This window comes from Pleurodeles waltl, chromosome 5 (genome assembly GCF_031143425.1).
Source record: "Pleurodeles waltl isolate 20211129_DDA chromosome 5, aPleWal1.hap1.20221129, whole genome shotgun sequence".
In the NCBI taxonomy this organism is placed as follows: Eukaryota; Metazoa; Chordata; class Amphibia; order Caudata; family Salamandridae; genus Pleurodeles; species Pleurodeles waltl.
The window spans coordinates 433,542,583-433,614,671 of NC_090444.1; positions in this window are offsets into that span (position 1 = coordinate 433,542,583).

A 72,089-nucleotide genomic window follows, 5' to 3' on the forward strand; every position below is an offset into this window, starting at 1 on the left:
CAGGCAGCATCGTCATCTTTGCGGAAACGCTGTTGTCAGTAGACCCAAGCCAGCGGTGCAGGACGAGACAGTGCTTCGTGCTCCTCATGAGCAGTGTCCACAGGACACGGTGCAGGCAGCGGCACCGGTATCAGCAGTAGCGTTGTCGTTTGGTATGCCCAGGCTACGATGTGAGCAGGCGATGCTGGAGTGCAGGGCCCACAGGTTGTGGTTCGAGCAGCAGCTGGGTGAAGTCGTCCAATGACGCGTCGGTGAGACCAGGGTCGTGGTGTGAAGCGGGGCAGTGCAGCTCCATGCGGCATCGGCAGGCCACAGTGCAGGCCAGCAGCGTAGTTGGCGGTGTTGCAGTGGTTTCTCCCCTTGAACAGCACAAACACACAGTTCCCAGTGCTGCAGGTCGAGGAAACTGAAGTCTTTGGTGTCCCTGAGACTTCCAACAGGAGGCAAGCTCTACTCAAACCCCTTGGAGAATGTTCTCAAGCAGGACACACAGCAAAGTTCACCCTTTGCACTCTTTTCAGGCATAAGCTGCAATTGCAGGCCAGTCCAACAGAGCAATCCAGCAAAGGGACAGTACTCCTCCTCCAGCTCTTCAGCTCTTCTCCTGGGCAGAGGTTCCTTTTGATTCCAGAAAGTTTCTAAAAGTGTGGGGTTTTGGGTCTTCCTCTTTTACCCCTTTCTATCATTGAAGTTAACAAACTTCAAAGCAAAGTCTCAAGTGTTTGCAAGATCCTTCCTTGTCCAGGCCAGGCCCCAGACACACACCAGAGGGTAAGAGACCGAATTGTGTGAGGGCAGGCACAGTCCTTTCAGGTGTGAGTGACCACTCCTCCCCCCCTTCCAGCACAGATGGCTCATCAGGATATGGAGGTGACACCTCAGACCCCTTTGTGTAACTGTCTAGAGGAGAGGTGTGAACAGCCCAACTGTCAAACTTGCCCATACAGACAATCCACAAACAGGCAGAGTCACAGAATGGTTTAAGCAAGAAAATGCCTACATTCTAAAAGTGGCATTTTCAAACTAACAATCTAATAACCAACTTTACTAAAAGATGTATTTTTAAATTGTGAGTTCAGAGACCCTAAACTCCATTATTCTATCTGCTCCCAAATGAAATCTGCACTTTAATAATAATTAAAGGCAGCCCCCATGTTAACCTATGAGAGAGATAGTCCTTGCACAGTGAAAACCAAATTTGGCAGTATTTCACTGTTATGACATATCAAACACATTAGTATATGTCTTTCATTAAACATACACTGCACCCTGCCCCTGGGGCTACCTACCTTAGGGGTGCCTTACATGAAGTAAAAGGGAAGGTTTAGGCCTGGCAAGTGGGTACACTAGCCAAGTTGGATTGGCAGTTTAAAACTTCCCACACAGACACTGCAGGGGCAGGTCTGAGCCAAGGTTACAGGGCTACTAATGTGGGTGGCACAAACAGTGCTGCAGGCCCACTAGTAGCATTTGATTTGCAGGCCCTGGCACCTCTAGTGCACTTTACTAGGGACTTACTAGTAAATCAAATATGCCAATCAGGAATAAACCAATCAACAATACCATTTTACCCAGAAAGCATACGCACTTTAGCACTGGTTAGCAGTGGTAAAGTGCCCAGAGTCCTAAAGCCAACAAAAACAGGTCAGAAAAAAATAGGAGGAAGGAGGCAAAAAGTTTAGGGAAGACCCTGCAAAAAGGGCCATTTCCAACAACCTGCAACTCCTCATCAGTGAAACGGTGGTGCCTTTGTAGGGACATGGGTGTTGTGTGGTATGTGTTGTGCAGTGAGTGTTGAATGATGTGATGAGGTGTGGGGTGTGTGATGGACAGCTGGGTGTTAGTGGTGTGTGTAGTTGTGTCTGATTAGCGTGTCTGTCTCTTGGCTATTTTCGGTTCGTAAAGGGTTGTGGGTTATATGGGTGTATGTTTTATCGTGCTGAGGGTGTGGTGTGTGTATTAGTGTCAGGTGTGTATTTTTGGTATTGGCCAATGTTGTGTTGTATTGTTTTTGGGTGGCCATTCTGACCACTCCGGTGTGTACCGCCAATTGTTTACTGCCTTTGAATGTCCCCCGTAGTGATTTGTGGGTCATATTGTGGAGGGCATTGTTTTGTTGGCATGACAGTGTGGGTGTTTGTACCAACACTTTACCACTTACCCTTGATCAGGCAGATTTGTGTTTGTGATAGTATTCTGTCGGTTTAGCGTGTATGTGTGTCATAATATGGCGAACAGATGTTCGCCTCCGCAACGGTATGTTGGCGGCCGTCACCGCAGCACTAAGCAGGCTTTACCGCCAATGTCATAATGAGGGCCCATATTTTGTTTATTCTTTAATTCTGTATGCCACAGGATCAGATAGGTTTCCTTAAACTAAGGGAGTACCCCTATGTCTTTTACATCTCTATTTGTTTTGCATTAAGGCCCAAAGACAGCCAACACTTCAGAGTAATAAAGTTTCTGGTTAATGCCACAAAATTAGACTCTTCAGGAGAAGTTTTATACATCCTTACAGATAGACCGGACATCAAGGATGAAAGAGCATGAATAAAGAAAACAGGCTGTCCTCAATCTGGAGAATGGATACAAATGGTCTTATTTTTAGAGTTTTTAGGAGTGCCACGCCCATTCACTGAGTGTAGTAGATATTTAGTAAATCCTTTACCTCCAGATCGTGTACGTAGGCCAGGAGTTGGAATTACTGGATCAGTTTATGCCCATGTTTAATGGCATCCTGATATTGAATTTTCCTGCAGGGTTGTATCATTATGGAACAGAACTGATATTAGTCAGAATGCAGTAAACAGTAACAATATTTGGGATCACAATGTTGTATCTTATACTCGGATAGTCAATAACTCCTCAGGCAGTCATGAAATTAGCATCTGTTTCTTTAAGTTTCAGAGGAAATGGCACCGCTAATGTAGGCAGAAATATCAACTACAGTGCCACAACCGATAACAATGACATGCAGGGGGGGGCACATCCAGCCTCATAGACTATTATTGGCAGTGTGAAGAACTACTGCACCCTCAGTTACCACTGAACTGGAATGGCCTATGTACCATGGTCACCGTGCATGCCTCTGTTTTGGTAATACCCGGAGTCAATTTATTTACGCCTCATGAACACCCCATGAGCTGTCCAATGACTGTTACATCATCATTGAAGGAGAAGAACTGCAGAATATTAAAGCACAACCACTTGGAAAGATGTTCCCCAAGAGTACCAGTTGTTTAATGATGCACAGTTGTTCTTTGGAAGTATTCCGCCATTTGTTAGGGCAAAAGCAACTGCTCAATGGCTAGCGATAACTCAATGGGAACTTATGAAGTCTATAAACACTACAAAAGAAGGGTTGAATGCCATAAAAGAAGAGTTGCACTACGAGATTAATCACAATGCAGCACCGCTCTGTGCTTGATCTTATGATGGCAATGGAAGGAGGGGTATGTGAAAAAATTGGGGCTACTTGTTGTACTTATGTCCCAGCAAATGATGGAGACAATGGAACTTTGTCAGAGGCCATACAAACTTTTCATAATCTACAGAAGAAAACGGTTGATGAAGGAGGTGACCCAGACAATTGGCTTAGCTGAGAGTTTTCTTTACTACCATCCTGGATGTTGGAATTGCTGGGAGCCGTGTTGCCAGCTCCTTTGGCTCTGTTGTTGATATGCTTTGGTATTCAATTTGCTTTAGCATGTTGTAGAAGGATTAGTACAAAGGTGGAAGGGATGTTTCCAGTTAAGAAACCAACACAAGTGGTAGACACCCACAGCAATATATATCACCTAGTGCCAAGTGCAGAACAAAGTTTAGATTCAGTAGTTGAAATATCAACTAGAGGGGGGAATGTTGGAGAGGAAATGAAATATGAAGAAATTACACTACATTAGACATTGGTAGAAAACAATATAAAATCATATGTAGTGAAACAGCAGTGTAGGCCCAAGCTTTGCATTGATGCCAGCCAGAGAGGTGAAGAATTTACTTGAAAATAGAATGCATGACCATCAAGGTCATAGTTAAAGGAAAACCCATGTTTGTAAGCTTACAGGAATTTATAGTTTTCAGCACACAGGCACATATTATGTTGTCACAGTAAATTAAATGTGTGATTGAAGAATAGGAGCAAGAGATTGAATTAGCCTAGAGTATGCACAAACTGATACGAGATCCTGGGAGCAGAGTGATAATGCCCATACACACAAATACACATGCATTTAAGAGTAGTGAATGGTTAGTTTCTTAAGTATTCTTAGAACTGTAATAAAGAATGTTTAAGAAATAGGGTAAGGTTAAGGGACACCAATAAAGTGATTTTGCAAGAAGTATGTAAATGTTAAATTTACTTATTAACCTTTTTGTATTGATTGTACTTGCTATATAAGTGGCTGCCTATGAAGCAGCAAAATTAGACCAGCTGTTTACCTGTACGGAGATAGCTACTCTCCTTGGCGTGACAGTAAAAAGCTGTGGTTTACCTTGCCCAGAGGAGTCTTGTATTTTTTATCTTAAGTTTCCCTGCAACACTGTGGGTGCCATCTGCTTGCTTTCAGTCCTCTTGATCATATTCTCTAGGAGCATCATGGCATCTCTCACTATGTTTCTAAAATCACCCTATATTTTTGCCTGAATTTCTAGGTGTTGCAACTTGTTGTCCTCTATTTTCACAACTCTTTCCAATACAGCCACCTGGGCTCCATTTGTGTAAGCTATATTTCCATTGTTGATTCTTTTTTCATTTTATTTAGTTTTTTTGGTAATGGTGTAGGGCACCCAACATCTCCCTCTGACTCCTAACCAGGTCAGTAGTAGAGGTGACTTCCACAATCCTTTTGTCAGCCACCTCCTTCTTTAGTAAACAAATTGATGTTTTTCCTTTTTTGGGCTTGACTAGCCATTTCCAGGAACAGTGTGTCTCACTTTCATCCAGTGGTGTGAGCCTTTCTCTCAGCCTTACGCACACCCCGCAATCCTTCCTGTCTCTTCCTCGTTGTGCTACCTCATTCAACATCACCCACCACAGGTCACCACACACATCAATTCTGGTTCAACAGACTAGATAAAATGGCCTAGAGAGTACTGCATCAATCCTCAGCTGTTATACAAGGCCCGTATACTGGGTGACACAATGCTTCCATCTCACCATTAGCGCTAATCTAGAACTGATCCAGAACTCATGTGTTCCACCCATCATCTTGCTTAAATCATGAGCAGAAAGGGTTATTTGCCCATCACAATTAAGTATCGGGTAACCTGCGTTGGTCTCATGTGAATACACTTCCAGGCCGCTGTCACTGCGCTGCAGTAAATGGCACACATACACACAGTTGACTGGTATCACAGGTGTGGTCCCGAGCGACCCCCTCCCTGTTATTTATACTTGAAGGCCATGCTCAGCCCTCAGGGTGATTGACGATACATTGTACGGTAGAGGCTGGATAGCATTCTACATCCCTTCCATCTTTTATTTACCTAAACTCAACTTTATACATCTTGAACTGTGCATACAGAATCCTGCAATCTCTGGTTTGATACAGGATTGGGGAGAAGTCCATACCTCTGGCTGCGGACCCCTCCTTCACTCTTGCCAGCCAGGTTGTTGGTCGTAGTGGCTGACCTGGTGGACATGCCCAGACATGGAGGGGCTATTGCAGACATGGGTCCTCTGTCCACAGCTGTTACCCCGGAATCACCAGGGCTACCTTCGGCACTTCGCTCAGGGGGCTTGCTGCTGCCGTTTCTTGGCCACAGTGTCTTGGCCCCATTGGACAGTGACCTTAGTCCCTTGAATGTTCATGACCTGCCAGAGCTCTTTGTCAAATGGAGAGCATAACTTCCAACCGGTCTTGTATGATCACATGATCACCAACCAACAAGTCTGATGTCACCACTCACCTGACCTGGCTCGCATGATTTTTGGTGGCCATTCTCTTTTCTTGTGATTTCTGGGCATCTAGGGTAGCTGGTTTCTAGTTGGGACCTGTGGGGATACTGTCTCTCGTGGGCCTTCGAAACAGTAGGTACATCAGAGCTCAGTTTGTTGTGCTGTGTGGGGTCTGTCAGCAGGCTCTCAGGAACCTATGGATGCAGCACTCGGCATCCTCACCCTGTTTCACCCCTATCCAGAGGACTTGGTTCAGGGTGCAGATAAAACGCTGTGCCTCACCGTTGTCTTGAGCCCACTGTGGAGTCACTTTTTGGTGTTTGATGTTAAGGATTGTGAGGCACTCTTGAAACTCTTGCCCTGAAACAGCGACCCATTGTCCGTATTCACTTTTTCCGGGAGGCCTGTCAGAACGAATATCTTCCCCAGAACCAACTTTACTTTTGAGAATGCAGTCAACTGTACCAGCTCGACTACTGGCTGTTGACCATCACTGAGGTAAGACGGCTGTCTGGAAAACCTCTGAAGTCCATGCTGATGTTGGACCAGGGCTTGAAGCATGATTCATCCGTGATCACTTGTGCTGGCGCTGGTTCCTTACTGGAGATTGTGCAGGAATAACAGCCTTGCACTTTCTTTTTCACCCATATGTCCATCCAGGCGAGCCAACCTTCGTCCCGCAGTCTTGCCTTGGTTTTCACCACCCCTTGGTGGCCTTTATAAGCCAGATCTACAAGCCTAGCCCAAAGACACGAAGGCATTACAATGTGTTGCCTCCCTGAGCAACAGGCCTTCTTTGCTCACAATCAACCTGTATCTGACTCTGCAGAGCTGGCCCATTGTTGTTTGCTCTCACAACATCAATGATCTTGTCCGTCGAGGAATATGAATCACTGTTTTCTGAGAAAGGCCTCTTTAGCCTTGGACAGGCTTGCATCAGCTAAAGGCACCTCTTTGATTTCCTCGATCAATAGTGGCTTGAGGCTTGCTTCATGCTGGACCATCCTAACAAATTCTTTGGTCCCTTCATCTTCTTAAGCCTGTCCCAGGCCTGCCAGTGGTTTAGGGTGTAGGGACAGCAAGTAGGCCGGGTTGTTCATTCCTGGGCAATGCAGCACGTTGAAGGAATACGTCTGCAGCTGTGCTGCCCACTGCTCAATTCAGGGAGGTGTATGTCAAGAAATGTCCAAAAACAGCGGGGCGAATGGCTTGTGGTCCATGATGACTCTAAACTGTTGTCCACTCTAGTACAAATGAAAATGGTGTCAAGCTCACCAGATGGCCAGTGCCTCACTTTCAATTTGGGCACTTTGAGTTTCAGTGTCTGAAAGTGCTCCTGCTACCATACGCAATGGGTGCCCATGACCCTTCAGTTTCCTTTTTCAGGAGAACCGCCCCTAGCCCTGCAGGGCGTGCATCGAACACCAGGTCTGTCCAACGTAGAGGGTTGAAGTATGCCATGGTAGTGTCTGCCAGAAGCTTTTCCTTTACTTGGCGAAACGCCATGTCTGCACATGTGTCCAACTGCCAGGGGATGTCAGTCCTCATTAGGACCCTCAGTGGTTGGGGCAGGGTTACCAGGTTCGGGATGAATCTGCGCAGTATGTCTCCATGCTGAAGAAGCTTCTCATCTCTGTGGCTTATGGAGGGATCAACACATTTCAAATTGCCGACATTGAATCCACCTTTGTTTCGTCTCTTGAGAACACGTACCCAAGGAATTCTATTGAGTTCTCGTGCAGAATCAACCCACAGTCTACCAATCACTTTGAGATGACTCTGAGTCTCACATGGTGTTCTTCTAGCATATCGGGGAAGATCAGAGTACCGTCAGTGATGTTTAATGCCTCCACCAGGCCAGAGAAGGTCTCACAGATGGTGTTTTGAAAAACCTCTGCTGCTGATTTAATGCCGAAGTTGAATCTCCAGTACCTGTGGAGGGCTATGTGGGTTGAGAATGTGGTGAGATAATGGCTGACCAGCTCTAGCTGGTGGTAGCCGGCATTATGGTGGAACTTGGAGAACAGTTGGGCGCCATCCAGGTCTGCCATAATGCCATCCATTATCAGGGTAATATGTCACTCGTCGAATAGGGAGCCACATGTGTAAACAAAGTCAAATGGTTCCTGGTTGTTTTGGCTTTGGTGCAATTACTAGAGGGTGTGGGGGTGTTGAAATGTTTGATGACCACATGCTGTTTCAAGCCCTACAGATTTATTTTCCACCTGCAGCCGCTGGTGGAAGGAGACCCTTCTATGATGAAGCACCATACCTTACAGCACAATCGATGTGTAACCGAACCTGCGTGCCCTTCCGCCGCCCCAGGCCTTTGAACAGCTGGTTAAACTCCTACATGATGGTGGTGGAATGCGACTCGTGGATCTGCCTCAGAAAGAAGATGAGCTTCAGGTCTTCTGCTGTGTGGCAACCTAGGAGGTAGCAGTATCTCCCTCGGTGATGTGAAATCGGGCTTGCGTCGATCTTCCTCTACTCACTACCACAACCTCCACCATTCCTTTCAAGGGCGGAGGTTCCGTACTGCTGTACATGTGGATTCTCGCTTTGGTGGGGGCCAGATGAGAAGTGGTATGATTCTGTCAAATTGCGAGGAGTCCATGACGGTGACAGATACACCATTGTTTAACAAGGCCTCCACAAAAGTGCCTCTGATCTCCAGAGTGCGTCTGGGTGGTGGCCTTTTCAGTTGCCCTCTTTGCCTGTGAACGAGATCATGAACCCTTCATTGTCATTGTCATCATCCTTGAGGTATGCATTCTGCGTGCTGCCCACCGAGGGGCCCATGTCTCCCTATCATCGATCCACAGCTGTAACAGAGCAGCCGTTATTCTATTCTGTTAGCCCGTTCGTGGCCCATGTCTTTAATTCTGGCACACCTTAGTGAAGTAATTAATTTGCCTGCATCTGCAACATGGATGTCCTGGTGTAGGGCAGATCTTTGGCATCTGGTTCTTAAGGCCACAATTTCCACAGCAGTCGTCCAGCAATCTTGGTGCACTGGGAGCATAGGGATAAGCTAGTGTCCCCTAAATGGCGCTGACTTGTTCCTCCTTCACCTTCAATACACGGGATGACCCAGTCGGGATCACACCTCTCACCAGGGCCACCTCAATGTCATCGGCCTGACTGTTCACCAGCTCGCATGAACGTGCCAGAACTATGATGTCATCCAGGAATATCTCTGCTTGGCATAGGATGAGACACCTCAGTACTGCCGACCTGCAGCCTTGTAACAGCCTGGCTTGTATTTCTTCAGGCTGGTTGATATTGACACATGTGCTCGTCAGTTTCCTGAGACATGCGTAGAACATATCCACCGACCCATCCTCCATTTGTCAAGCCTGCCACTGTTTGAATCTCTCATAGTCTGGGTTGAACTGTGGGTCAAAATGGCAGTTCAGTGCTGGTACTGCGGCATCATCGTCAGTGTCTCCACCTGTGTGGGACAGATTCTGACATAATCAGAAGTAATGCTGCAACTGTCCAACCCAGGAGTGCATTCTCAGTGCCACCGTGGCTGGGTCCATCAGCTCACTAAAGGGTGACAATGGTGTGACTGACTAATGGAAGTAGTGAGCATGTGGCAGTGGAGCCTGGTTCTGTTGTCTGTCTGTGATCATGATAGCTGTCTTTTAACTGCAGGTAAGCACTTTTTCTGTCTGGCTACAGGATGGGGTGAGCACCGTTCACACCTCTGCACACCCCGTTCCCAGAATGGACATGTCCAGCCTCACTAGGGCCTGTGAGGCAGCCCTGCCTTTCACCTCCTTCACATCACATGCTGGCCTGGATGACAAAGGGTGCAGTGACCCTACCAGCCAATAGGTGGCGCTATCATGTACTTTCCCCTTTTGGTTGTTTTCTTTTTCTCTCTCCCTCTTCACCCTTCGACTGGCCTGGCCACCTGGCGCCGACCACTGTGGCCACAGGAGAGGAGCTGTACAAATCTGTGCCTCCCCTGGCACTCTTTGGTTGTGGGCAAATGCATGGGGGGCACTATCCTCCTTATTTCTCAAGAGGCCATGCCCCTTTTCATTGATGTCTTGGTTTGTTCCTGTTTCTCATGCCTGATTCCTACCTCCAAATGTGAGCAAGGAGGAGTGGAGGAGTGCAGGCACCACAAAGAGGGGTGTCTGCATCCCTGCGTGCATTGCACACAGCCGACTAAATCGATGCAGAGGCCTGATTCGGGCCCACTACATGCCCATTGCGCTGTCCAGCGGCAATCGCAGTCCTTCCCCCTTCCAGGAAGGACAGCAATGGCAGCATGCCTGCACTGTGACCATCATCTTGCCAGTGTTATGTTCACCTCCGCATGAACAGGCTGCTAGGCCAGCCACTGCGCTCCCGTAAATGGTATGTACATACACAGTTCACTTGAACCACGGGTATGGTCCTGAGGGACCACACCGCCCTTTATTTATACCTTCCTGCTGTGCTCCGCTCCCAGGTTGAATGAAGATACATTGTAATGTAGAGGCCCGGTGGCACTCTACACTGTGAGCGAGAGAAGCCTCTCCTACTCTAGAAACATGCACTGATATATACACACATTATCACAAATGGTAACAAGTATTGCAATCTCCGTTCACAACCTCCAATAAGATTTCAGTGAACCTTTGGAAGTAGGCAAACTCCCCAGTTTCTCACACCTTTACAATGGCCACAGATACAAGTGCTTGAAAGGATACTTTGTGTGCATTTTGCTGTTCAAACAGTTCTTCCCTTGTATCATCCTTCCTGTTGTCTCCACTTCTCCCAATTAAAACTTCACTATCAGTTGTCTAGTACATAACAAATTACTATTACTAAACATCTTCTGCAAAACAACAGCTCAATGTGGAAAACATGCCTTTCAATGCTAGTGTATTATTTGCGATTATGGCATTGGCAGTTAAGCAAACTTAAATCAGCACATTATTAATTTTTATGCATGGTTATATTGTCTAAGTATGATTACCTACTACAAATTGTGTTCAACTAGACCAGTTATTTTAGAGACTTTTGCACTTCAGCCAGGAGGAATACCAGCCTGCTTGTTGCACCCGGCCAAGTAGGCTGTGGTGGGAGTTCAGCAACTGGGGCAAGGAAGAGAAACATAGAAACTTAGGAGCAATGCCTAAGCCCTTTATAGTTTTGGGACTTGTCACCAGCCTAATATGTTTACATAAAGCATCATTCAACGCTGTATTTTCTTCAGCCTAATTTGTTACAAGTCCCAGCCCCTCCCCACACAGAAGAGCATCAGGATATTTTAAATACTCTGTCCTACTCAACATGGTTGTTGATTCATCAAAATGCCAGGCGTGGCAGAAATGACATCACATACCCCTTACTTTTAATGGCATCACAGGAAGTAATGGCATGTGACCCTTGACCCTGATTTTCTCCTGGAAGTCATGTAACATGACCTTAACTCTGATGACATCGCAACAATGGGCATTGCTGACGCGCTATAATAACTACATGATTAATATACCAATACACACAGTCAAAGGTCTATTTAAATACTGTCTGTATTATTCTACTTTCTTGATCTTTGAAAGTTCTGGTACTTAACACTTACACTGAATTATATTGAACAAGTGAACTGAGAATGGCAGGCTACTGCTAGAGGTGTTTTTCTCCTTGAAAAAGGATGTTGTCAAATAGTAAATTTTGCAAAGAATAACCTCATATGCCATTACCTGTATTTTACCATGGGAATCCATTATGTTAATAACTACATACAGTGGTTCAGTGTTTTGTAACAGGTGTCTGTCATGCTAAGAAATGCTGCAAGAATGCCAACACTCCTATTTTACAATGGGTGCCTTTATAAGACAAGTTATCTTCAGTAGGCCATGGCCAACAACAGGCTAGCCAGAATAGTACCACATTGTTACTCATGCTCACTTACATTCACTTATTCATACTCACTCATTCATTCATTCTCATTCACACTCTCCAACACTCCCTTACACTGATTCTTATTTGTACTCACTCACTTGTAGTGACTCATTTAGCTCATTATGAATCACTCATAGTTACTGACACAGTCTCACACATTCTCACTAACGATCTGTCAGGGAATCCCAACCAGACACACACAATGCCTGCACATACATTCATACTTGATCACACATACACACACCTTCTCACATAAACACACTGTCACCCACAAACATGTTCACAACATACATTTAAAACCATTTTTACATTACCTGCCACCAAAGGTCCCATTCCATTGAGATCCATTTTTACTATACCAATAATGAATAATGTAATATTAGTATAAAAAAAAATGGAAAGAAAATAGAGTTCAGGATCATCTCTGTATTTGCATATGGCTGGGTCCAAACTGGAATGGCATGGGCAGCAAACAAACAATGGATTTAGGCCCAGATCTCTGTACTGGGGGTGAATGTTTGACATTGTTCAGCATTCCGTCCATCACTTGTTCTTTTTGCATTTGTCGCCCTAACTGGGAAGGGTATGCCCAGACGTGGGTCCTGTGCTTCCCATGCCACTGGATTCAAGCTAGCCTGGCTGATGAGGGGTGAAGTCCCGAAACCGGTCCCAGGATTCAAGCTAGCCTGGCTGATGAGGGGTGAAACCCTGAAACCGGTCCCTGGATGCTTGTTTCCAGTCAAAGGGAAGACCTGGCCTGGCAGTTCGGGCTGGACTGTTCCCACGGGGAACAGGGTCAAGACTGATTTGCATATGGCTGGGTCCAAACTGAAATGGCATGGGCAGCAAAAAAACGATGGATTTAGGCCCAGATCCCTGTACTGGGGGTGAATGTTTGACATTGTTCAGCATTTCGTCCATCACTTGTTCTTTTTGCATTTGTCGCCCTAAGTGGGAAGGGTATGCCCAGACGTGGGTCCCGTGCTTCCCATGCCACTGGATTCAAATTAGCCTGGCTGATGAGGGGTGAAACCCTGAAACCAGTCCCAGGATGCTTGTTTCCAGTGCCTGGCAGTTCGGGCTGGACTGTTCCCATGGGGAACAGGGTCAAGTCTGATTTGCATATGGCTGGGTCCAAACTGGAATGGCATGGGCAGCAAAAAAACGATGGATTTAGGCCCAGATCTCAGTACTGGGGGTGAATGTTTGACATTGTTCAGCATTCCGTCCATCACTTGTTCTTTTTGCATTTGTCACCCTAAGTGGGAAGGGTATGCCCATGCCCTAAGTGGGAAGGGTATGCCCAGATGTGGGTCCCGTGCTTCCCATGTCACTGGATTCAAGCTAGCCAGGCTGATGAGGGGTGAAACCCCGAAACTGGTCCCAGGATGCTTGTTTCCAGTCCAGGGAAGACCTAGCCTGGTAGTTCGGGCTGGACTGTTCCCATGGGGAACAGGGTCAAGGCTGATTTGCATATGGCTGGGTCCAAACTGGAATGGCATGGACAGCAAAAAAACGATGGATTTCGGCCCAGATCTCTGTACTGGGGGTGAATGTTTGACATTGTTCAGCATTCCGTCCATCACTTATTCTTTTTGCATCTCTGTGTTCTTGTCATTTGTTTTGCCACCTATGAGGCCAGGGGTCGCAAAAGCAGTTCCAGGGGTCGCAAGAGGCATGCCATGGGTCAGAGCTGAAACTCCTGGCAACTCCCTAAAAAACTCATGGTTCTCAACACCCCGCTGCATTGTGCCCTGCAGCTTGCACCTCTGATTGAGACAAGAACAAGAGGAGACCTTCAGTTATACACTCATTATCCTTGGGTGAGACTCAATGTAAAAATGCATTGATCAGTGCTAAATCCTTATGATGGCTTCCGTTTAATGTTCAATGTGTTAAAAAAGAAAACAGGTGCAGGAGTGAATGTGATGCTGGGACTTTCTTACACCCAGCTCACTTAGGCCCCATTATGACTTTAGCTGACCTCCACGCCAGCAATGGCGGTAGTAGTGCCGCCAGGTTGGCAGTGAAGACCACCATATTATGACCACGGCGGTAATCCCTCCCACATACAGCCAATGTACCACTTGAACCGGCAGTGCAGTCCGGCCATCGACCACGGCAGTTGTCATCTGCAGCCCGGCAGAACACCATTCACCGCCCACCAAATTACAACATAGCAGACCGCCAGGATTTCCAGGGCAGGAACACCGCCACAAAAAGCCTGGTGAACACTATCCATATAAAAGGAAACACTCACCTCCAGGGACACAGAGGAGTACGCAGCCACCATGGAACCCGAACTGGAAGTCCTGCCAATGCTGTACCAGGCGCTGGGAGTCCAGGAGCAGCAAAGTCAACAAAGGCAATAACCGTGAGTACAGCCGCCTGGCACACAAGGGAGGGAGGGGAAAGTGACACACCCACATGCACAACACACACCATACACACCATACACACATACCACTCACATGGAGAACAATCTGCTGAAAATACAACAATTACATAAGCCAGAAGAAAAGAAAGCCAGGACAAATACCTGTGGTTCAACCACTGTATTCTGGTGGGAATAGCACCCACAACAAAACAGAAACTATATACAAAGGGCCATTGGCCAGTCCAATTGTCCATGGCAACCCACAGGGCAACGTAATAGGTCCAACTTGACTTCTGGCAGCCCAAGTGACTCCACTGGGGAGGGACATCAATGTGGAAGGCAGGCACCTCAGGGGGCACGGAGTAGGCGGTGGGGAGGTTTATTCTTGGAAGGGGGGTCTTTGGACTTTGGATTGGGAGGGGGTGGGCTCTTGCTCCTCTGTTTAGGGGGCAGGGAGTGTCTGTTGCGGAGGGTGGGAGTGGCTGCCTTGTGTACTGGAGTGGAAGCCTTGTGTGATCTCTGGTGCTTGTACTTGGCTTTGTGAGTCCTTTCTGTTTTCTTGGGTGCATTCTCGTCTGATTGTGTGCTTGGGATGGGTAGGGGGAGAGGGCTCTGGGACTGGGTATAGGTTGTTAGAGGGGGGACAGAAGAACTATGGACACTGGCTGCCATCAAAGAGGAGGCCAGTGGCTGAAATGATCTCTTTAGGCCAGCTGAGCCAACGTGAATGCCCTCCAGGTAGGCATTGCATTGCTACATCTGGGATGCCAGCCCCTGGATGGCATTCACTATGGTAGACTGCCCTACAGAGATGGATCTCAGGAGGTCAATAGCCTCCTCAGTGAGGGTAGCAGGGCTGACTGAGGCAGGGGCAGAGGTCCCTGCGGCAAAGGAGATGCCCACCCTCCTGGGTGGGCAAGGCACGGGCAACTGGGCTTCTGGGAGGGCAATGCTGGAATAGGGGTTGGTGGAAGATGATGATGATGGTGTCAGGGTGGTCCCAGAGGGATCCGCCACCACCAGAGAACTCCCATCGAAGGAGTAACCAGAGTCAGTAGTAACAGCTCCTGTCACCCAGGTGGTGCTCCCCTCATCCTCCAACCCACTGGTCCCCTCAGCATTGGTGGACACTGCCTCCTGGGTTCTGTGGGCTGCAGCACCCCCACTCACTGGTGCCCCTGCTCCTTCACCAGATGATGCTAATGCACATAAGAATATACACCAAGAAAGGGGCAGTCCCGGTAACCCACCTGGATAGGGGACAAGGGTAAAGTAATAAAGGCTAAATATCCAGCAGGGATAAATATATATTCAATTATCTAAGCAAAAAACTAAATTTTTTACTGAAAAATAATTTCTTTTATTCCAAATAGATAAATTAAATCCAGAAGTCCAAATGTCGCCTGTACATAACCATATCACATATAAAACACAATACAAAAACTAAACAAGGGCACCGTGGTACATAAAAAGAGAACTGCTCAACCATCTAGTGGTAAGCATGTATATTTCCAGGTACTGACTGTTGTGGGAAGGACATATCTTATATAGTGAAGACCATTGTTCACAAAGATAAAAGTTCAATCCATTCCCCAAGTTGTTCAATCTTATTCAAAATTCCAAGAGCCACTCCTTCATATGATGTAGTCGACGCGTTTCGGCCTTATCACATACGGCTTCCTCAGGACAAAAAGTAACAGTGCCTCAAGTAGTACTGTTTGTCCATATAGATCAGTTGCATTTACATTGGCACCTCCTTCCAGAAGACGGTTCAGCTTTTTCCAGTTGAACTCTCCTTTCTTCGATACACTGTTGAAAAAGTCAATAATTGTCAGGTGGGATCTTTCTGTGGGTACTTGTTGAGGGAGGCGAGGTTGGCTGTCTTCTTCTCCTTGAAGATGAGCTGCTAATCCCAAGTTGGGCCACCCCTTGGCACAGATATCCTCCCACTGGCCCTGGCCCCCTGTGCCTGTGTCCCCTGAACTGTGTGCCCACTCCCACTGACACCAGGACCTTCTTCGTCCTATGTGAGAGGTGTTGACTCTGATCCCTGTACAGGCGGGCACGCTATTGATTGGCGTGTCCTGGGGACAGAGGTTTGGGAACATTGTGTGGCTGCTCTTGTTGTGGAGTCTGATGTGGGGTGCTCTTGGGTGGACTGGGTGTTGCTTGTGGTGTCTGACTGACCAGTGGTACCAGATGGGCCAGGGAGATCTTCCAGATCCAGACATCCAGAATAGCTGTCATCACTGGGGCCTTCTTCTGGTAGACGTGGCACATGCTGCATCAAATAGCCCCAATGCATCATGGTAAATGCAGTCATTTGATTTAAAGATAGAGACATTTTTCAAAAACTCTTTCACCTTTGTACAGGTTTTTGTTTTTGTACCACTCAGTACGCGAACAGGTGCCTAATGACTGCATTTACCATGAGGCATTGGGGCTATTTTATGCTGGAGTGTAAGGCAGAGTGCTCCCTTTTTTGTGTGTTTAATTGACGGCTCCCGTGAGCCTACGAGCTGACGAGCTCTGGTGAGGCATCTGTTCGCCTACTGAGTGGTACAAAAACCTGTGGAGACGTTCTGCGGCATTTCAAGCAACCTCTTCAGATATATTTTCTCTCTGCTGATGACGGCCGAAAGCCAGAAACACGTGTCCAGAGATAAGGCACTTGCTACACCTACTTAAGGTGAAAGACTTTTTGAACAATTTCTCTATTTTTAAATCAAATGACTGCATTTACCATGATGCATTGGGGCTATTTTATGCTGGAGTGTGAGGCAGTGTGCTCCCTTTTTTGTGTGAGTATGTGGGATGCTGTGAAGTAGTGACTGAGAGCAGTGTTGTGTGTGTTTGGTGTAGAGGTATGATGTGTGGCGTGTGATGCGTGAAGGGTGTATAGGTGGCTGCGGTTTGTGTGTGCAGTTCTAGGGATATGTGGGCTGGCAACGTGTAGCAGATTTTTGAATTGTGCAAAGAATTGTGGGTTGAATAGGGGTGTGTTTTATAGTGCTATTGGTGGGTGTGTACGGTGTGTGTATGCTTATGTGTATCAAGTGTGGGTAATTCAGTCTGGCCAATATTGGCTTCTGTTGTTGTGGAGTGGCAAAATCGACCATGGCGGTCCACAACTCCAATGGGTTACCACCACTGATGGACCACTGTGGTAATGAGTCGTTATTTGGAGGGCGGTTTGTTGTTGGTGTGGCAGTGAGGGTGGTGAGACCGACTCTCTTCCACCTTCGTTGGCTCTGGCGGTGTTGAAATTATGGCTGCTTTCTGGCCGTTTTGTTTTTGTGACTCATGATACGGCGGGCGGATTGCCACCTCTGCGGCAGTCTTTTGGCAACCGTCACCACGGCGGTCTTCGGTATAGACGGCCAAAGTCATAATGAGGGCCTTAATCTTGATTCAACTCATCTTTATTACACCGGCCTATACTTGCTCCCTCTTTATCTCACTCTTGCAGGTTCTTTATCACTTCTGCTTTCTCAGTTTGTCACTGGTTTCATATCTTTCATATCCTCCTTCGTTCTCCCTTACCTGACTCTCTCTCTCTCTTGCTGTGGGTCAAATTCTAATGATGAGAAATAAGTCACTGTGCCCAAAGTCATGCGGTCGGGTGTTCACCACCTGCAACCATGGCACAAATTAAGCACTTCTTCTGTGTGTAGGCGTGGCCATCTACTAGCAGGGAGGATTACCATGCCTATCCATGAATGGGTAAAGAGATGGTGTTCACTTTGTATCACCACCGGCTTGAGTCAGTTAGAAAGTGAGCAGGTTACAGAAAATTGTTTTGAAACAAAACTATATGGTTTTTTTTTCTCATGCACAGAGTTTCTTTTCTATTTCTGTGATTTTCCATGCTGCAGTGGTGCCCTGCTGAGCGGATGAGGGTACATGGAACTGTTCCAGTTTTTAGCTATTAGCATACATCCCAAGGGCCAGGATGTGCCGCTGCACTAAGTCTTAATAATATTTTAGTATTAACAAAACAGACACTGGCAAAAGGCCCAGAAGAAAATTACCATCAGAGTGAATGGAAAGTCCGGCCCTGTTATGTTCTAAATCATTTTATGGAGCCTTTATATATTTTGTTAGCTTGAGTGATGGGCACTTTGTGCACACGGAATAGAAGATTAGAATAGGATCTATTTATAATAAATCTTCAATAACAATGTGCTACTTTAGTCTCTACTTTGGCCAGGCTTGAAGAAATTCCCAGCACACTTTAGAATGATTGTGTTTCACCCACTGCAGCTGGTTCCATTGCACACATTTGTCTGAGTTGCGCATTATTGCAGCAGTAGACACTGTAACTCAAAGAGAGATAGGGCTGGTTAGCGGAGAGGTGAAGGCCAGCTAGGGCAGTGACAGGACACCACCGAACACATGTTACGGAGCTCCCCAGGGGCCGCCAGCATGATTTTACAAGATCAAATCGAAATGTGTTTTAATAATAGAGTACAAAGCAATCAAACTATACTTAAATTCACACGTGAGTACTGACGCGAAGCTATTACAATTGAAATGAACCTTCTACAACATATTAAAGTGTGTTTATCTGGCTTAAGCTAATTAGGCCTCAGTTAAGCCCCAACACCATATTGTCCAATATGGCTGCGTATCATAATGGTCTTTCTCGCTTGACATTACATGCCGCAGGATGAATACTGTGCATTTCTGAATTACAGGTTCTCAAAGAGTCTGCTAGCAGGAAGCTTAATGAACAATTTCCAAGAACCTTCCACTTGCAGACAGTGTTGCATTTATTTACAATGGTTCACTGTTATTTACTGAACTAGCTTGTACAAATACCTCGGTACGACATTAAGTTAGAAGGCCCACATCAATATTCATGTAGTGGGTCAGTTCTAAGGGAAGATGTTTTTCATGACGATTCATAATTCTGGAATATGATTTGCTGAAAATATAATTATCTGCTCACACAATGCTGACTTTGCAGTTTCAAGGTTTTCTTTTGGAGAACATGGCAGTATGAACCCTTGAATTTGGGGATGAGCCAGACACTTTTTGCCTTCTACTAAGGAGCAGCCCAATTTTTTATTGATTTTACTGCACATTTGAGTCTTGGTCAATTTCTACATTTGCTTAATATTATGCACTGTTCTTACCTCTGAGAGCCTTCATGGCAGTCAGTTTATCAATTTAAATGAGACTATTACTGCATCTGCATTTTACTATTTCTGTACTTTACTTTTGGAGTTCTTATTAATCCTTCATGGTATTTCTAAATTCAGCTCTAGAACTCACTTTTGAGGCAGTCCTTTCCTAATTGACTGTATTTCTAAATGCTGTATTGAATCTAGTCTCCGGGACACATTACTTCATATTTTTTAAATTAACACTGTCCGCGATCCATCCCGCATCTGGACATGCAATTGAATTATAGATTTTCTAGTGGTACAGTGCACCCACAATGTTTACTGTTATTGCCAAGGGTGGAAGATGACAAAATGGCATTTTGTCAAGAGTCCAAAAAACCCATTCAAGGCTCTGAGAGCAACACTGGGTAACATATGTTATGTACTGTGTTTTAGTGCTTGCTACCAGTGACTTTATAGTGAGTACTATTCTACTCCTGAACCCTTGATTAGTGACTAATCCCATGGTTATTGGTCATAGTAGGTTACTGGGATTAGTCTTGTGCTCTAAAGGAAACCAATCAATGCATAGACTCCAGTTTCATGGTGGTAAATTAAATTAATCAGAGTTAGGTGTGATCATTAGTGGTGGCTATATATAATTTCATGCAAATGATGCAATACCTATATAGGCTAGAGGAGATTATGTATTGTTAGGTTGCAGGTATATGGTTTTAAAGACGAAAAGAGTGTGATCTATGAAATGAAGAATTTACATTGTGCAGAAGACAATGTTCCTGGGCTATCAAGTACCACCTGGAAGGTTGATTGGGGTAAGCAGCTGGTTGAGAATGGGGATGACAATGGCTTATCCCCACAAGAAGCACTACAGTACTCTAAAGTAGGAGTTCATGTGTATTACTCAGCTCTAAAAACCAAATAGGGCACGCCACAGATAAAGACCGGTCACATTAGCTATAAAATGGAGCAACTCAATGGCCATTTTTTACACTGGGTCATTCCTGTCCACCCTGCAGTAAGGTAGACTGCAGGAATGCCTATTCACCTGCTTACAGGGGCGAAAAGAGTGCTACTGGCACTCCATGTCTTGGCAGAGACAAGCAAGCGATGTAGGCATGGGTCCTCTATTAAGGATTGACAGGTACAGCTGTTGCTGTTGTATGTCTAATATACATATTGTACCTATGAAGGGGGCATCCTTTTTTCTTGCACCTCATTTATGACATACAGACAGCTAACCCATCTGGCCACTGGACCATGGGTTCGCATTGAGCCCAAAAGCAGCTAGTGCGGTTGATTAGGGAATCTCTGTTTTTCCCAAAGTCTAATTGCAATATTTCATTATAAATTGCCCTCAGGACTAAAACATACCATCCGTATTGGATTTTCAGGGCTCTGGGACAACAAGAAATATTGTTTGACAGACATTATGTATCCTAAATTTCCTAAATATAATTTACAATAATATCACGCAGTAGGAGTAAAAAATGGAAAATGTGAACCCAATGGCATGATCTTGTTGTAAGTTATATTTGGAATACAATAGTCTGTCAAAGGATAATTTTGGTCACAGTAGTATGACATACAGACATTGTTTTCTGGGGATCATTGTCTTTTTTGTGTGACAAACATTTGGTATATATATTGAAAGTACTTTGGTAGAAGCCTAGGCCATGTGTCCAAAACATTACATGCTGGCAAATACCTGGCAACAAGTCTCTGAGTTCATACGTGCAAATAATCTAGATGGCTTCATGGATCAGGTGTGCCAAGAAGTATCCGGATGAAAGAACAATGCCTCAGTATTTGCAAATACTCACCATCAAATTATTAGAGGATGACAAATCATAGGGAATTAGTTATGTAGTGGGAGCTTGTGGAGTGTTGATGGAAGGGCCGAGCTGTCAATAGTACAGCAGGGTCCACGTGGTGCAAGGTGCTTAATGCACCAAAAATTATGACTGTATTTTCATGTCAAACCACTGAATCAAGGACATGCACTAGGCCCATGGCACCCTGGCATTACCGCTGATTTTAAGAGGTGTTTTTTGTCTATCCAGTAAGGAGCTCATGAGGCCACAAATTCAAAACAATCTGCTTGACCTGCTTTATAATGTCATGTAGAAGCATTTAGGGGTGTGCCCAAATAATCTCACAATACCTAGGCTGTAAATACTCAAAAAAACAAAATGGTATCCTGCTGGGATAAATTACAGTGTTAATTTTTGCCACATTAAAATCATTACATTTAACACTGGGACTTTAGACTCATTCATTCTATTATTTTTAATCAAACATTTGTAAACAGTTGTCTATGTTGTGCTTCCACCCAATATTCCCCAGGGCTCTATTAAAAACAATTACATAAATGTTATAAAAACCCTTCACATTTCCACACACATATTACAAAATCAGACCAAAAATCTAATTCTTTTAAGAATGTCTCATTTCTTCCTCCTTGCAGTCAAATTAGTGGTTGCACAATTCAGTCACATGATTTTCCCAAGGAGGTAGTCTTCAAAATCACAATCTTGGGCAATCATGCCCTATCCATAATTTTAGGTCTGTATTACTCTATTTTGCAAACAACTCCTCCTGCTGGTATTGTTGACACGTTTCGGCCTCAACTTAATTCACAGGCCTTTTCCGGACTAGGAATACCTACACATCTTGCCGGGGAGCATGTGCGCTCACATGTCATTAAACAAAAATGTCATAAATACAAAAACTTGTTACAGAATTAAAAAGCTTCATACAGGAAAAAAGTGGTTCAAATTAGAGCCGGTTGCGGAAGGCCAGTGGCGCAACAAAACTTGAGGGGCCCCCCCTCACAGTACATGTAAAGGCCCCCTTTCCAGACTCACCCGGGAGTTCTCTGGCGAGGATACTGTATTGAGGGGACCCCCTGGAGCTCAGGGCCTCCAGCACCGCAGACCTGCGGCCTTTGTTATGTCACTGTGGAAGACCTGACCTGAAGACCTGAATACAAACATAAAACAGGGAGGATTCCAATTGTGGACACATACTGTTGCAGACAACATAACCAATCTATGCTGCCTTCTGAATTTCACTACAGCCTTCAATACCGTAGGTAGAGCAAGAGTCAGGAACAAATGTTTCCGGAAAGGAGTCATCAAGTGCCTTCTGGAGACTAGAAGAACTCTGTGCAAAGTTTTTAATTCACATAACAATTGGTGTGAAAGGTGAAACAAACATGAAAGATACCACTGCCATACTGGTGAAACAAGGGTGAGTAAGACAGCCAAGGCCTCAGAAACTGCAAATTTTCAGTGACTATTTCCGTGTATGCCAACGACTCAATATTAATTTAAAAAACATGGAACGCTCCTGAATAAAACTTGGATGTGACAGCCACATAGTTTGAAATAAGTCCATCAGAACTCCACATTCCCCAGTGCCAAGGTGCAGGTACCAAATCACAGAAAAAATCTTCAAAAGCAATTTCAGATAAATGATAAAAACTAAACTAAGTTAACACCCTTCCGCACTTGGGCATTATAATAACAGAGAACGTGACCTGCGACACACATCAAACCACATTTTGTGAAAAGCAGACATTGTAACTAGGGGTATCACTTGCTTTATGAGGTCCCCAAATTGCCATCTACTTTCTGGTGTGAACACCATCATAGAGGAAGGTGGAGGGCATACTAGCATATTGCAGCAAATTCTGGGAGCTGTACCTGGAGGTGAGGGGCAAAGTACGAAACAAAATGTCAATCTAGAAATAAATTCTTCAAATACGCCAGTCTTATCTAACAGCAGTACATGAGGACGGCCTGCCAACAGAAGAAATTACCTAAGGAATACTCTTCTTGTATGGTACTGCAAGACGCCAGTACAAGTTCTAACCTCATAGTTGACACCTGGGCAGTGATGACGTCTCAGTGTACAAGGAACAGCTGGTTAAAGAGATAGGGTGCATAGGAGAACTATCTACAGGTGCAGCACAGCTTGGAACATACATAGATCCAACAAGAGCATCTCAAAAACAAATTAGGAAGGTCAGGAAAACAGATGAATTGGTCACTCTTGAGGTCAAACTGCTGGGTAAGAAAGTCCTGCCAGGCAGGTTTCTGATTCACACTTCTAAGGCTGTTTCTGCAGTAAGTAGATTCAGAGTTGGAAATGCCCATACAAATTCAAAGGTTGGGTACTTCTGCAAGGCAACTAGGAAGTCTTGTGATTATGGCGTGCTCTGGTTCAAGTAAAACTATGGAAGCAACCTTGTCATCAGGCCCAGTGTGGCGGGCCGTCAGGCTTGGGAGTCAGCTTGCAAAGCCACTCTAAGGCCAGTATAGCAGCAGTACTGTGAGCGGGACTGCAAGGCACAGAATTCGTGGTTGGCACTCATCTTGGATGGATCCTCATTATAAAAGCAGCTCAATGCTCACTTATCTGAGGAAGCCAGCAGAAGCAATCACTAGGTTGCCCTAGCCATAGTATCAGAGAGAGAAACACAGTTTACCTCACATTTTTAGAAAACGTGGTGCTCACCCCTGAGAATTGCCTTGGCATTATCCACTGTTTATCACCCCAAATCAGATGATCAAGCATTTTAACCAGACTTTAAAGCTATACCTAAGATGTTATGTGAATGAATCGACTGAGTCTTAGTTAGATCTGCTCAGGCCGGAGGAGATTGCGTATAACAGGGCATGGCAGAAATCCATCAGAGTGGCACATTTCTATTGTACCTTATGGTGTCAATCCATGTTCTTGCCAATCTTTCAACCATCTGATTGTGAGTAAATTCTAGAAGTACACAAAAAAGTGTTACACATTCAGTATGTCCTTATGAACACTTAACATCTTTTTAAGGGAAAGGAGCACTGCAAAAAGGTTTCTGACATGCATCACTAACCCGGCCCTTTATATAAACCTGGTGATGAGGTATGACTTTCAACCACAAATCTAGAAAAAGTGCTTTCAATCCAGATTGTATTGGCCTGTAAAAAATATTACGAAAATATTGTAGCCTACAAATTAGACACCCACGTCTCTAAAGATATTCCCAATGTTTCAAACATCCTTGTTGAAACTAGCATATTCATCCCATAGAGCATTCTAGAAGTACAGTGGCAATGTAATTGACTCTAGTATTGGATTTCATGGAAAGAATATGGTCCTCAAGAGGATTCCTGGAAACCGGCCATTGCAGTGCATGCTCCCCGACTTGTGTCACTGTTTCATTCTGTTCAACCATCCAAGCCCAGCCCTCATCAACATTTCGAGAAAGGAGTACTGTCAGGGTCCCGGTTCACACCTCTGGAGCTGTTTCTGCAGCTAGTACACCAAAGCCACCATAGCAACAGAACTGTGAACAACAGTGCAAGTCCCAGAATTCCTGATTGGCAACCATCTTGCATGGGTCATCTCTTTAAAAGTGGCCCAGCCCAAGGCTCGATGCTCAGTTGTCTGAAGAATACAGTAGAAGCAATCAATGGATCACAATTTCCCAGCGGTGGCAAGAAAGAATCACAGTTCTTGAAGAGGCTGGTTGATTGTCAAGGCAAGAATGCATCTGCGTTAGCACAGTGATTCCACAGAAGATTCCTAGAACAGAATTTTTGTTATTTTTTGGTTTGAAGAATTCATGTTGTGTTGATTTTCCTCAACATAAGTAAAATATCTGGGAAATCTGAAGAATTTAACTCTCAGAATGAACTTTTCAATTCCCTTAAGGTATGACCAAGAGGAGGAAATTGTGAAGGCATTCTCAAAAGAGAACAATAAAAAGAAAAACAGGGGAGGAGAGAATGGAAGCTTGCTTGCTGGTCAAGCTCCTTTTTTGTATTGTCCTAGAATTGTGACCCATCGTGATTTTATTATAGCAGAGCAGGGCGCAGCAAGAACAATTACCAGTGGAGAGCACACTGGTGACATTTCGTTGGATGAACCTTGTTGTATGTTAATAGTGAACATAAGTATAAGTTATACAAGCTTGTCTTGATGGAGTTAATGTAAAGTGTGAAACTAATGATTGTTTATGTAATGTATATGAACAGTGGCTATCCATACTAGTTTGAAAGATGAAAGACAAGATAACCCAAGCCAGGAGCCCCTGAGAAGGTGAGGTCAAGTGCTAACAAAAGGTAACAAAAAAAAGAAAAAATAGAACACATCTTATACTAGTGGGGCTTCGAGGATGGGATTTCTAAAATGAATAAAAACACCCTGTGATTTTCTTTTTAATGTCTCCTTCCCCACAATGCCTATCTCCAAAACTTTCCCTTGTCTCACCACTCTAATATTCCTATCACTGCAAGCAGAATTGGAGGTGTCAGGAGGTGTGCTGATTGATAAAAACTGACCCTAAAAGACAGAATTATGCTGACCCCAGCATTGTGCTGATCGTAAGGAATAGTGTAAAAATGCAGGCAATTGGTTCCATGGATCTCATTCAGAAACTCCCATTAAGTTAAATACAGGGTTCCACGAAAACATTAGATATCATCAATGATCATAATATTTATCCTTCCAGTAGGTGCTTCTTAAATCAAAAAAGTGCAGATGGCGCAGTGTTTATAGGCGCAGTGATGTGAATAATAAAATATAATATATATATATATACAATAGGGGTATCCACAATTAAGATGCCCCATTCAATACAACTACTGATTTTGATCCAATACACACTGGATAATTCCCTACTTCAGTGTAAACATTTCGACCCACACCCTCATTTCAGTGTGTCTCTTGAGGGCAAATAATGCTGTCTGGCACAATACGTCATAGCTGTGTCTAGCCTTCACATGCAGAGGTTTGCTGTAATGTCTCATATTGGACTCAGCTAAGATCCCCACTTGCTATTACTTTGAGTGTCAATGCAAAGCCCCAGCAAATTGGGAACAGTCTCAGTGCTGTGTTAGTGCAGCCACTAGTCAGTGATAGGTGCAGAAAGTTCACACCTTTTAAAAAAAAAACATTTTGTATTGATTTTTATTACAACATCACATAAGCAAGTTACAAAAATGCAGATCTGTGTTACATATCAATATGTAATATTCCCATTTTGGTCTCTGCTCATGTATGACAATATAACTAGTCCAACAGGCATACTTGGTTCCAAACTATAAACAAATAAACATCAGTAAAGGTCATAACAATTGCACTATCCAGCATAAATAGTGGGAAAAGTAATGCATTTGTCACCCCCACCCTTTGAGTAATCGTTCACACTTCTTGTGCCTCTGTTGTGCCTGCTCCTGGCTGGAGACTACCTTCCTCTGAAGAGCATCACTCTACACACAGACTGCTTCTAAAGAGCAGACTGGAAAGAACATTTGAAAAAAGAGCTAGGCCTCGGTGAAATTTTAATTACGCTGGCATAATTGGTGTAATTTTGGTAATTTTGTGTAGCACAATTTACTTAAAATTACTGAGATTATGCAATTGCGCCCAATCACATACTTTCAGGGGGGCATTTTTTTTAGTGCAAGATGTACAGTGTGGATAAAGCAAGAACAAGAGCGGCATTCTGGTAGACTTTTTACCCGAACAGACCGTTCAGGTAATTTCTGAGTGTGAATCTACAAATATAAACACAAGAAGCAGTGTTTTCTACACAAGCAGCAATTCCTTTAACATAGGCGGTCAACAATCATTTCAAGTATTTTGGAGCACAAAACAACAAATATGAATGTGAGCAGCAGTGTTTTAAACGTGAGCAACCGGAAATCAACACACAATTATGGCCCCTATTTATACTTTTTTTGCGCCGCATTTGCGTCGTTTTTTGACGCAAAAACGGCGCAAACTTGCAAAATGCCATTGTATTTTGTAGGTTTGCGCCGTTTTGCGCCAAAAAGCGGCGCAAATGCGGCGCTAAAAAAAGTATAAATACGGGCTATGTCCAGGTTGCATTTTTTGCTGAATGGACCGGTCAAGTAATCCTTTGAGTGCAAGATGCATCTCGCATATTTTATAGGTGTGTGGTAATTTTGTGTAATTGTACTACAGCATTTTACACAAATTTCACACACCCCTAAATAGAACCATCCATAATAGTTATATGTGATAAGCTGTAGATCCACATCTCCTGTCTTCTTTCATTTTTTAACTGTAAAAAAGTGGGACCCACTGTCAGAATGCCTTTCAGAGGGCCACCGGGTAAGGAGGAGCTATTGGGCCCAATTGTGGTGGTTGACACCTTTTACTCCTAATGTCCTGGTGCCCTACTCACTATGGGCAACTGGGCCATGTACCCCTTCAGCACTATACTCTTAATGGTAGCACATGTTGAGCCACCCAGCGCTTCTCAGGAGAAGGTAAGTGTAGAGTTAACACAGCTCACAACTTAAAATATATCCAGCAATTCCCACTAAATGATTGTCAAGTCAAATACTTGCTTTTATATAAAAGGCAGCATTTATATAAGAACATAGAGCATAATATGACACACCAAAATAAAACAATCTTCTCAAGGCAGGCCCGCAGGCATTCCCTGGGTCAACTTCTCAAGTCCCACCTCCCAGTCTAAAGTCCATTGTTATCTCTTGCTGTGTGAAGGGACATCTAAGTTAGTCTCCGCTACTGAATTCACATCTTAGAAGTTCCACAGTGGCTTGGCTGAAGTCAAAGTGTCCCTGAACCGTATCACGTAACTCACATCAAGTTCCCGTTGAGGCCCTGCGGCCCGGTATTCAGTCTTACACATTCTCTTGCATCTGGTTTGAGTGTCCGTGCATGCATCTTCAGCCCACTCATGAGCAGAGATCTGGATCCTGCGTTCAGGGCACCAGGGATCCATGGCTCTCCTCCGGTCATGTGGTAATTCTTCCTGAATTTGGGGCAGGTCTTGGGTGCTCCTGAAGTTGGGCAGTTGAGTCGTTGCTCTTCTTTCATGGGTCACAGCCAGCTTCTTCTTCATGGCTGCACACTAACTCAGGGCAATGGCCCTTTCATTTCACTTTCACAACATCATCCCTCCTGGCTCCCTTCAGGTCATAGAACTGAACAGGGTGACTGCCCTTCTTTTGTCACAGTGATGTACCAAGGTAACAGCCCTCACCCTTCTCTGTGGCCTCCGAATGGCATACAGGGGTTGTGAGTAATATCAATAAGACAACAGCTCTCTTCAGGTCATGGTGCTGTACAGGGCAGAGGCCCATCTTTCATCACAGGCACTGACCTTTATACTTCAATATGTCTCCACACAGCATATGGGGGTTGCAACAGCAAACATGGGCAGACAGACTGATCGGTGCAGCAGTCTTGATGAACATGAATCACACACTCCACTCCTGGAATCCAATTGGCAGGATCCCCACTGGACCTCACTGCCTCCAGGCAATCTCCTTCTCTTCACAGGATACTCTGGTCCTAGGTCAGGTAGAAGCTGGTGCTGTAGGCTTGATGTCCACATACACAGCATGGAAAACTGGTACACTCTTGTCACAACAGGCAGAACTCTTGCTGAGCTTCTCCACACTGATGTACAACTTCTGTTTGATGATTTGGGAGTCTCAACCTCCCCTTTTTAAAATACATTCCTAGTCACAAACGCTTCTACCTTTGAAGTCTGTTTTCTGGGTGTTCAGCATTTTGAAAAACCCACTCCTCCGTTGTGCTCTTCCAGCAAAGAGCAGTCGGTTGCAGCAGAACAGCCTCCAATCTTAATAGCCCCAAACACAGGATGTCTGAGTTCTGAGTGACAAAAGGTTCAAACTTGCATGTCACCTTTCTTGATATAAGCATCAAAAGGTTACCAAAGGGACCCAGACCTACTCTTTGTGATTTCCTTATCAGTGCACTCTCCTTCCTGGGATGTGCCCAGGCCCCTTTGACCAGTGACCACTTTGAGAATCAAAGAGCACATTTGAAGGATATTGATGAGCCTGGCTCTTCCTTCCTCCAGTGCGTGTCCAGCCCAGCTCTCAGGAATGCAGCACTCCACAAGTCTGTCTGGGAGAAATCCTATACCCCACATATTCTAACAGCCAGGGCTCCCAATCTGGAACCACAGGCCTCATGCACTGTAGCACTCACAGGCACTCATACATAACAGTGTGTCATGTAAAGGCACGGTCGCAGGCCTCAATGCACTGCTGTCACAGGTATACTTACATAATAGCATGCTGTGTCAAAATAAACTTGGAGGCCTCCATGCAGTGCTGCCACAGGCATACATACATACATACATACATAACAGTGTGCCATGTAACATACGTGCTTTTCTGGCCCTCCATCTCTTTTAAGAAAGGCGGCCAAAGGCAAGCTAAGGATACAGCAGCAGAACTTCAATTGAGTGGGCCAGTAGGCCCCAACCCATGGCGCAGGAAAAACCAACCTGGCCGTGCTACTGATCACTGAGCACAAAACGGTATGGTGCCTCCACTATGCCTGTGCTACTTATCTCTTGGTAAGAGCAGTAGCCCTTCACCACTATAAGGGTAGTGCATTGTGCGCCCCTCTAATTCTAACCAGACCGCAATGCATATGAAAGGCCTAGTTCTGGCTCACATACATGATCTATGTTCACCCATTACTTCAAATTGTTACCAATGATCCAGATTTCACTGCAGCTGGGGCACTCAGGGCAAGGGCACACGTTTACTACCATTCAGAGACTTTCCCATCCCAACAGATGCCCCTCCCTGGTCAGACTACCCTGAACCAATTCCTAAACTGGAGAGGACGGGTCATCAGATCTGTAAAACTGTCTGGAAAGCCCATCAGCCTTCCCGTAGTTCAATGTGACTCTGTGCTCCACTACAAAATCTAACCTTTTCAAAGAGATATACTATCTCCCTTCATAGCCATTATATGTTTTAACATTTTACAATCTGTTTGCACTACAGACCTAGTACCAAACAAATAAGTGCAAAACTTATGCAAGGCATGCATTATCACAAAGCACTCTTTCTCAACAGTCACCCATTTCTGTTCCCTTGGTAGTAACCTCCTGCTAAAAATGGATACCAGACTCTCTTTCCCCATGTCATCCCGTTTAGCTAACACTGCTCCAACTCCTTTGTCAGAGGCATCCATCTATACAATAAAAGGCTGACAACAGTCAGGTGCTTTCAGTATTGGAGCAACCTTCTTCTGTTACTCAAATGCCGTTTGACACCCCCCTCCACATCAATTTTTTGGGCTGCTTTTTGGATGTCAAAACACTTGAGTTGGCAAAGATACTCCCATAGTTTACCACAAAGGTTCCTGTAATACCCATTGAGTCCCAGAAAGGCCCTCACTTCAGACTGAGTAGAAGGCCCTTTCCACTCTTTCACCCACTGAACTTGGGCATCAAACTGATTAGTCTTTCCATCCCACCTCATGCCCAAGGTAGAATGCAGAGAGCTGTCCCAACACCCACTGACCGACTTGATATTCCATTTCCAAGTAATCTATGACTAAAGAAGGAAGTGCTCTGAAGAGCACAAAGAGAATTGCTATACAACCCAAGATGGTGCCTACCTAGCAGTTAAGTTTCCGGAGATGAGGGGACATCACCTGACTTTATCCTTTGAAGGAAGAAGCTGTTCATCCTAGCTGAAGTGCCTTGAAGTGTCTTGATAAGAGAGAGAAGGGTCCCAACAATACTGTAGAAGTAGTGACTATCCAGAAAGAACAAGGTGCAGTGAAACCCCAGTTCTGGTGGGGTCTACTTGAAGAGGAGGAAGAAGATGAGTGAGTTGCATACATCAGGTGTCAATGGACTGCAGACTGTCCCACTCCCTTTCTAAGCAGAACTGCAGGAAATGGGGCTTGAACTGACGCAATATGGTAAGAACATATTTGCTGCTGACCTGCGTCACTGTGACCAAGAAGACAGTTGCGTCTGACTTGTTCTGCTCTGACCAAAAAGAAAATCATGGCTTGAACTCAGCTATGACCCAAAAAGAAGATTGTGGTCTGTCTTTGCGCCGCTGTGCTCAAGAATAGTGTTGCTTGGCCCAACCTGCCTTCCTGAATGAAGTGGAGCCTGTGAGAAGTCTTGTTCTATCTGAAGTTGGCCTGTTGTAGCTGACACAAGATCCACCTGTGTGAGGCTGCTGCAAGCACATAACAGCTGCTTTCCTGCTCCAAGATTGCTCCGATATACGCCATAGCCACTGCTTCTGTTCATCAAGCCTCCGCCTTCCTGTAGCAACCTCACTGAAGATGAGAATGAAGAATCAGCTGCAAAGAGTAGCCTCACTGAAGTTGCTGTTTGCTCGCTATTCTAAAAGAAGGAGACAAATTGGGGCACCTACCTGACTCCTTGTAGCACCGTACATAAGGGTCTTTCTGCAAAATCAGACCTGAACTGTGAGAGACTGCCCTTGTGCTGCTTGTTGCCCGGGCCTCTTCTCTGTCCCAGTCCAACTAATTCTGAACCTGGCCCTGAATCATGCTATCACTGTTAGTCCTGAGGGGAACGGCCTAAGCTAGAAGAGAGGAACAAGGTGGATAAAAAGAGAGAGAATAGAGCCAGAGACAGCCCAAATGCCAAGGTCATTACATTGCATCTTTTCAGTATTACGTGTAGTATTTAGTTCTAGTATGCATTAAAGTATTTTTATTTGTGAAAGTAAAGTTTTGGGTTGAATAAACAATTACCGTGCTGCTGTGTAAAAATGTGTTGAGCCTTGAGCTCCGGCACCACCACACTACCTCCCTGAGAAGCCTGTGACTACTGGCCATCCAGGTAGAAAAAAAGTCCCACAAAGAAGGATGCACATTCATGAAAACCAGAGTGAAACTGTTAGACATAGGGAGTGTATGAGCGCCCTGGAAAGCTATTTCTCTGATGGCAAGCCACATTGCACTGGACATTTTCCTCAAAGCGGCCGAGGTGAGGCTGCATACAGAATACCACCCGGGGGTGAATACAAAGCACTCTTTTTCCTAATAAGGAACCTGAGTCGCGCATCACAAAAGTAACGACATAATTCATCATGGAAGCAGGAAAGTCATGTCGCCAGACACCACTATAATTAGAAATCCCACAAACTCTGAAGGAACTCATCCAGACCAACCCCATGGAGCACAATGAGTTAGTAACTTCAAAGAAAGTTAAAGCAATCATATAGCAGGAAATTCTCCTTACAAAAACTGAAGTGATCACAGCTGCATGATATATTTTGAGCTCTTTTCTCTTCTTCCTCTCTGTCTCTCTCTCACCCTCATCTTACTTTGTCAATATCCCTTATCTTGTGTGCGTAGCGAATTTTGAAAGTACTGTTCTCTCAAGGAAGACACGATTGCCGAAAATGCTGAATTAAAACGTACCAATTCCTATTGAAGGACAATCCATAATATATTAGCATTAGCAGTCCTGTCAAAAAAAAATACAGAAAAACTAGTGCCTGTTTTATGCAGTTGACAGAGAGTTTTTGACATACCTTTATAAAGCAGAGAGTAACAGAATGGATTCATAGAGTGTGTTGTCCATCCATGGTCGTTATAAATGAAAAATGATATGGTCTGGTTAGACCATGCTCAAGGGGTCTACAGAAGGACTTAAAGTGCCTTGATAGTTTGACGAACAAGATATACCATTCACAAAATGAAAAATAATGCCTTTGGTAGGATATACTGAAAAATACAATGGGAACTGGGGAATCACTCTTTGTGAGGAGTGAATCACTATAAGTACCCTAAGGTAATAACCGATTAGAGGGTATTTTGATCTCTGTAATTGGCAGGGGAACTTGTGTTATGGAAGGGTAACATGGTGGTTGCTTCATCTTGCTGCTCTAGGTAAAGGGGAAAATTAATTCTAGCACTAGTCTACAAGGATTAGTAAAGTTGTTTGGAAGAGTTTGGAAACAGAAATGTGGAAAGAATATTTAGGACTCAGGAGGTCCAATTTTAATGAGGTATCCTCCTGAATAAGATAAGTTGTATAAAAAGTGTGTCAGGTTGTTGAAATGAGAAAGGAGACTTTGCTGTTGCTACCAACAAAGAAAATGGAATGTGGCAAAGGTTATGGTGAGCTGTGGATGGAAGGCAGGGACTTAGACGTGGACGATTCGTGGTTGGTTCATTTGTATATAGCTATGGCATAATCATATTAACCATGGTAGGGTTAGACCAAGGGCCATATGCTTGTCAAAAAGCATGAGCTCTCATTGCGGTAATTGGGCTAACCATGATTTGGTTGCTAGGCAAATTACAATTTCACCAGAATGAACCTCTCAAAATGTAGGGTCAAAAGTGCCCAGCAATACGGGCACATGCAGCACCACATGTAGGACCGGGATATGAAGCCCTAACTTCCAAGTTAGTTTTCCAGTCTTAATGGACATGCCTCTATTAGTGGTAATACCGCACATGGAAATTACTACACACCACAGTATGTTAAAGCCCAGTTGTGGTATTTTTGCTTTGGGAGTCACACAAAGTTTATAACGAGAGACTTACAGTAGATCACAATTAATCACAAAAAAAAATAATACAGAGAATTTTACATTTGTGCTATCTTCAGATCGAGGACACATGCACTGGCATTTCAAGGGATCAGAGGTTGTGCCAGTTCTGAAGCCTTTTCCCCTTCTGCTGCATTCTTGCACTTTGACCTCCAGTTTTTTACATACTTTTATCCCAACTTGTGTAAACCCTAAGACGATTGTTTTAAAAACTATTTATATAATTTTTTTTAATTTTACATACTGAGGGGCATATTTATAATGCCCTAGCACCAGCTTGCGCCACATTAATGTTTTTTGACGTTAATGTGGCCCAACGAGGACGAAATCCCTGCGCATATTTACAGAGCAGCACAATGCATGCATTGCGCCACTCTGTAACCCTTTGCGCTACATTACGCCTGCGCCAGGCATAATGTATACAAAGGGGGCGTCACCCCATTAGGAGAGCCGGAAAAATGGCTATTAGATTTCCTTGTGCCATTTTATTATGGCACTTTTAACACCTGCTCAAGAGCAGGCACTAAAAGGGGCTTCCATTGTTTAGAATGAGGTCCTATGTATTATGCAAGAGTAGCGCCAATATTTTGGCACTACTCCTGCGGAGTACATCAATAGTGTCATGAGAAATGACGCTATTGCCCCCTACCCTGCGCCACACTGCGCTGTATTTTAAATACAGCGCACAAATGGTGGTGGTAAAGGGGTGCTAAGGGGCGCAGGGAAAGTGGCACGGCACCCAGTGCAGCGCCACTTTCCATAAATCTTCCCCTGAATCTATTCACTTTAATGGTCATCTTCCAGCAAATTTTACTCGATTTTTATTTACAATAATAGTGAATAACATGATATAATTCATAATTAGTATTCTCGATTGGTGTAATAAAACAACTGACTGAAAATAAGGAAAGTAAAGCCCCGAAAGGCATCCATACGGACGAGCAGCCCCTTTTTTACTGGCACTGAGTTTGCCACCTCTGAGGAAAGGAGTCAAAAGGCAGTGCCAGGGGCCACAGGGACAAACCAGGGGTCGCAGCTGTGACTCGTGGAAATTTCTAAATGAGGTCCATGCGGTCCATGAGGGCTAGGTTTCATATTCCCCTGCTCGGAGCTATGATCTGCTTTTCCACTAAAACAGGAAAATCTGCCATTTGTGGGCTTCCTTTGTCTGGAATAGATAAGCAAATACTTCCATCTCAAAGGGGTGCTAAAGAGCAAATTCCTTCTCTTAAATGGCACGGGAAAAACACAATAGAATCCAGTATCAAGTATCTCTCTATCAAAAGGCACTCTCTACCTACGGGTAGGTATCCTTGTCTCATTGCTTATACGGCATTGGTCTTCATTCTCAACCTGGAGGCAAAGATGTTATTCCACCTTAATATAAACTGCAGAATAATGTGGTACCAGAAACTTGTGAACAAAATACTGAGGAACAAAATATTTACGATTAGGACCACATTTCCATACAAAATGGGTTTTTGGTTTGCTAATGACTTTGGCGCTGTTTGATGAACCCTCGAGAAACTTTCCCCTAAAAAGTCTTATCCATTTCAGCTCCTTTCTAGAAATTTTTGGGGTGATCCTTGATACAGGGGCCGACAAAAAGGGGAGTCCCAAAATGTGTTTTCTCCATTCATTTTTCCCGTGGAAAATTGAACAGCTATACCCCATAAACTGCTGAACTCAAATACACCAAATTTGGCAAAAAGCTAGAATTGGAAAAAAAAAAGTGCTGAACACAATTTCCTTAAAAGGGGAGGGGGGCATCCAGCCTCCCTGTCTGAGCAATATATAATCTCTAGGGACCTCACCCCCCCCCCCAGGGGCCATCAATGTATTTAGGGTAGGGCGGTACCCCCTCCCCGAGCCGGATGGAGGCACGGGGGACCCCTTCCCCGGTGACTGAATAATGCTTTATGGGAGGAGACATGTGCCCCCCCTCCCCTAGCCTCTTGGAGGCGCCAAGGACCCAATCCCCCAGTTCAGAGTTCTACATTTTAGGGAGGGGTTCCGGCTCTCTTCCCTGAGCCATTCACCAGCCCCAGGGAACCCTTGCAGGGGGGCCTCAGTCATTCCCCAGGACACTGTGGTTCCCTGTCTGTTAGTGTGTTGTCAGGTAATATATAACCCTTATTCACTGCCTGCACTGCCCTGGGCAAGGAACACAACTTTTCACCTGTCTAGGCAGGAGAAGTGAAATAAGCTACTTCCGCTTGGGCAAGAGCAAAGAAACAGATGGCTCCTGCCAGCATCACAATGGATGCTGGCTGAGAAGCGGTCAGGGCTCGTTGGATCACTGGGGCTACCCTACAGCCTCCAATGACTTGGATGTTGTGGGTTACCCAGATATGCATCAGGGCTCCCACTTTGAATAAAATGCCAGCTCCAAGCAGCACATGGTTTGGATGCTGGCTGGTGCAGGAGTGCACATTTTCTAATGATTTCTTTTTTACTTAATAATGTACTAATCATTGGTGAATTAACATGTGAAAACGGATGACTTATGTAAATGGTCACCATAATTCATTTTTTTGTTCTCTGTCTAAGCAAAACTTCAGTTAAAATCGTGGTTATTTTCCGTTGCTCAATGCTTACAGAAAAGAGTGTGATTAATAGCTTACAAATGTGTATAAATGTGTAAACAGCTACCCCTAGTGGGTTGCTGCATTATGTCTTACAAGGTCAGATTTATTAAGTAATTACACAAGCTTGAATGTTCTATTGTTTGAAATTGTCACTAATATCTTCCTCGAGGATGGAAGTAGATGTTGCAAACCGAGAAGTTTCTTCCTGAGAAGAGAAGTTTAGATGAGATGGAACAATGGAGTCACAGGCGAGACGGAAGAGGAAAAGTTACTGTTATGATTGTGTCCTAGTTAACATTTTAATGTCAGCGTACTTTTGATTAACTAATAAGCAATTAATTGGCTGAATTGTAAACCACCCCATGTACTGACCAATCATAGACTTTTTTAAATTTAATTGAACAATCTGTCATCGGTTCGAGGTTGTAGTAGTGTAGGAGAGAGAGAGAGAAGAGAACGAGATTCTAATGTTCGAATAATGTTAACGATGTGGGTTTAGCTGTCGATGTAGGCCCGATTCTCTGAAGACTTACCTGATGGTGTCCCCTTGCTGAAAGTAGACTGCATGTTGTTGTTCTATGGGTAATGTATGAAATTGCATTGTTATATGTGTCTCTTTTGCTTTGCAGGTACCAGCTGCAACTTATAGTTAATTGCTCCATAATAACAATAATTTTTTTATAATGACCCGAGCTAGTGTGATTTTTCTAAATTTATGTTTCTAAATTCTTTTTACATGAAGTCCAACATGTTAATGCTATTTGTGGTTAGTGAGGGAATTTATCTTCTAATGCTCATGATTCATATTGACATTCTTTGATCGTTTGCACTGATGTATACTTTACCATTGTTGCCATTTCTAGTGTTATTAATCAGTGTTATGATACTTGAGATAATTTGTTTGATTGCTTTGATTAAACTCAGATATATAAGACGTACTAATCAGCCATTGTTGATTGTATATGCTTAGCATTTATGTTTGAAAGTTATTTTCGTGACATTAGCATTGTTAACATAGGGAAATAAATTAACAATCCTTCTTAATAAACTGATTTGGTTATTTGTTTGAGGTTTAAATCTTTAAATGTATTGACTATTGTTGATGACTATAGCATCCATTATTGACATCCCCTCAAGCCTATGTCGGGTCGATCCATTGGCCTATGGCGTAAAATCCACTATTCAGTTTGAAATAATAGCTGGGATTTCTTGGTGCTGCCACACTGGGGAGTTGGAAGGGGCTGGAAGTGTTTTGGTGCTCCCCCATTGACAACAGTTAGATATGTTGTGAGTGTTCCAGCTGGGCACCGAGGCAACCACTTTAGAAAAAATAATAATAAATTAGTGGCAGGAGCCGTCCATTTATTGTTCACTGCTCTGTGTAAGTCTCCTGTGTCATTGAATCAAAGACCACAGGAGAGCTTACCACATTTTTTTAAAGCACTCCGAGCTGGAGCTGTATGCTCTTAACCTGAACTGTGGGCACCTTTTGTGGTGGATTCTAGGGTTGTATTTTCTGGCCTGAAAAATGTTAAAGAAGACTTAAGGACATGTTTGTTAAACCTGACATCCTGGTGAAGTATTTCCCCAAACTTTTTGCCTTAACCACTCCTGTTTTGCTGAATTCGTTTTTGGTGGCTTTAGGACTCTGCGCACTTTACTACTGCTAATCAGTGCTAAAGTGCTTGTGCTCTCTCCTTCAAACATGGTAAACTTTGTTTACACCTAACTGGCACACTTAAGTTGTCAGTAAATGGTACTACATGTACCAAGGAGTGTAAATTAAACGCTACTAGTGGACCTGCAGCACTCATTATGCCGTCCTTTTAAAACATGTCTCAGGCCTGCCACTGCAGCCTGTAGTACAGTTTTAAACTGCCCTTTCGACCTGGCAATATAAGGGCCTGATTGAGAGTTTGGTGGAGAGGTTACTTTGTCACAAACGTGATGGCTATCTCTTCCGCTGTATTATGGGTCCGTTATATCCTATGAACATTGTAATACGGCCAACGGGATGTCCGTCACATTTGTCTAAATCAGGCCCTCAATCATTTGTCAGGCCTAAGCTTTCCTTTGAATACATATGCCACCCTTAAGGTAGGCCCTAAAGGGTCATATCGCAGGGTGCACTGTAACTGATTATGTTTTACATGTCCTGGTAGTGAAAATTTGCTAAAGTCATTTTTCACTACTGTAAAGCCTATTTCTCCCAATTTACTAGCACAGGGATAACTTATTACATTTAACAAGTGATAACTTTTGATTCAGAGCAGGTAGACATGTACTGTTTAGACTCAAATGAATTGTAATTTGAAATTATCTTCATTGGTAAAGTGGAATTTTAAGTCACAATTCCAAAAATGCTACTTTTTACTTTTCTTGTCCTACCATTTGTGCATGCTGCCAGTGCTGTGGGTCACATTACTGTGACTGGCTCTACTGTTGGTGTTTGTGACACAAAAGGGGATTAGATGTGGACAGTATGGGCCATCCTGCCAGCATGGTTGAGGGGGAAGCTGTACCCATTCCCACTTGCATTTTAAAGGGCTTGCTTCCAGCACACACATAGAAACTTAACACTAGTCTTTTGTCACCCCAGACTTCTTAGAGCCTTGGCAGGAGAAAGGAGGAACTTTCCAGAACCCGATGTGGTGCCATATAGGGAATCCCACCACTTCAAACGCTAGAACCAGGTATACATATTGGACCTTCAAAGCCACTCTTTTGTACGCTCCTGGACCTGTGGACAGTACAGATAAAGGACTGCCTTGTTCCTCAGAAGACTGTCCTGCTGCTAAAGGCCTGCCTTGTTCCCCAGAGAGCTGTCATAATTTTACCAGAAGAATGCCCTGCTTTTTTAGGAGTGCCATGACTCCGCGGAGGGCTCTCCTGCTGCTTGAGGCCTGCCCTGATCTCTGAAAAGGAAGACTGAACCTGCTCACTTCATCCCAGGCTACCTGAGTGACTCCACAGATCAGTTAATTGATGGTCTGTTCTGGGCTACAGGGACACAACAAGTTCCAGAGGCCTCTATGTAACTGCACATCTGACCTGCTGCACTGTGCCTTCCTGGACCTGGAATTACCCCTGCCTGAACCCTGCTAGCTTCTGATAGAGTGAATACCTGATCCCCAAGAGGTGCTTCCTCAGGCTTGGACTCTTGGCTGGCATCAGAGTGCAGTTCTGTACAACGAAAGGTGAAATCCTGGTTTTGGACTCTTTGCAACTGCTATTTGGTACCTTCATGCCTAGACTCTGGACCCCACTCTGGCTACCAACACAGAGCTCTGGTGAACCCCACTCTTTGCACTACAGCAACCGCCAGTGCTGACTGGCAATGCGAGATCTGCATTTCATGCTACAGCAACGACAGCCCACAGTGACCACCAACATGATGCTTCAGCAATGACTGACTGCGATGCCCGACCGAATCTTCCTGCTACAACAAGGTCCATCCACATCACCTGGTCTGCTCTTTGCGTTTCTGCAACAATCATCCACAACACTCTACCAGCTCTTGGCAGCCTCCTCCACCATAAACAGAGCTCTTCACGCCAGTCATTGAGAAGGTAACTTTTTTAGCAGAACTAACCTGGCCCACGTATGCAACCATCACTCCATCATGGTCTGTCTAAATTTGTGAGTTTCTCCCTGTCTAGCACAACCAGATGATCCTGAGTGCTGTTTTCTTCTTTCAGGCATTATGGGCCTGATTACAACTTTGGAGGAGGTGTTAATCCGTCCCAAAAGTGACGGTAAAGTGACGGATATACCACCAGCCGTATTACGAGTTCCATAGGATATAATGGACTAGTAATACGGCTGGTGGTATATCCGTCACTTTACCGTCACTTTTGGGACGGATTAACACCTCCTCCAAAGTTGTAATCAGGCCCTATGGGGGTCATTCTGACCTCGGCGGTAAAAGGCGCTTACCGCCGGTCAGAAGACCGCCATAACACCGCAGCGGTAAACCGCCACGGTCATTCTGACCCGCAACTGGCAAACCGCCAAAAACCCGACATCAACAAAAGTCCGCCACACCAACGGCCAGCGAAAAACTGGCGATGACCAAACCTCCACTGTCACGCCAACAGAAATACGCCCATTCCATTCCGACCCACAAATCCCCGCAGCGGTCTTTCAACCGCGGTACACACTGCCGCGGTCAAAATACACACACCTTTACAAAACACTGCCACATTGGACAATTCAAAATACACACACCTGAGACACATACACACAACACTCCCACACACCCAATACAATATAAAAAACACACCCACATCACCCACAAACCCTTACGACCACAATTGCGACTGAAGGCCAGAGAGAGACAGCACAGAATAGAGTACACCATCACACAGAGTCAAATCACAACATCACCCACACAATATCCACGCACAAAACACCACACACCACCACAATCACAACACTCTACAACACATACCCCACCCCACACCTCATCCACACCACCCCATGGCACCCCAAAGACACCCCAGGTTTTCTGACGCAGAACTCAGGGTCATGGTGGAGGAAATAGTTCGGGTAGAGCCCCAGCTCTTCGGGACACAGGTGCAGCACACCACCATTGCCAGGAAGATGGAGCTATGGCAAAGAATAGTGGACAGGGTCAACGCTGTGGGACAGCATCCACGAAATCGGGACGATATCAGGAAGCGGTGGAACGACCTACGGGGGAAGGTGCGTTCCATGGTATCAAGGCACAACATTGCGGTGCAGAAGACTGGCGGCGGACCCCCACCTACTCCCCCAGAATTTACAGCATGGGAGGAGCAAGTCTTGAACATCCTGCATCCTGAGGGCCTCGCTGGAGTAGGCGGAGGAATGGACTCTGGTAAGTCAAATCTTCACTACTTCATTCCCCCCACCCCACCTGCATGCCAAATCATACCCCCACCCTCACCCCCACCCCCATCACACCAACTCCTTGCAAATGGCTCACCATCACAACCCACCCATCCCAACACCTAGCCCTGCATGCGTCCACAAAGCATGGACACCCATCACCAAAGCATGCCCACTGCACATACCCATCTCCCCCACAAGCCACCGTCACAACAGCCCCCACAAGGGAATGCCAGCACTGGGGTACACGGCCACCCACCCATTGCACACTATGGCACACACAGAAGCAATAACCATACTCTTATACCCCTGCAGGACCCGAACGCCACCACACCGCCCAGGAGGGTCCAGAAATGTCCATCCCACCCCCAGAAGAGGCCCCCAGTGATGACAGCAGCTCTGTCTCCCTGGACCCAGATGACCAACCCAGCCCATCGGGGACCTCGGGACAGTCGGTTCCCCTCACACAGCCACAGGCCACAGCAGACCTACCCCCCTCTGGGAACACCAGCACAGCTCCCACCCAGCGGGCCCATGCCTCTGTCTCCAGGACACGTCAATCAGCGGTGTGTCCACCACTACAGGGCACCCAGGTTGACCCACCACCCCAACAACAGCAGGGACCTGGGGGCAGTGGTAGTGGGCACACGGTCCAGGGGACAGAGGTCCAGGGAAACAGGGGAACTGGGAGGGCTGCTGTGCGACAGGGGGGGGACAGGCCCAGGGAACCCACTCTCCACAAGGCCCTCTCCTCCATCATGGGAGCATACCACCGCTCCCAGGAGACGATGGCTACAGTACTGGCCAGGTTCCAGGAGATCCAGGTACTGCAGGAGGAACAGTACATGGGGTTCAGGGAAGAACTCCGAGCCATTAGTTCCGCAATGGGGACCATCGTCGTGGCTCTTAACCAGATTGTCACCACATTGCGGGACCATGTGGCACCACAAAGGGCCCCTGTCACTAGCCTGGACCAAGAACAGGCCACCACCTCCGCCGGCGCTAGTGGACAGGAGGCCCCCACACAACAACAGGCCACCAGAACCCCACCTCCTGCAGAAGAAGAACCACCCCGCAAGCGGTACCTGAGATCTAGGAAGAAGACAGAGTAGGATGCCAAGACCCCCACCAGCAAAGGATACCCCCTGATGTCATCCCACTGTCCCACATTGTCACCCTGTCCAACCTTGAACTGCCCCTGCTCCATCCTTCCACAGGCATATGGACAATGCACCTGTGAGACTGAAAATCTGGACTCTGCCATGGACATTACTCCACCATCGCCCATCACCGATTTGCTTGCATTATCCTAAATTTAGCACTTAAATAAAATCACTTATTGCACTAAAATTATCTGGAGTCTGCTTGTCTTTTGAACAAATGTATTAGACATAACGGTGCCAAAATGTTCAGTTACATTGTGATGACAACATACCACTGTCACACAGCTGTAGTCCATGGGCAAACAAAGCAGAGGTCACGCAGTGGGGCCCACATCTCTAAAAACGGAAGGGAAAGTCACAACTCAGTTAACATGAACTGGGGGGAAACTCAGACAGTAGAGAGGCAGGAGACTGTAAGTACATGTGAAATGGCGGTGTTGATTCGTACCTGTGTGTTATTGAAAATACTGTGTATCACTGTGTCCCTGTTGTCTGTGTCGTCCCCGTCGTCTTCCTCCTCTTCACTCTCCACAGGCTCCACAGCTGCCACAATACCACCCTCTGGACCATCCTCCTGCAGGAAAGGCACCTGGCGTCGCAAAGCCAGGTTGTGAAGCATACAGCAGGCCACGATGATCTGGCACACCTTCTTCGGTGAGTACATTAGGGATCCACCTGTCATATGCATGCACCTAAACCTGGCCTTCAGGAGGCCGAAGGTCTGCTCGATCACCCTCCTAGTCTGCCCATGGGCCTCATTGTACCGTTCCTCTGCCCTGGTCCGGGGATTCCTTACTGGGGTCAGTAGCCACGACAGGTTGGGGTAACCAGAGTCACCAATTAGCCACACACGGTGTCTCTGTAGCTGTTCCATCACATAAGGGATGCTGCTATTTCGCATGATGTACGCGTCATGCACTGACCCAGGGAACTTGGCATTTACATGGGAGATGTACTGGTCAGCCAAACAGACTACCTGGACATTCATAGAATGATAACTTTTTCTGTTCCTGTACACCTGTTCACTGTCACTGGGGGGAACCAAAGCCACATGGGTCCCATCAATGGCACCAATGATGTTGGGAATATGTCCAAGGGCATAGAAATCACCCTTCACTGTAGCCAAATCGACAACCTCAGGGAAAACAATGTAGCTCCGCATGTATTTCATCAGGGCAGACAACACTCTGGACAAAACCTTAGAAAACATAGGCTGAGACATCCCTGATGAAATGGCCACTGTTGTTTGGGATGATCCACTTGCCAAAAAATGGAGTACTGACAGAACCTGCACCAGAGGAGGAATCCCTGTGGGTTGGCGAATGGGTGACATCAGGTCTGGCTCCAGCTGGGCACACAGTTCCTGTATAGTGGCTCGGTCAAGCCTGTATGTCAGTGGGCAAGCCACCCACTGTAGAGACTTGAGACTTGAGGGCCCTTCAACTCTTGCACCGCTCCGCTGGGCCCTTCAACTCTAGCACTACTCCGGTGGTCCCCTCATCTCAAGCACCGCTCCGCTGGGCCCTTCAACTCTAGCACCGCTCCGCTGGGCCCTTCATCTCAAGCACCGCTCCGCTGGGCACCGCTGTCTCTGCACCGCTCCGCTGGGCCCTTCAACTCTTGCACCGCTCTGCTGGGCCCTTCAACTCTTGCACCGCTCCGCTGGGCCCTTCAACTCTTGCACCGCTCCGCTGGGCCCTTCAACTCTAGCACCGCTCCATTGGGCCCTTCATCTCAAGCACCGCTGACACATTGGCAGAAGGGGCAGGCCCGGATCAGTGTCGGACAGGGCTGCACGATACACTCTGGGCACTAAGAGTCCTCCAGTACCGCTGGAGTCTGTCATCCACTTAAGAGACTGTGGCTTTGCACTCCCCAGGATGGCACAGTGGGCAATCCACCCACTGTAGAGACTTGTGAGACTGTGGCTTTGCACTCCCCAGGATGGCACAGTGGGCAAGCCACCCACTGTAGAGACGTGAGAGACTGTGGCTTTGTACTCCCCAGGATGGCACAGTGGGCAAGCCACCCACTGTAGAGACTTGAGAGACTGTGGCTTTGCACTCCCCAGGATTGAACAGTGGCCGTGGAGGCCCCTCGTGGATCTGGCGTCGTGGACTCATGTGGCTGAGATGCCCCCCCTTCCCTTCCCCCTAAGGTGCCTGTAGTTTTCCTATCTGATGCCCCTGCAGTGTTCTCTCCAATGGATTCGGGTCTCATGTGTGGGCTTTGCCCATGTGTTGAGGACCATTGGCCCATGTACAATGACAGAAAGCCAATTTTGACGGGACAATTTACATATGTGTATATAGTTATGGGATGTTCGACTTACTTATTTACTTAGCCTTACAATATATTTGAATTCCAATAACATATTATTTTGTCTTTGCATTCTTCAGTGGGGTTTGGGGGGTGTCACTCTGAGTCGTTGCTCTGCATTGGTGTGTAGGTAGTTGGGGGGAGGGGGGTGTCGCGTATGTGTGTGCCCGTATTCTTTTCTCCTCCCCCCTCCCCTGTGTCATAGGTGCAGTACTCACCGTTGTCTTCTTCGCCGGCGTTTGTGCTCCTGGTAGAGGAGCAGGTAGACAATTGCTGGTAGGATGTGTAGTTCTGGTTCCATGCTGTCCAGATTCCTCGTGGAGTGTGTAGGGTGAGCGTTTTCCCGTTCGTAGTCTGTTTCCGCCGTGTTTTTATCGGCGGGGCTCCCGCCCCGGAAAAGGTGGCGGATTGGTGAGTTGTGATAGGGTGGGCGGTACATTGTCTGCCGCCTGTCTGTTGGCGGTGACCGCCGCGCTGCTTGTCTGTACCGCCGTGGCGGTCGGAGTGTTAAAGTGGCGGTCTGTGTTGGCGGTTCCCGCCAGGGTCAGAATTCCATTTTTTTGGGCCGCCTGCCTTTTTGCGGGTTGGCCGCCGCTTTAACACCGACCGCCAGGGTTGGAATGACCCCCTATATCTACTTTAATATTATTATAAATGTCGTATATAGCACATAGATACTCAGGAGGGTTTCCCAGCACTAGACAAAGGTAAGTAACTAGCCAGAAGAAGCGGATAAAGATCAGAACAGCCAGGCTTTGTGGTTTTTGCGAAAGATAGTGAAACATTGGCAGCTTCTCAGTTAATTTGGTATCGCCATCCAGAGCTCAGGGGCTAGGTAAGAAAATGAGTGACCATTCAGGTGGGCTTTTTTTAACTCTGGGGATCTTACAGAGGTTTCGGTTGCTTGACTAAAGTGAATGATTGGGGCAGTAGGGTTCCACTAGCTGTTGCAGATAGTATGGACCAACAATCAACCTTGCTTTATGCATGTAGCCTATGGCTTTGAATTGTATTTAGTTATACACCAGAAGTCAGTGGAGGTTGCAAGAAGGATGGACATGGAAGAATGCTTGGGAAGATGAAATAGTAGCCCGGATACAGAATTGTAAATCACTTGTAAGCATTTGATTGAGGACTTACCAACCCCCAGGTAGAGAGTATTCCTGTAGTCCAGTGGAGATTTGCTGGTTGACATGTTTCTCCAAGGTTTTGAAGAGCGGCGGGAACAACAATATTGACTGATAATTAGACTAATAGGTGGAATCCAAACTGGGTTTTTTCAAAAGGGGTAGGACCATAGCAATCTTACATTCTTGGGAAATCCGCTACTCTTGCACGGAGGAATTAGAGTAGTCAAAATTTGATCTACTTAAAACTTTAAAAATGACCCATTCCAATATTCTGAATTTTTTTATTGTTCTTGTATCATTTTATTTATTAAAATGTCTTTTATTTTTTAATTGGGTTGGTGTTTTTCTTGTCTTGTGTTTTCACTTTAATACTGTTTCTGTGTGGTATAAATACTTTACACTTTGCCTCTAAGTAAAACCTGACTGTTTTTGTGCCAAGCTACAAGAAGGTTAAGCCCAGGTTAAGGGGGGGCGGGGATGGAGGCTCCACTCAGACAACAACCACATTCCTTGTCAGGATGAACCACAAGAGTCACTAAATTAAGTCTTCCCAGGAATTGTCCATTACCCATAGGTGTGTAGTTGTCAGGGTTATGACTGTACAGATTAGTTAGTTTTTTTAAAAAGGGGGTGCATGTACATCTTTTTTAAGTCTTCTGGGAAACTCCGGTTGTTAAGGGGTTGTTGACGAGTGTTCTTACTGGGATGGCCACTGAAGTTGATAGTAGGATGTTTTTGAAGATTTGAAGATTTGAAGTGGACATGGGTCAGAGGAGCAGCCGGCTGCTTTGCCTGCTTTGACAAGGTCCAGAAATTCTGTCAGTGATACTTCTGTGAAGGAGCGTAGTTGTTGTGTTTGCCTTTGGGTGGAAGGTGTGGTTAGAAACAAGTTGGGGCTGTAGGGTTTTGGTTATTTAGGTAGATATCCAACACATTTCATTTAGATTTGTAATGGTTAGCCAGTTTGGCACAAAAATCTTGTGAAATGGGCAGACTCATAGAAAGAGCAACTTTCCCCCAGATATCACAGGTCATTGAAGACAATTCAATACTTTCTAACTCTCAAACACGTTTTCATCCAGCAAGAGGCACTGAATCAGCTTAATCTGTATCTGGGATTACCTTAAAAACACAGTGGATCAGAACAGAGGTTCTGCCCTTCTACCTTTGGACTATTCAGCTGTCCTTGACACAGTGGATCGTTATACACTCATTCAAAGGCTTGAGGAAGCAGGAATAGAAGGTGCAGCTATCATTTGTATCACAACCTACCTACACAGCAGTAGCATCCTCTACTAAACCATTAAGGCAAGAGTCCCTCAAGGCTCAATCATCTCACTTATGCATTTCAACATCTACATGAAATCACTATCAGATTGGATCACAGGTTTTGACAATATCTGCTATAACTATGTAGATAACATGCCAATTCTTCTAAAGTTAGACAACCCAAAGGACATTGGAAAAAGTCAAATCTTTGACCAATGGATGACCAAATTGAATGCCTCCAAAACTAAGATACTAACACGTGGTGACTAGAAAACGTACAATTCCCTCTACACCTGGCCTAATGATCTAGGACCACCACCCAAAATATCTCAAGAGGTAAAGACAAATCTTGGAATTACCATGGACACCAAACTGTCAATGAATTCACAAGTAGATAAGGTTGCCAAATCAAGTTTCTCACAATTAAAACACTGTAACACATCTTTCCTCGCCTAGGATTCCCACACAAGGTTTACACACGGTCCAAGTTATTATCTTTTTTGTCCTATCAGATTGGACTATGCTAATGGTCTGTACCATGGCTCAACTTTGTCAACTACGAAAAGATTACAAATAATTCAGAATTCTAGACTCCTCCTACATGTAAATCCACATGCACACATCTCTCCTGCCTTAAGGGCACCACGCTGGTTACCAGTTACCAGAAGATCTTCCTTCAAGCTGCTTTGTATTATGCACAGAGCATACATGGTAAAACACCAGTCTTTATCAGAAGAAAATCAATAAATACATACAGCAAAAGAACCTACACTCAAGAATGTCTCCCTGCCTCATTTTCCCACATACAAGAAAAAAGACATGGGTGGAACATATTTCTGTGTTCAAGCAGCCAAACTGTGAAATTCCCTACCTCCAAACATGAGATCCACAGACAACCATTTACAGTTCAGAAGATTAGTCAAAAGCTGGTCCCACATCATGACTGTACTCATTACTCAAGAATGTAGCACAAGCCATGACAAACAATACTCACATGGTATGGAAAAGAGTTTTCGTTATACAAGTACACATCATTGTACTTTGAATTATGCCTCCATTTAGAAGCAGATACATTTATATAAGAGAAATGTGTGCATTACACCACAGGATACATGTTTTTATTAGACCATGGTATTTGAAAGTGTAAAAAATCTACCACATGATAAATATTGTCCTTCAATGTACAATTATTTGGATGTTTAAATGGAGATGTTTAATCAAGCAAATACATCCTTACCCAGCATCATGTTTATATTAATGTATCTATACATTATCTACATTTTGCTATTATAATAAAATACCAATGGATTTAGCATTTTAGTTTCTCTACATCCTTACCAGTGTAATCCCAAAAACATTATGGTGGTCATTACAACCCTGGCGGATGGTGTAAAAGGTGCGCTAATACCGCAAACAGGCCGACGGACAAAAAAAGGGAATTATGACCCTGGCGGAAACCGCCAACAAAGACAGCCACTTTAACACACCGCCCTCCACAGCGGTACAGACAAGCAGCGCGGCGGTTACCGTCAACAGACAGGCGGAAGACAATGTACCGCCCACACCATTACAACCCGCCAATCCGCCACCTTTTCCGGGGCAGATTCACCGTGAATAAAAACACGGCGGAAACAGCTTTTGCTATGGGAAAACGCTCACCTGAACACATCCCACGAGGAACGACGACTCCATGGACCCGGAACTCCAAATACTACCTGCCCTTGTCTTTCTGCTCCTTTACGACCAACAGCGACATAGGCGCAGAAGATACCGGTGAGTACTGCATCTACGACACAGGGGAGGGGGGAGGCAAAAGTTAAGGGGACACCCACCAAACACCCCCATCCCCACCCTCGCATATTACAACATACACACCAATGCAGTCAAAAATATCACATTAACAACCCACAATCCCCCCGGAAGAATGCAAAGACAAAGCGAATGTCGGTCAAACTTTGTAATGTGCCAATATACATGTCATACAAAAATATACAGATATATATCTCTAAATCACTCCTAATTAAATATACAATACAAGAAGTAGTGCAGATAAGTACACAACAATGTCTGTGCACCAACAGTCCAAAAATGCATGGGCGAGGCCCACAATAGATACCTGACCAAAATCGGAGACAACACTGCCGGGGCATCAGATAGAAACACTACAGGCACCTCAGGGGGAAGGGAAGGGGGGGCACCTCAGCCAGATTAATGCGAAGCCAGATCCACGACGGGGCTCCATGCCCATTTATGTATCCTGGGGAGTGCAAAGCCACAGTCTCACAAGTCTCTACAGTGGTTGGTTTGCCCACTGTGCCATCCTGGGGAGTGCAAAGCCACAGTCTCTCAAGTCTCTACAGTGGTTGGTTTGCCCACTGTCCCATCCTGGGGAGTGCAAAGCCACAGTCTCTCAAGTCTCTACAGTGGGTGGGTTGCCCACTGTGCCATCCTGGGGAGTGCAAAGCCACAGTCTCTCAAGTCTCTACAGTGGTTGGTTTGCCCACTGTGCCATCCTGGGGAGTGCAAAGCCACAGTCTCTCAAGTAGATGCAGGTCTCCACTGGTTCTGGAGGGTGACTGGTGCCCAGACTGGATGAGTCTCGCCGTGAAAGTTCCTGTCCTGTCACTGTCCCAGCTGCACATGGGATAAGGACGCCTGATGTGGCGGTACATTCATTCCTACACGGTGCATGCCCTGTTCAGCGGTGCTTTGCCATGGCGGTTCCGGACTGTTCAGCGGTGCTTTGGCCTGGCGGTCTTTGCCCTGTTCAGCGGTGCTTTGCCATGGTGGTGCTTGCCCTGTTCAGCGGTGCTTTGACATGGCGGTCTTTGCCCTGTGCAGCAGTGCTTTGCCATGGCGGTGCTTGCCCTGTTCAGCGGTGCTTTGACATGGCGGTCTTTGCCCTGTTCAGCGGTGCTTTGCCATGGCGGTGCTTGCCCTGTTCAGCGGTGCTTTGACATGGCGGTCTTTGCCCTGTTCAGCGGTGCTTTGCCAAGGCGGTGCTTGCCCTGTTCAGCGGTGCTTTGACATGGCGGTCTTTGCCCTGTTCAGCGGTGCTTTGCCATGGCGGTGCTTGCCTTGTTCAGCGGTGCTTTGACATGGCGGTCTTTGCCCTGTCCAGCGGTGCTTTGCCATGGCGGTTCAGGACTGTTCAGCGGTGCTTTGACATGGCGGTCTTTGCCCTGTTCAGCGGTGCTTTGCCATGGCGGTTCAGGACTGTTCAGTGGTGCTTTGACATGGCGGTCTTTGCCCTGTTCAGCGGTGCTTTGCCATGGCGGTCTTTGCCCTGTTCAGCGGTGCTTTGCCATGGCGATTCTGATACTGACATTGGTGTGTGGCATGACGATCTCCACACTGGACATTGGTGTGTGGCATGACGATCTCCATACTGGACATTGGTGTGTGGCATGACGATCTCCACACTGGACATTGGTGTGTGGCATGACGATCTCTACACTGGACATTGGTGTGTGGCATGACGATCTCCATACTGGACATTGTTGTGTGGCATGACGATCTTCACACTGGACATTGGTGTGTGGCATGACGATCTTCACACTGGACATTGGTGTGTGGCATGACGTTCAATCATTGGCCAGCGGGGCTGTGGCATCCTGTCCCCTCCTGGGCTGTGACTCCGGCGGTGGTCTGTTGACCAGTAACGATACTTGGGCCCTCCTGGGCTGTGACTCTGGCGGTGGTCTCTGGACCAGTGACGATACTTGGGCCCTCCTGGGCTGTGACTCTGGCGGTGGTCTCCTGACCAGTGACAATACTTGGGCCCTCCTGGGCTGTGACTCCGGCGGTGGTCTCCTGACCAGTAACGATACTTGGGCCCTCCTGGGCTGTGACTCTGGCGGTGGTCTCTGGACCAGTGACGATACTTGGGCCCTCCTGGGCTGTGACTCTGGCGGTGGTCTCCTGACCAGTGACAATACTTGGGCCCTCCTGGGCTGTGACTCCGGCGGTGGTCTCTGGATCAGTAACAATACTTGGGCCCTCCTGGGCTGTGACTCCGGCGGTGGTCTCTGGACCAGTGACGACGGTACTGGCGGTTGTGTCTGGACAGCCGGAAATTATGGCGCACTTGTCCGCCGTGACACTCACAACAGGCTGGGGAGACTTCCTCTGGACCTTCCCCACCTTTTTTGGATTTACAGCTGACTCACCAATCGCCTTCGATCCCATTTCACTTGTTGTCCCACCAGGAGTCTTGACACGGTCCCGTCGTCCACTCTCCAATTTCAGAGCCTTTCCATGGGGTGGGCTGCCAGTGCCTTGGCTCCGGGTCCTACTGCCTGCCCTGGTGGATGGTGCACTCCAAAAACCTAGAACACGCACCACTGGTACTGGAGGCTTTTTGGCTGAGGCGCTACGACGGGACTGATGAATTGGAGGGGGGTGGGGGCAAAAAGGTCAATTTGACATAGGGACAGTTTCTGACGGACACTGGGATGGGAAGCTGGAGGGGGTCTGGGAGTGGAGGAAGAGGAGGTGGTTGTAGGAGGTGTCACTTTAGGTGTTTTGGGTGCAGGTGCAGGTACTGGAGGCTGTCGTGAGGTGGATGGATGTTGGGTGAGTGATTGCCGGCGTTTGGGTACTTTGGGAGGGGGCGTCACAGACACACTGGGAGAGGACACAGGGGACGTGTAAATGGCAGTGGAGGTGGTGAGTGCAGGTGAGCGGCTTGTGGTGCTGGGTGTCCTGGTGCGAGTCCTAGTGCCTGTAGATGTGGTGCATGCAGGTGTGTGTGTAGACGAGACTGTGAGGGAGGAGGGAGAAGAGGAGGAGGGGGACACAGTGGAGACAGTGGATGTTGCAGTATCTGTATGGGTGTGATGCTTGTGTGAGTGCCTGTGGTGTGTGTGGTGCCTATGTTTGCTTGAGCCACTTGTGTGTGTTGACTTGTGTGCATGCTGGTCTGTAGGTGTGCTTGGGATGGGCTGGGGTACGGGGGATTGGGTCTGGGTGGAGGAAGTTGGAGGGGGAGGCTAGACACAGGGACAATGGCTGCCATCAGTGCTGAGGCCAGAGATTGCAGGGTTCGCTGAAGGGCAGCCTGACCAGAATGAATGCCCTCCAGGAATGCATTACCGTGTTGCAACTCTCATTCTACACCCTGGATGGCATTCACAATGGTAGACTGCCCAAAAGTGAGTGACCTGAGGAGGTCAATGGCCTCCTCACTGAGGGCAGCAGGGGTGACTGGGGCAGGGCCTGAGGTGCCTGGGGCGAAGGTGATGCCCACCCTCCTGGGTGAGCGGGCACGGGGCGAACGCTGAGGGGCTGCTGGGAGGGCGGTGCTGGTAGGGGAGGTGGCGGCTGTACCTGTAGAAGTGGGGCGCACAGTTGGTGCCTCCACCACAGGGAAGCTCCCATCGGCGGACGAGTCCGTGTCGCTGGTTGGTGATCCGGTGGACGACGTGAAGCTCCCCTCGCCCTCCGTCCCACTGGTGCATTCAGAGTCTGTGGTGTGGCCCTCCATTGGCCATGTGGGATGCAGCTCCCTCGTGCTCCGGTGCCACTGTACCTCCGCCTGATGATGCTGATGTACAAAAGGACAGGGAGAGCAGGAAAAGGGGGGGAGACCGAAGAAAGAGAGTTTTAGTGCATGGCATACTGCTACCATTGGTGGACAAGACAGACGCAGCAGCCCCATGCATAACGGCGTGCTCCTGGCCTCTGCACATGCAATTTCTGGGATATGGCCTACATGGCAATGGTGGAAATCTGCGCACATGGATGCCACATGGGCAACTATACCTCAACTTGCCACTCTTCTGAGGTGGGGTAGAGTGTCACATGGCCTACATTACGGAGGGGCCTTGCCTACCTAACTCGCCCTGGCCTAGGGACAAACACAGCCCACCTCCCCCAGCCAGACCCCTCCACTGCACGCAAAGTCCGCAGAATGAGGTTGTACTCACCCCCTTGCGTCTGCTGTGATGTCCTTAAGCGCCCATCCAACTCCGGGTAGGCCACCGCCAGGATTCGGAACATCAGGGGGGTCATGGTGCGACGGGCACCCCTCCCACGTTGGGAGGCCATCCCCAGCTGAGCCTCCGCTGTCTTCTTGCTGCAGCGGCGAATGTCCTCCCATCTCTTCCAGCAGTGGGTGCCCCGTCTCTGGTGGGCCCCCAGGGTCCGGACCTCCTTGGCGATGGCACGCCAAATGTCCCTCTTCTGGTGGGCTCTGACCTACATGACATGCACAAGGGAAGAGGAACAGTCATTACCAACTGCACCATCATTGTGAGTGGCCCCCTCCCTACTCTGACCATGTGGCCCATTTATTCCCATGCTTTACTGTAGTAGGAACTCTGCCCCCTCCCTCTTCCACCCAGCCCTGTCCACCCAGGCCTAGCCCATACAACGTGCTCCCTGTGTACTAACCTGTTGGTCTGGAGGACCGTAGAGTAGCATGTACTGGGGGAGGACCCCATCCACAAGTTTCTCCAACTCCTGTGCAGTGAAGGCAGGGGCCCTTTCCCCAGATGCAGCAGCCATCGTCGCTTCCAGACCGAGGTCACAGCAGCACTAGCAGTGTAGGTACTCTCCTGTCGAAGGTCAGGTAACTAGTGATTCAACAGAAAGAAAATGGCGGTGACGTCCGCGGCGGTGACGTCCGCGGCGGGGCGCATCATCACCGCCGGCGCACCTGTTCATTGGCTCCTGGGACCCATAGGGTCCAATGTTAACCAATGCAGCAGTGCGCCGCGGTCTACGACCGCCTACCGCGACGGTGTGCAACGCCAGCGATGTTACCCAACAATCCCATTGTCCCAGTTTAGAGGTCAGGCAGCCACCATTCAGGGGCCCACATGGATTCATTTTCAACTGCGTCACACATATCGAGGCCTACACTCAACACACATACAGGAAGGGTTTATTGTCTGGTGTAGTCTTGTGTGTGACTGTGGGTACATACCTGGAGGAATAGTGAATGTTTCTTCGCTGTTGTCCTTCTTAGGCACCGTCAGATGGGACATATGAGAAGATGGCGGAATCCTCCGGTGTACCTGTTGACAATGGAAGAGAGACATTTAATCGCCACCTACAGGTTTGACCGTGCCACAATCCAGGAACTATGTACCCAGTTGGAGCCAGACCTGATGTCACCAATCCGCCATCCGACTGGAATCCCCCCTGACGTGCAGGTGCTGTCAGTGCTCCATTTCCTTGCAAGTGGGTCTTTTCAGACAACAGTGGCCATGGCATCAGGGATGTCCCAGCCCATGTTTTCCAACGTGTTGTCCAGAGTGTTGTCTGCCCTGCTGAAACACGTAAGGAGATACATCATTTTCCCTGAGGTGGAGGATTTGCCTACAGTGAAAGGTGACTTCTATGCCCTTGGACATATCCCCAACGTCATAGGTGCCATTGATGGGACCCATGTAGCTCTGGTCCCCTCCCCCCGCAGGAGTGAACAGGTGTACAGGAACAGGAAGAGTTATCATTCGATGAATGTCCAGAAGGTCTGTTTGGCAGACCAGTACATCTTGCAGGTAAATGCTATGTTCCCTGCCTCTGTGCATGACGCCTACATCCTGCGGAATAGCAGCATCCCTGATATGATGGGTCAACTCCAGAGGTACCGTGTATGGCTATTGGGGGACTCTGGTTACCCTAACCTTTCCTGGCTATTGACCCCAGTGAGGAATCCCAGGACCAGGGCAGAGGAATGCTACAATGAGGCACATGGGCGGACTAGGAGGGTTATCGAACGCACCTTCGGCCTCCTTAAGGCCAGGTTCAGGTGCCTCCATATGACAGGTGGGTCCCTATTTTACTCACCGAAGAAGGTGTGTGACATCATCATCGCCTGCTCCATGCTCCATAATTTGGCATTGCGACGCCAGGTGCCTTTTCTGCAGGAGGATGATCCAGATGACGGTGTTGTAGCCTGTGGAGCCTGTGGACAGTGATGAGGATGAAGCTGAGGAAGAAGAAAACGACAACAGGGAGTCAGTCATACAGCAATATTTCCAGTGAAACTCAGGTGAGTAAATTTTCTGGTTTCACATTACATTAACTTTCAGACGTCTACCTCTATCCTGTACCAACATTTCACTCACTATTTGCTAACTGAGTTGTCCCCTTCCATTTTAGTTTCACAAATGTGGTAACCTACGTGTCAACTGCTTACATCCTTGAAGGGCTTGTGATGTGTGACATTGGTATGTTAGCCTTCCAATGGGTAACCCATTATGATACTGTAATTGATAATACAAAATTACAAATCATAGACTGACTCCAGTTTTTTTTGTGTTTCAAGGGTGTTTATTTAAGTGCTAAAAAATGAAGGGGGGTTGTAAAATGGTGATGGGTGATGGTGGAGGAATGTCCATGGCAGAGTCCAGTCTATTAGTCTCCTCTATTAGTCTCCTCTGCTGGAAATACCTGTCATTCAACAAAAGTCAACTGTATGTAGCTTTTATCGACTTAAAAGCTGCTTTTGACATGGTACCTCGGGATACATTATGGGAAGTTATGGAGAGTTATCAACCCAATAGCGAACTACTAAGACTGATTAGATATCTCCATGAAGGGACTTACGCTCATGTACGTTGGTCAGATAGTGGCGACCTAACGGAAGCCATACCCGTCAATAGAGGGGTTAGGCAGGGCTGCATCTTGGCACCAACACTATTTAACCTCTACATAAACGGTGCTGTGGACCAATTGCTACACTGTAATCATGATGCCCCTAGATTAGCTGGAACCCCAGTCCCTATTTTAATGTTCACCGATGACACCTTACTAATTTCAAGAACACCTATGGGCTTGCAAAATGAATTGGACACTTTTTATAATTTTTGCTCTAACAGAGGACTTGAAATTAATTCAACAAAATCTAAGTTTATGGCCTATAACCCACACAAACTATTTAGGGGGAAAATTATGATAGCAGCCAACCAGTGGAGAGAGTCAGACAATTTGATTATTTGGGGATTAGGTTAAGTGACGACCAACGTTGGTCGGCACAGATTAAGAAGAGTCTGACAACACTTAGGCAAAGGTCTATAGTGATAGCTAAGAAAATAGCTAATACTTGTGAAGGGGAGATAACACCTGCCATCACCGTTTACAAATCAGTGGCAGTAGCGGCCTCAATTTATGGTGCCGAGCTTTGGGGTCATACCAACTCTAGGTGTCTGACCACTGTAGAAAACCGGTTTATTCGAAATTTCCTAAAGTTGCCGATGAGCACCCCTCTCACTCCACTAAGATTTGATTTAGCCCTAAATGAAATACACAATGAAATTGCATTAAGACCCCTAATGTATTGGATTAATCTTTGGTCCTCAGAGGACCGGTCCATTCTCCATAAAGCACTAGATGAATTTCTTGCAAATGACAGCGTATTAAAGATCCCTTGGTTCAGATACATCAGAGATACGTGTAAATTTCTTAAAATGGAGGAGGTGTGGAGTACTCCCCACAATTTGGCAAAGGGAACAAAGGAACGTGTAAAAAGGTGTTACTGGGAGAGCATTCTGACCCAAATTTGGTTAAAAAATCATGGTAGTCTGACTTTGCAGTTCTTAGACCATAAATGTAGTCCCAAGTTCGAGGCCTATATGGATAATGTAAATCCTCCATATACCAAAACACTATTTATTAAATTTAGACTAGGGACTCTTCCGCTTAAGTCATTTACAGCGCAATGGAGACCGGAGGACTGCAATTCAATATACTGCCATCATTGTCAAAAGACAAAAGAGTCACTCGCGCACTTTATGTTTTCCTGCCCTAGATATTTGGTACCTAGGAAAAAGTGGATTGCTCCACTATGTAGGGCTATTGGAATAAGGGAATGGAATACGGCATTACGACTCCTAACAACTGATACAAATGATGAAATAGTTTTTTCTGTGGTGGGATATCTGCGAAGTGCATGGTTACTAAGAACAAAAGAACTATTATAAATGTGTAATTTTAATACATTGGTTCTAGACTATATTCACTTAATACATCAGTTTTTAACCGGATGAACCTAAAACCTAAACGGTCTGGATTTTAGTTTAAAGAATAATGACGATTTGTATGTTTTATAAATATATGACCTCACTATTTATTTAGGGTTCTAAAAAAAAAAAAAAAAAAAAGTAAATTATGCAATTTTCTTCTTTTATCTCGGATAACAGAGACAAATGTTAAAATTGGTCACTCAGCGGCAAGGTTCTTGTAAAAATACACAGGTGACACGAACTAGAATTCCGATAATCATGTGCTTCTAATGTCCTGATTTTAGATTATATTTAATTAGTTTGATAAAATTTTAATTAATTGAAGTTAAATTTTAACAACCTAATACTTTTATATGTCTTTGAGATTTCGTAAAAACAAAAAATGTTTAAAAATAACGTTGTCTATACATTCTTAAAATTTTTAAAGTGCTATGCTTCTTAATCATGTTATGTCTTGTATTGTTTACTTTTATGGCTTATAGCCGAAATAAAGTTATATATGATATGATATTAGTCTCACAGGTACATTGCACATCTGGCCATTGGAAGTGGAGCTGGGGCAGTTCCGATTTGGACAGGGTAACAAAGTGGGACAGTGGGGGGACAATCAGGGTGGTCTTATTTCCTGGCGGGGGTCTTGCCATCTTGCTCTGTCCTGTTCCTGGATCTCAGGGCCCGCTTGCGTGGTGGTTGTCCGTCTGCAGGGGATGGGGTGCTGGTGTGGTGGTCCTGTGGCGGGGCGTCCTGTCCACTAGCGCCGGCGGAGGTGGTGGGCAGTTCATCGTCGTGGCTAGTATCAAGGGGCCCCTTGGAGTGCCACGGTGTCCCTCAAGGTCTTTTGAATGTCCGTCAGCACCCCTACGATGGTGCCCAGGGCAGAGCCGATGGTCCTGAGCTCCTCCCTGAACCCCAAATACTGCTCCTCCTGCAGACGCAGGGTCTCCTGCAACTTGTCCAGGACCGTCACCATCGTCTCCTGGGAGTGGTGGTATGCTCCATGATGGATAAGAGGGCCTCGTGGAGAGTTGGTTCCCTTGGCCTGTCCTCCCTCTGTCGCACAGCAGCCCTCCCAGTTCCCCTGTGTTCCTGTGCCTCCGTCCCCTGGACCGTGTGCCCACTACCACTGCCCCCAGGTCCCTGTTGTTGTTGGGGTGGTGGGTTAGCCTGGGTGCCCTGTAGTGGTGGACACACCGCTGATTGACCTGTCCTGGGTAGGGAGGTTTGGGCCCGCTGGGTGGGTGCTGTGCTGGTGTTACCAGAGGGTGGAAGTTCGGTGTTGGGCTGTGGCTGGGCAAGGGGAACCGACTGTCCTGAGGCCCACGATGGTCCGGGCTGGTCATCAAGATCCAGTAGGGCAGAGCTGCTCTCGTCACTGTGGGCCTCTTCTGGGGGTGGAGTGGTGTTGTCTGGACCCTCTGGTGTGGTGACGTTCCTTCGGGTTCCTGCAGGGGTATAAGTACATGATTATTGCATGTGTGTGTTTCATGGTGTGCAATGGTTGGGTGTGCGTGAACCCCAGTGCAGGCATTCCTGTGTGGGGGCTTGTGTGCTGATGGTTGGGGGGTGTTCTGGGTATGTGCAGTGGGCATGCTTTAGTGATGGGTGTCCATGCTTAGTTGTGTCATGCAGGTCTTGGGGTTGGGATGTGTAGTTGATGTTATTAGTACATTAGTGAGGAGTTTGGGTGATAGGGGAGGGTGTGAGGGTGGGGGTGTGTGATAGCATGCAGGTAGGGTGGGGGATATGATAGTTAAGATTTGACTTACCAATGTCCGTTCCTCCAATGACTCCTCCGAGGCCCTGAGGATGCAAGATGGTCAAGACTTGCTCCTCCCATGTTGTTAGTTGAGGGGGACGAGGTGGGGGTCCGCCGCCAGTCCGCTGTACCGTGATGTGGTGCCTGGATACCGTGGAACGCACCTTCCCCCGTAGGTCGTTCCACCTCTTCCTGATGTCCTCCCTATTTCTTGGGTGCTGTCCCACTGCGTTGACCCTGTCGACTATTCTATGCCATAGCTCCATCTTCCTGGCTATGGATGTGTACTGTACCTGTGAGCCAAATAGCTGTGGCTATTCCTCCACCATGACCCTGAGCTCCTCCTCGGAGAAGCGGGGGTGTCTTTGGCGTGCCATGGGGTGGTGTGTGTGATGTTTGGGGTGGTGTATGTGGTGATGAGTGTGGTGAATGTAGTGGTATGTGGTGTTTTGTGCTTGGATGTTGTGTGGGTGATGGTGTTGTGTGCCTCAGTGTGATGGGGTTGTCTATTCTGTGCTCTCTCTCTCGCCTTCTCTCAGAGTTTTTGGTTGTAGGGGTTTGTGGGTGATGTGGGTGTGTGTTTTATATTGTATTGGGTGTGTGGGAGTGGTGTGTGTATGTGTCTCAGGTGTGTGTATTTTGAATTGTCTAATGTGGCGGTGTATTGTAAATGTGTGTGTATTTTGAGCGCGGCGGTGTGTACTGCCGATGGAATACCGCGGTTGAAAGACCGCCGCGTGGATTCGTGGGTCGTAATGGCATGGGCGTGTTTCTGTTGGCGTGGAGGAGGAGGATTTGTTTCCGCATGTCTATCGTTGACCTTTGGTGTGGCGGTATTGTGTGGGTGTCTGAATTTCAGCGGATTCCGTGATGTGTGTCATAATAGCTGTGGCGGTCTACCGCCGCCGCCGCGGTGTATTGGCGGTCTTCTGCACGGCGGTAAGCGCCTTATACCGCCAATGTTGTAATGACCTCCTATGACTCTTATCTGTCTGTATTAGGGCTAAAATTACCCAGTAATTGTCTAGTGTGCCAGTTCATTCTCTGACCTAGAGTCAGTGTTTCACAACAGCCTGAGGTAGTACGTCCCTCCATATGCCTGCCTAGGTGCACTGCCCATTGCTCAAATCAATCTATAAACCTTCCCAGTGTGTTGATGTGTGACCAGAAATCTGTCCAATAGACTACAGGCACTCAAACTTCTTGATCACACTGACCAACCACCACATTCATTTAAACAGGCTAAAAGTGGAGAGAGGGTTAGAGAGTGGGAAGGCTAGGAGGCCACTGCCAGTAGCACAGCCTCTTTATTCCATGTGATCAGGAGTTAATGCAGGATTGGGACTTTAGAGCCTAAGGGGTAAGCCACATCAGGGTGATAAGCAACACCACCAGGTGATGTTGGACCATCACTGAGACTGAATGGGGCTAAAGTCAAAACAACTGTATGTTTCAATGTTTCAATAGCAGGCATCATAGTCTGAGGGGCTTTTATAGAGATAAGAGCAGAAAATACCTGTGGTAGAGTATAAGTATACAAGTATAAGTAAGAATATCAGTAGGAATTTCAAAACACCCCTCCCCCTAGTTCTTGAAGCATTTGATCAGTCCGCACCATATGTGGCACTCTCAAGGCTTGATTTTGTAATGCTTGCTCTTCCAATTTTGGTGTAACTTGGTCAAGTTATGACAAATTACAAATGTGGTGTGATGGCTGGGTGTGTCTGTATGTACTGCATTGCAATATTTATATAGCGCTTACTACCCATAAGTGGGGCACTGAAGCACTTGCCTACATGGGCAGCATGCTACGCTGTGTAGGATAGTTGTGTGGGGGGATATATGTATGTGTGTGTGAGAGAGAGAACAGGGTCTCTGGTGAATTGCTTAATGTCAAAATATGTGTAGGAACCGCATGAAAGAACATTTCTATTCTGAATGTCTGAAACATATATTTGATGCTAACACAATACTTTATCTCTGTGACCCTTTACTTTATACGTGATTGGCTTGATTGATTTTTTCTGCACCTGTGCCGGCTATTTAACCTTTTAATGAGACTTCAAAAATGTATCTTCTAATTGCATTTTTTACTTGTTGGACCTGGCACTTTCTGCTGGGTCATCCCCAGACCTTTTGCCTCCCTCCTTCTATTTTTGCTGAACTTGTTTTGGTTGGCCCTAAGACTTTGGGCACTTTACCACTGCTAACCAGTGCTAATGTGCATGAGCTCATTCCTTCAAACATGGTAATATTGGCTTATCCACAATTGGCATAAGTAATGTGCTTATACGTCCCTAGTAGAGTGCACTGCATGTGCCCATGGACAGTAAATTGAATGCAACTAGTAGGCCTGCAGCACTGATTGTGCCACCCACTTAAGAAGCCCTTTAAACATGTCTCAGGCCTGCCACTGCAGAGCTCGTGTGTGCAGTTTATACTGCTGTTTCGACCTGACAAAGTAAACCTGTTGCCAAGTCCAAACTTTCTCTAATTATACATATGTCACACCTAGGGTAGACTCTGGACAGCCCAAAGTGCAGGGTGCAGGGTATCTTAAAGGTAGAATATGTACTGTTAGGTTTAACATGTACTGGTAGTGAAAAACTCTTAAATTAAAACGTTAAATTTGTTTTTCACTCCTGCAAGGCCTATTTCTCACATAGCATAATGTTGGAGTTGCCTTATTACATCCTATAAGTGTAGCTACTAAATGGGAAGACATGCCCCCTTCGTGTTTGATGTCTCTGGAATCACAATTTGAAAGCCTAACTTATGGTGAAGGCGTATTTTAAATTGAAATTCTGAAAATGCAGCTTTTAGAAAGTTGCCATTTTCTTGCCTTAGTTATTTGATGCCTCCAGCCTGTCTCTGGTCACATGACAGAGTGTAGTTAGCAGTTGGGCTTTGTGTATTCCTCCTAGACTGCCACATACAAAGGAAGCTTAAGTGGGACTTATTGGGTCATTCTGGGCAGGATGAGAGGGAGGAGCTGGACACAGTCTCACTTACACCTGAATAGGCTCAGTCCTGTCAACACACAAAAGGCTTAACGACCCTGTATTGTCACCCCAGGCAGCTTGGATTCACGGTAGGGAGGAAGAGAATTCCTTGCACTTCAAAGCCACTATCTAGAAGCTTCTCTCACCTTCCAGAGCCAGGGCACCAAAATGTAAAAACTGGACCTCAGACACCACCATTCAGCACACTTCTCGACCTAGGGATACTCCACCAAGAAGAAGGACTGCTGTGCTGCGGAACGACTGATACTCTGCTGAACTGCTATTTTGCTGGACACCTGGCTTGCTGTGCTGACCTGTGCCTGCTGCTCTCTTGCCTGGGAGTGAGAAGGACTGGACATGCATCTCTCCAACCCAGAGTGACTCCAGGGGCTAGTTGGTTCACCTCCTGATCTGAAATCTCAGGGACATAAAAGACTTCTAACCTCCCTGTTCCTGCAGCTGGACTCTGCCAATTGGTGTCATCCCAGTCCTGAATCCTCAGAAGGGGGCCTGAGGTGTTTACTCTAGTGGACCCAATGCATCCTCTGTTACAGGAGCAGAACTGACACATTGCCGCTGTTCCGAGGAACAAAACTGACTCATCACTGCTACTGCGTGGGTTGAAACTAACGCAACAAGACCCGCAGTGCTGCACCCTGCATCTTGGAAGCGACACATCACCTTCGGAACAGCCACTGCGTGACACCTTCCCCGGCGCAAGCTTCTCACATCCCTCATCAACGACAGCCTCGAGAGCAATGCTGAATCTCTGCATTGCTGCTACTGTGTGGATCGGAACCAACGCATCACCTTAACTGCATCGTGTATCCTCACACATCAGGACCTCACACCACAGCCTCGCCGTATCTCAGAACAAACAAATCACCTTGGCTGCACAACCCATCTTTGCTTTGGACCCACACAATGCTTCACACCAATGGTTTAAAGTACTTTGGTTCAACAGGCCCAACTGGAACCTTATAGATGGCCTGTGCTCCATCGCGGTCAGCCTGAACTTTTGACTTTGTCCTGGTCTGGTCAACCAGATAGCACGTAAGAGCAAGAAGCGCCAACCGCAGATATTTTATAGTTTTTTTCTCTAAAAAATCATAATTCAAGTTCTTCTCTTTCGATTTTAATTGTTTTGGTCTTGTTTTATTTATTAAAATCTACTCAACCATTCTAACCTGTTGCCGGATCCTTTTTGTGTGGTGTTTTGTACTGTTTAAATCTTTGAGATTTTTCTACAAATACTTAGACACGGCCTCTAAGTTAAGCCTGACTGCTCTGTGCCAAGCTACTGGGGTTGATCACAGGTTAATTTAGGGTTTGCTTGTGCCTTACCCTGACCAGGAAGGAGTGTGTCTGCTGCTTGACCAGAGCTCACACCCCAGTCAACCAGCAATCCTGTTTCTAACAGTACCTTATTTTTTCTTCAGCTGTCTTGGTCTTTTCAGTCTTGGTAAATAGAAAGAAGGTCATATTCCTGTCACCTTTGACAGTTTCAGAAAGCCCCGACAGCAGCACGCTAACTCAACAAGTTCAGTAACTCAGCACAAGCCTCAGAATGTATTTAAACCGCCTTCAAAGGGATTATTATAGAGTTACAATAGCTCTTTATCCGCTCGGACGGGTTGTTCCTGAATAATTAATCCGACCTGTCCGGCACAGAAAGATTCCATTTCAGCTTTAGGCATGTGTGATGTCTATCATCTCTTTTTTCTGTAGGAAATGTCTTTATTGCAGCCCCAGCAAAAAAGGTCAAATTACTCTCTGTGCTCCCGAGCTGTCCGACCATGCATTAAAAAACACAGAATTAATTCAACCACTAAAATATTCATAAACGTAAGTTACATTTGAAACAGATCTTCTAACATAAATAAAAATAAAAAAGACGAAAGAAATGCTGAAATATATTAGGGATGTTTTCACCTGGCACATACGTTAAGGTAAATATACACATTTTCATCCGTATAATAATCTAAAATTAAATCACTCGCGAGTAATGTTTATATGAGTGAGAGGGCAACACGGTCTCCATGGCTAAGGTTCCACCCACGATAATATTTCACATCGTTTGTTTATCCTCTACCAGTCCGAATCAATATTTTAAATACTTGTTTGACTCTCTCTCTGAATTGCCATCCAAACTTGTCTCAGGAAAGGTCAGTTCAGAAAAGTTGTAAAGGGCTCCATAAAAGCCTTTCCCACGTAAGGCTACATAGTGCACGTTCAGGAAGTAAAACAGAAAAAAGTGCTTTATAGAAGTTCTCCACACCTGGCATACGGAGTTTACACCGAGAGAACGATAGAAACTTTTTTTTGTAAAATTCCACCAAAGGTTTTTTTTTTTTTTTTTCTGACCGGAGCCCATGGGGTCCCAGGATAACTGATCGGAATTAATAGATTTAAAAACATTAAAATCCGATACTCAGCAATTTGGTTATAGATTTCAGAAAATATTCGATTCATGGTATCAATTCAAAATTCCTAAATACGAATAGAACAAACCATTAGGTTCAACGCAAACTTCCTGGGCCATATTACCTAATGGACAGCCTAGGATGGTGTGCAACGTCCCCATATCGCATGACACAGCATGAGGGCGCAGTGATCTGATCTGCAGGTCTTCCAAAGTGCATTGTGTGTTCCCTGCAAGGAAAGGTTCAAGCCCTGACTGGGTAAATATATGGGGAAGCCCCCAAATGGAATGTGCTAGCAATCCATGTCTTTCTTTGAGATGTGGTCAGGGTGATCTCCCTTAGTTGGGTGCATCGGTGACTTATATCACTATAATGTAGATTTTCCTAGTCTATGACGGAAAGTCATAATTTTATTAAAGACACGGAGGCGAGTATTATGCGTTTCTTTTCTTGCTTTATTTTATGAGCAGCAGTCAAGAAAACTACCAATCCCATAAGGCTTAACATCTACAGCCAATGGGATTGAAAAAGTTTTTCAAAACACACCAGAACCAATAACCATAACGACATGCTATTGTGACGTCACTTGACTGCAAGCAGCCCTCTTTTCTTGCGAATGAAGTCAATTAACAGTGAACAACGAGAGTAACAAACAAAGAATAAACAGTGCCATGAGGAAAGCGAACACATCAGAGAAAAAGTCTATAATCTTGCAGAGGCGAGAATGGTCCGGCCAAATAGAAGCAGACGATCCAAAGTTTGGAGGAAGCGAAATCGTCGGATGGTTTGACGAGGTCCGATTAAGACGTTGTCTGAGTGGTCGAGGCCGGGACTAGAGAAAAGGGAGGGAGAAAAAAGTTATACAAGAGGTGGGATAATACTCGCCTCCGTGTCTTTAATAAAATTAAGACTTTCCGTCATAGACTAGGAAAATTTAAATTTTATGGCAAGACCAGAGGCTCCTATTATGCAAGTTTAAAGCATATTAATTACATTCAATGAAGCATTATCAATCGGTTTGCAATAAAATACTCTAAAAGTATTATCATTAGACCAATCTGCAGATTTCAGAATATTCTCCAAACGAGATCCTGTCCAAAAAGCTTTGGAAGCCATGGCCCCCCTAGAGGAGTGGGCCCCGAATTTGGAAACATCAATACCAGCCAGGGACATAATTAGTCTAACCCAACGGGCTAATGTAGCAGAAGAAACCGGGTTATGGGGTTTGCTGAAAGATATGAGCAGTTGGGAGGAAGATGTTCTCAAATCTGCGGTCCTATGTTCGTAAACCTTGAGACACTGTCCCACACATTATTTCGGATGAAGCGGAAAATACGCATAAAAGACTGACGACAAATTGGTCTTCATACGTCGCACAACCGAAAACAACACTCCCGACGGAGTGAATTGACGGTTGGAAACGTCCAAAGCCTTAACATCTGATAAACGTTTGATAGAAACTAAACATAATAACATTGTCAACTTGGCAGATAAAAGTTTTAGTGATAAACTTGAGTTATCTGGTAATGCAGTCAAATAGTCCAAAACAATATTAACATCCCACAATTGATTGTACTTCGGTCGCAGAGGTTTGGAAAATGTTACTCCCTTTAATAATCGACATACCATCGGGTGTTCACCTACCGGTTTGCCATGGACATGAATATGGTTGGACGAAATAGCAGATCTGTGAAGATTGATTGTGCGAAATGCTTTACCTTTGCTGGCTTCTGAGGCTAAAAAGTTTATGACAAAAGTTACATCTGCTGAAAAGGGATTAATTTGCCTTCCCACACACCAGCAGTCCCATAGAGACCAGGCTGCCTTGTAGGCTTTTTTGGTGCCTGGGGCCCAGGAATTTGAGATATATTGAGAAGCTTCTGCCGAAATGACTGGGGGAGATTGGGAACTCCTGAGATTTTCCAAGCGGATAGGGTTAGGATATTGTTGACAATAAGAGGATGAGAACGTTGAAGAGGGTCTAGTAGTAGGTCTGGGAAGGATGGAATTAACAAGGGAAAATCTATTGCCAGTTCTAAAAGAGTGGGGAACCAAACTTGGGATTGCCAAAACGGGACTACAAGCGAGAGAGAGGCATGTTGACGTCTGGCATGAGCTAGGACCCTGTTGATCATTATAAAAGGGGGAAAGGCGTAGTTGAGGGAATGAGACCAGTCTTGTGAGAAAGCATCTGATGCTAAGGCTGAGGGATCTGGGGGCCAGCTGTAAAAAGTGAGGAAGCTGAGTGTTGAGACGGGATGCAAAAAGGTCTATGGAGAACGGGCCCCATAAGGATTGAATGTTGTGAAACACTGAAGGATGGAGTCTCCAATCGCTGGAGTCTAAAAGGTGACGAGAATGACAATCTGCCACTGTGTTGAGAACTCCAGGAAGATACTCTGCATGTACCGAAAGATGGTTTGAGAGACAAAACTCCCAAAAGCTCTTGGCTAGGTCTGCCAAGGGCTTGGACCTTGTACCCCCTAGATGGTTTATATATCTGACCGCGGATATATTGTCCATCCTGAGAAGAATTGCACAATGTACTTTGTGCTTTGCCAGACTTCTGATTGCAAAGGAGCCTGCAAGCATCTCTAAACAATTGATGTGCAATTTGGACTCCTCGTTGACCATGTACCTCCAGTCGAGATGGGACCACAACAGTCCCCCCAGCCTAGATGACTTGCATCGGATTCTAACACAAGATCTGGGGCTGATGGAAAGATACTTTTCCCGTTCCAAGCGTCTAAATGGTCTATCCACCATTGAAGCTCTGTGCGAGACTCTATGTCTAAAGGAACGAGATCGGAATACGAAAGCCCCTTTCTCAAGTGTTGAATCTTCAGTCTTTGAAGTGAGCGGTGGTGAAGGGGACCTGGAAAAATTGCTTGGATGGAGGAGGAGAGAAGACCTACAATTCGGGCTAGAGTTCGGAGGGAAATAAGAGAGTTGCAGAGAATTTGCAAAATTTCTGATTTTATTGATTTTATTTTTGATGAGGGTAGAAGAAGGGTAGCTGAGAGAGAATTGATCTGAAATCCCAGGAATTCTATAATTTGGGAGGGTATTAGGAGGGATTTTTCTCTGTTTATTATAAAACCCAAGCTTTCCAACAGAGTGCAGGTCGTATGTAAGTGGACTAGGAGAGTTTGTGATGACTGATTTAGGATGAGGATATCATCTAGGTAGATTAATAGTCTTATCCCCTGAGCTCTTAAGAAGGCTACTACGGGCTTCATGAGTTTGGTAAAACACCATGGGGCTGACGATAGACCGAAGGGCAGAGAGGTAAAGTGATACGTTTGGTGCAACCATTGAAATTGAAGTAATTTTCTGCATTCCGGATGAACAGGAACCACTAAGTCCAGTCTGACCATCCAGTCGTTCTGAAGAAGAATGTCTCTGAGATGGAGAATTGTTTCCATTTTGAAATGCCGATATACTACGAACCGGTTGAAATGTTTTAAATTGATGACTGGCCGCATCTTTTTGTTTTTCTTTTGAACAAGAAAAATTGGGCTGATAAATCCCGATGGAAGGGGAAGAGTGAGTGCAATCGCTTGTTTCTGTAACAGAGAGTCTACTTCGAGAGATATTAGCTGAACCATTTCTGTGGAAAAATGGGGAGGGGCTTGGAAAAAAGTTTGCACCGGAGTAGAATAAAGTTCTATCTTGTAACCTAAAACCGTGTTTAACACCCAAGCATCTGCGGTTATCGCTTGCCAATTTGCCAGAAAATGAAGAATTCGACCCCCTGTCGGGAAAGAATCGACCAGGAGGCTTACCTGTTGGGTTGGAGGCTCTGGACTGTCTGGCGGACCTGGAACGCTAACCTCTGCCACGTTGGGGAATGAATTGAGGTCTGAAGTCCTGCTGGTAAGAATTGTAATAACCTCTGGAGCCTTGGTTGGTGATTCCGCGGCCGGTAAAGCGACCCCTGCCTCTACCGGCCCTGGCAAAAACACGTTGGTGAAACATTTTTCTCATTGACTGTTGGGCTTTGTTTAGTGAGGTAAAAGTAGCAACGTATTTGCTAAGGTCTTTTATGAAGGAATCTCCAAAAAGTTGTCCGTCAGATTGAAGCTGGGGTTGAACGGTTGCCAAATTGATAAGCTTGGGGTCCAGTTTGATAAGTAGGCCTTTACGCCTCTCATGTATAAAGGAAGAATTTGCATTTCCTAAAAGGCAGAAACAACGTTGAACCCATAGTGACAATTCTTCTGGGTCCAGGAAGGAACCCTCTAGTCTAGCTGCTTCGACAAGGTCAAAAATCCTAGTAAGTGGTCCCGTGATATCTAAGAGTTTTTCCTGACAAGAGGACCATGCTTTGTCCACGCCCTTGCGAGGGTCTTTACCCTGTTTAGTGAAGAAAGTCAACATTTGTTGGTCAATGGTAGGGGTAATAGTGGCCTTATTAGAAAGCACAGGACGAGGGCATTCTGACTTTAATTTAGATCTAGTTTATCTAAAGGTGAAAATAATTTTTGTGCTACATAGCGGCCCACATGGTCAGCCGGAAACCACTCAGTAGAATTGGGGTGATGAATTTGAGAAGGATCAAACATAGGAAAACCTTCTGAGTCAAAAAGAGAAGGGGTAGTAGAGGCTAGTTTTGATTTTTTAGGAGGAGGAATGGAAAAGGAATCATCGTCATCTTTGTCAGATATATATGAATCTGAATCAACATCAGGCATATCCTCATCAGTATCCTGAATAACTGGGGAAGTAACGGGAAGAACATTACGTTCCTTACATTTTCGTTTTAGAGAAGATTTTGATGCCATATTGTTATACTCCTTTGCAGGAGCCCTCCCTATGAGGAACCGCGTCCTCTGGCGTGTGTGAGGTGGATTCACTTTCCATTTGCGTCCCCGTACCTGGTTTTGTTGGTGGACGTTTACTGCATTCCCCCGCAGTCTGGGCCGATTTGGAGATTCAATTAGAAAAATTGTTCTCCAGATTCTTTGACAATTTTTGAAATGAGGAAGATACTGCCTGATGGACAGAACTTCTAATAAAATTACAGAGTTCATGTCTCATATCTTCAAGTTCAGTGGAAACACCCTGTTCCATAGCAGAAGCACCAGGTTCCATGGTGTCCAATATTAATAAAAATATTTTATATATAGCTCAAGGAATTGCCGAATTGTATCTAAAATTGAAGTCAATTTGTATAGTCTTTGAAAGAATAACGAAGCTTTGCCAGGAAAAACTGGTCTTTTTGTAAAAGAGAGGTTAATAACAAGTAAGCGTTGAATTAATGAGAGTTGTTCAGGCTACGCGGAGCGCTCTGACACGACGTCTTTGCCTCAGGAGCAATCCGAATGACGGTTGCTGCCTGAGGCAAAGGAATGCGTGGAATTCAAAGCGCGCGTGACACGCGCTAAAAGTAAACAATCCCGGCACCGAAGACTAAAGCACTCAGCTCGTACCAGCGCGAGCGCTGTGTACGAGTGAAAGGGAAACAACAATGACATGCGGCAACCTGCCGACTAACATAGTAAATATCCACAATACAATATCTTGTAAATAGCAATATTCACTAAATATATAATAAAATGAACGTGAATAAAAGAAAGTGCGACTTATCTCGTCTGCAGCAGCAAGAAAAGAGGGCTGCTTGCAGTCAAGTGACGTCACAATAGCATGTCGTTATGGTTATTGGTTCTGGTGTGTTTTGAACTACTTTTTCAATCCCATTGGCTGTAGATGTTAAGCCTTATGGGATTGGTAGTTTTCTTGACTGCTGCTCATAAAATAAAGCAAGAAAAGAAACACATAATAGGAGCCTCCGGTCTTGCCATAAAATTAACTTTATTTACATTATTTTGTTTCATGACTTTATTTGTGTAAGGAGAATATGTTTTAATATGATTGACTGTATTGTATGGTTATATGGACAAGGTCTTATAAACTAGGATTCATTGTTATACCATTGCCCTGCCTCTGGCTCACTTCCGTGCACTTGTTGAAGAGTCTGTGGACCACCCTTGCTCCACATTAATCTCTGACTTACATTTTAGCACATTTTGCGCGGCAGGGCTCCACAGGTTTTGTCACAAGTCTGTATCAGATCACATCAAATGAGTGAACGCATGGTGTCTTTTGGCATATTTACAACGAGTAAGTGCTGTTTTGGGCAATGAGGTTCACATATTTGTCTGGAATAAGCAAATCTTAGTGTAAAGCAAGGGTCCCGAGTGTAAACAAAATCCCGAAAACAGACTGAGATCCAGAATTAAGATCCGGGATCACCACAGAGGACACCCAGACATAGAATGCAAGATTCCAAAAGGCAAGTGCTTACTTTGCGCCTGTGGTTTCAGGCAGTGGGCACCAGCACTCATTCTGGGGGACCAAGACCTATTTTTCATCATCAAACTTTGGCCCAGAGCAAGTAGCGAAACAATACACAGGGATGACAAGGAAACTAAAGGAGTGGGATAAGGAGTAAGGAGTCAGGAAGTGTTGGGGAGACAGAGGAATATAGTGAATTCAAAACTAGGCATCCTTGGAATCAAGCCAGCCTGCAGGACCAGAGGCAAAAAACTGTTTGGACCCTAGCACTTATATATTCATTTATTTATTTGTTATACATTATGCAACAGTGAGCAGAGGAAACAGTTAAGCTTCATCTCTAGTGTTCTGCTGGAAGCACTTTGGAGGTCACAGCAGGTGGGTGTGGCCTGAATGGTAGCAGGAGGCCTGGTTACTGCTACCCGACAAGCCTAAACAAGATATTATCTGCTTTTAATCAGTTTCAGAGGTCTTGGAGGTGGGTGTGGAAGAAGAAATAGGAAGACAAGGGGACAGTTGTGGAATAATAATAATATTAACAATAACAACAACAATAATAATAATATATAATATAATATATAATATTGATTATTATTATTATTGTTGTTGTTGTTAGTTTTATTGTTATTATTGTCATGATATTAATAATAATTAATGTTATTATCATTATCATTGTTATTGTTATTATTTTGGTTTAACAGAAATGTTTGGCTGCCACTGCTGGCCCTACTACTTTGAGATAGAGGACGTGATTTAGAGGTCAGTGATAATGGGACATCCCACCAATAGCATCCCTACTTCAGAGTCTGGGATTGGGAGTGTCCCAATGATATGACTTCTTTTACCCTAGCCATTTGCCTGCCCCCAAACCTGGGGGCTTATTTACAATATTTTGTCAAAGGGCAGCGCCGCAAGGCTTCTTTCTGTGCTTCCCTGTGTCTTAAGAAAAGGGCAGGAATGTGCCTCTAGGACATATTTACAAGCAGCTTGCACCGCCGGTGCATCACTTCTTGTGACACACCAGCAGTGCAGGCTGCAGAGCAATATCTACAAGGCCATGCAAAGCCACTTTGCATGGCTTTGCATGGCCTTGTAGATATGGAGTAAGGCAACGCATTGTAAGTCGCTGTGTTACCTTACTCTACATCAAAGAGGCATTCCATGGGTATTGCGGTGGGTGTTCCCACGTAACACCCATGGACTTTGATGCATTCCCAGATTTACAAGGACTTGCAAACCTGGGAATGCATCAAAAGCCACCGCCTCCGCAGGGGAAGCGTAGTGAGGAGAAATAACTTTATTTCTCCTCGTTTTTTCCTCTTTCTCTGTGGGCTGCATTCTGCATACAAGAACACACATAGAAGGAGGAAAACGCCTCTGTTGATTGTTTTTGTGCAGGAAGGTGTTCCTTCCTGAACAAAAACAATCATTACTACAATGCAGATTCCCTTGAACCATAGAGCAAGAGTGTCTGCATGTGCGCATGGCATAGGGTGACCAGATTCGCAAAGCAAAAAAACGGGACAGGTCATAGACAAAGAAGTAGGACTACAGTTTGCCGCAACCTTTGACACAAAAAGCAGGACTATTTGACAGCTGTCATAGATGTAGAAAA